The 72,089-nt window shown below is 46.2% G+C and overlaps 2 protein-coding genes across 3 annotated transcripts in view; one reads left to right on the forward strand and one right to left on the reverse strand.

Moving 5' to 3' along the window:
- The window catches only part of ZNF787 (zinc finger protein 787), a 34,231-nt gene extending 22,256 nt beyond the window's left edge, over positions 1 to 11,975 (forward strand). For both annotated transcript variants that reach the window (XM_046681620.1, XM_046681621.1), the window contains one exon: positions 10,769 to 11,975. In XM_046681620.1, the coding sequence (XP_046537576.1) occupies positions 10,769 to 11,832 (1,064 nt within the window). In that variant the 3' untranslated portion in view covers positions 11,833 to 11,975. The remainder of the gene's footprint in view (positions 1 to 10,768) is intronic.
- A 16,962-nt stretch (positions 11,976 to 28,937) lies between these two features.
- Positions 28,938 to 59,819, reverse strand: NLRP5 (NLR family pyrin domain containing 5). Its single transcript, XM_046682090.1, is given in 12 exon segments — positions 28,938 to 29,070; positions 31,344 to 31,514; positions 34,676 to 34,846; positions 36,779 to 36,949; positions 39,092 to 39,262; positions 41,081 to 41,251; positions 43,701 to 43,868; positions 45,200 to 45,370; positions 49,309 to 50,908; positions 54,238 to 54,294; positions 56,817 to 56,891; positions 59,420 to 59,819. Coding segments are annotated over 12 exon segments (3,459 nt in total).
- Positions 59,820 to 72,089: the final 12,270 nt, after the last annotated feature.

The following is a 72,089-nucleotide window of genomic DNA, read 5'->3' on the forward strand; positions in this document are numbered from 1 at the left end:
GTGTCTCCACAGTGGGCATCACGATGGCACGAAGTCTGCAGACGTTTCTACTGTAAAAGGGCTGGAGGGAAGTGTTTGGGGCTTGGCAGGCCGAGTGCCCTTGCAACGCAAGAGCGGCCACAGGCAGTATGGAAACAGGTGGCATGGCCGTGTGCCAATAAAACTTTATTTACAAAACAGGCACCGAGTTTGCAGCCCCTGTGCCAACACACTGTCGTTGTCCAAGAGAAGGGTTGTGAGGACCTGGATGGAAGTTGGGGGTAGATTTTGTAAGGCACCTCAACCGCCTTCCACTTGGTTATTTCTAAGATCTGCCGAAGGAGAAGGAAGAGAAGCTCTCTGCGGGCAGGCCTGAGGCGGCCCAAGTTGCAGAGCAGGACACTAAGACGTGGGTTGAGTGCTTTGCCAAGGGCTCACGGCCACTGGGTGCAGCCCCTTGGCGCCTCGTTGCCTCAGTGGTGAGGACCCATCGCCCATCCCTGCCCGTGTTAACCCTCTGGGCGTCCCCCCTCCTCCTCCATCATGCCTCCTTGGCCTTTTAGCCTTTTTAAACATCAACTTTAAAATCTGTTTCATTGTGAAACGTCAAACATCAGTAAACAGTGTGGCGACTCTCTCCCGCGTGGGCCCAGCTTCGGCGATTGGCAGCACTCTCCTGGTCTGGTCGTCTTCATTTGTGCCCCTTGTGGTTTTTTTTCCCCCCTGGTGTGTTTAAAGAAATTCACAGACTTTATATCATTATCATTTCACCCATAAATTCTCTAACAGAGAAGGACCCTTTAATATACAACAAGAACAGCTGCAAAATGCTGACCTCACCTAACAAAGTGTTATTCCTTAGTTCCATCTAACGCCCAGCCTGTGTTAAAGTGTCCCCAAAATGGATGTTTGCCTTTGAGTAAGTTAATTGTTAATTTTACAAATCATCTGTTAATTCATTCCCCTCGTAAAACCTTTCAAAAGTACAAGTGCGTTCTCACGTCCTCCTTGTCCATCGGGCTCTCCCCAGCCCCTCCTGCCCCCTGGGAATTTGTTGGAAATCTCTGCTCTGGCCACTCCCAGCTGCAGTGCTGTCACTTGTGACATCCTCTTCATTCAGCTAATGAGCCATGTGGCCTGAATGCTTCTAAGCTGCTGTGCGTCCCATTGTTCTGGGCCCGCCCTGCCGGGCCCTGCCCATGTGCAGTGCCTCCTGTGAGGTGACAGTGTGGCTCCTGCCCTGAGACCCCCAGATGACGTCCGGTGGGAGAGCAGCAGGGTTTGGCCCAGCCTGTCCTCCCACAGTCCATTTGCCTGTGGCCTGTTGGTGAGGGACATGGGATCCACGGGGCAGGGCAGGCGTGTGGAGGGGGCGCATTGGGGCACAGCCTGGGCTCCATGGAGAGGATCGCAGCCTCGATTGGCGAGCGAGCACCACTCACATGGAGCAAGGTCAACCTGCGGGGCTGCCAGCCCAGCACAGTGGAGGAGCCTGGTCTTCAGCCGCCCCCAGCACTGTCAGCTGAGGAGAGTCCGGCTCCAAGGCCCTGCAGAAGGGCAGCTGGATGCACTTGCCCTGCCTCTGCGAGGAGGAATGCCTGAGGCGGAAGGAGAGGATTCGGATGGTGGAGATGGGAGGTGCTGGTTGGAGCTCCGAGGAGAAGGTGGACCTGATCCCCAGCAAGTCACCGCCATGTGGTACAGATGACCCTGGAGAGCACAGACAGCCCTGGAGGCAGAATGTGGGAGTCTCCTGGGGTCTCTGGAGTCTCCCTGGGCTCCTTCCTCCTATGCCTGACGTCGGTCCATCAGTGCATCCACTCCAGATGCATCCAGAATGTGGTCACTTGGCTCCAGTGGCGGCCATCGTCGTGTATCCAGATCGGCGGCTGCACTGACCTGCCTGCGTCCACCCTTGTCCAGTTGCCAGCGTGAGCCTTGTGAAATGGAGGTGAAGTCTTGGATCACTCCCAAGTGATACCTGCAGCCTGCACTGCTCACCTGCCTGCACCCACCTGGCACGTCTTCCCCAGCACGGAGATGCGCTCCTGTCTTCAGCAGGCTGGGCACGCGCTGCCTCACACCCTCTCAGCTCCTGCCCTGCCTGGGGCGTTCCTCCCCGGAGCTGCTCCCTCCCGTCATCCACTTCTGTTCTGGTGTCCTCGTGTCGCCTCCTCTGTGAGTGAGGGGCCGGGGAGAGGAGACTCACAGCCAGGTGGGGAGCCCTAACTCGTTCATGGTCACGGAGGGGATTCCAGTGAAGACTGCCTCACCAGAGGGTCCCACCTTGTTGGGGGCAGGGTAGGCTCCGCTGAGGAAGGGGCTGCTAGCTGGAGGAGATGCGGGTCACCGGATGGAGAGGGCAGTGGCCGGCCATGCCCCAAGGCCTCTGGAGAGCTTGAGGAAGGAGATGGCAGCATGGCAGGACCGGCAGGGACCCCCTCAGCTGCCGGGAGCAGGGAACCCACCCGATAGTGCCTTCAACTGCAGGGATGTTTAATGTTCTGGGGCAGCTGGCCAGAGGTGGGCTGGTTCCAGGGTTGGTTAATACAACCGTTGCCTGGAGCCCCTGATGTCCAGGCCCGGGGTGGCCTTCTCTGTGGCGTCCTGGCTGCCCCCACACTCCTGAGATGGTGCCTCAGCTCTGGTGGTCACGTCTTCATAGGAAACTGGAGGAAGGACAGGGCGGGGTGGAGGGGGATGCAGGGCTTCTCTTCGGCCGTCTCGCTCTCTGTCAGCCCCCAGCTTGGGTCTCACTGGCCAGACTGGGGACACATGACATAGGGAGGTGGCCTGGGGGTCACCATGACTGGCTTATCCTGGCTCAGCCCCCTGATAGGGGTTTTCAGGCGAGGGAGAGTTGGGGCTGACTGTGGGCAGCACCCAGCAGTGGCCCCCGTACAGAGAAGGGCGTCCCGGGGGCTCAGGAGTGCTTTAGAAAGCTTTCTCTGGCCGTTGTAGGGGACAGGGCCCTGAGCCCTGGGGCCCGTTGTCCTTCCCTGGAGGCTGTGGGCACACTTTCCCCAGGCCGGGGGCTGTCCTGGGCCGAGGCTCCTTCCCCATTGCTGTGCTTCGGTCTTCTTGGAGACCCTGGGCCAGGTGGTCGGGCCTCAGGGCTGGACGAGGAGTTGGCTTGGTGGGCTCCAGCAAATTGGGCTCCAGCATAAGACGTTGTCTGAAGAAGATCCCAGTCCTCTCTGCCCCCAAAAGTTTGACCCTCCCCACCCCAATGACAGGAAGGCACCTTGAGAGACGTGGTGCAGAGGGCCACCCTGTCTGTCACCTGGGGCAGGCCTCGGCTCCCTCTATTCTGCTCGGTTGACTCTAGAACACCCACGGCATGTTCTTCCCACTGCTGTCAAGGCCGGAAGTTGTTTATATGGCCACTTCCCAGGCCTGCACACACCCACAGCCCCATGTATTTATTTATATGGGACCAAAATAAAAGTTTCACAGAACAGTCCTCACTGTACCGACAGCACGTGCCATGTTTTCTTTTCTCCTCCCATCCTCTGTTCCCTTCTTCTGAATGCTGGTCACCACCCACTGAATCGAGGTGACCCCCACTGCTGGGCTCTGACCCACAGTTGGAAGCCTGCTGCTTGCGGGGAGGGGGCATGGTCAGTTGCCTGGCAGGCGCATCTCAGACAGTTCAGTGACTGAGACTGCAGAGAACTACGAGGTCCATTTTTCTTTCAGATGAGATCAGCTTGCCCAGGGTGTTTGTGGGACCTCAGAAGTTTTATAGTTTTTTTTATGTATTTGAATATTTGTGGGAAGGAGATCCAGATTCTCCATGCTAGTGCTGTTGCTAACAATGGCTGGTGCTCCATAAGCGCTTCCTGTGTGCCGTCCCGTGGAATTCTTGTGACACCCTGCAAGGTTGGGATGCTGATCAGAGGGTGCTGGGGCAGAGAGAGGCTGGGCCACACTCCCGGGGAGGCAGCCAGGAGCCAGTGTAGGGAGGAGGGGACAGCCAGAATCTCCTATACGGATTCACGGGTGAATTGATGATCCCAAGGAGGCAAGACTCTGCCCCAGCGTCAGGGCAACGCTTCCCGACCTGCTGCCTCCAGGGAGCCCCTTCTCCTGATGGCCCTGGCCTGGAGTTCCCAGAGTGGGATGGAGAGAGGCGTAGGCTTGGTGGTGGGTTGGGCACTGGGGTCTTGCCATGGTGGAGAGGGAGAGCCATCCAGGCTGGTCCTGGAACCTTAGCTATGGGGCATTCAGAAAGAGAAGCTGTCCAAACACAGAATACATAAAGAAGACGTCCTGAGCCTGAGAAGAGAGTTCTCCCAACAAGAAAGAGAGTTTTCAGCTGGTGTCCTGGAACTCCCCCCCGGGATGGGGTTCTGGCCTCCCTCTGGCTTTCATGTGCCAGTGCGCTTTAGAGTCATCCTGGAGAGTTTGCCAAAAATGCCCCATCTGAACCTGGGACGACAGCAGCCCCTGAATCTCCCAGACCCCCATGTAGGAACACGGCAACTGTGACAAACTCACATCCCCGGGACCACACTGATGACAAGATGCCTTAGGTGCAAAGCTGTCCCCGTGAGCCCCAGATACAGCTGGATGGGGACAAACCAACAGCCGCGTGCCAGTGTGGTGTTGGCGTTGGGTTGGAGGGGAGCGAGGAAGAGCCCTGAATCGCCCTCAGGTGTGCCCTGGAAGGCTGGGGGGTGGTCACACTGAGGCCAGCACTGAAGATGGAGATGTTCTGTCCCAACCAGGAGCAGGGGGTGAGGGGCAGCAGGAAGGTCTGAGGGGCTGGAGTGGCCTGGGGCCCATGGGCCCTTGACACCAACCAGGTAGAGTGCCCTGCCAGGGTAGGACCCACGTGGAGCAGAGCCTGCCAGGAAGGCACTAACGATTGAGCAAGCCCCCGTCCTTGACCACAGGGAGGAGGGGAAGAAAAGGTCCAGATAAAAACAGGGTTGGCGGCAGAGCCAGGAGCCCTGGGAGGGCAGGTCACATGTTAACCATGATGTGAGGATGTGGGAGGAGGGGCCCTGAGAAGTCAGAAACGCTCCCCGGAACCCAGCCTCCTCCTGGAAGTTCAGGAAACTCACACTAATGAGCCACAGGAGGACACTGAGTTCAACCCCCCAGAAAAATTACTAGAACAGCAAAGCGGGCAGAATGGCATCTCCACAGACAGGGCGGCCGGTCAGAGATACGCCCGAGACAGGTCAGTGTTGCTCAGAGTGACCAAGAGATGACAGCCTGTGAAGAGCCACGTAATCAGAATGGCTCAGAGAAGGAGGCAGAAGTCGGGGTGGAGAATTAGGAATATGAAATAAGTCATTTCAAATGGAAGACGGAAAGAGAAGGGACTCGACTGAAAACAGCACATCATTCCTTAGGAAGAATCGGAGGTGAAGAGCTGGGACATTTTAAAATCAAGAAGAAATGAAGAAAGATTAAAATGGAGTAAAAAAATACTGAAGTTAGGCAAAGAAAATCCAGCATACGAGTAAGGGGAATCCTGAGAGAAGTCCAGAGCAGAGGAAGAGAATGTGTAGTGAGAACTACAAATCCAGAGAACACTGCTGAAATTGAACAACAGGGATTGAAAGAGAAGTCAGAGATCTGAGAATATCAGCTCAGATGAACAAGGCACTCCATTCAGGTCACTGGACGTCAGAGAAAGGAGCAAATCTTGGGGCATCTGGGCAAAAAGTGCAAATGACTCGTAAGGCAAAGGAGCTGCGGTTGCCGTCAGCCTTTGTCACAACAGTTTTTGCTGGAAGAAGATGGAGTGATAGGCGTGATTCCCAAGGAGAAAAGGTGAGCCAAGGGTCTCATCTTCGGAAACCCTGACCTCCAGGTCTGAAGGGCACAGCAGGAGCTCAGTCAGTGGCTTTCTTGTGGGCCCTTGCTGAGCAATGTTAGCATGTGAGCCTCGGGTGGCCACGATGGCTGGGGAGAGCGGACGGTGAGCTGAGATGGGCTTAGAGAGGCTGAGAGGTGAAGCAGGTCAGGACTGTGCACCCGGGCGGTGGGGCATGGCCGTGAGTCTGAGGGAGCGGGAGTGTGCAAGACAGTTCTTTATTTGTGGCTCAGGAATCACAATTGGCCGTCGTGGAATTAGAATGGTTATCTGGAAACTGCACTGTGGGGTCAGCGGATGAATAATTATGGGATATTCAAACACTCTCCTCCCCTTTGGAAGAAGGGAGATGCAGATGTCCCATGGATAGGCTAAATAAAAACCTGAATTTGTATGGGTGTGTCAGTGTGAAGTCATTGGCATTTTATCTTTTTTTTTTTTTAAAGATTTTATCTTTCCTTTTTCTCCCAAAGTCCCCCAGTACATATTTGTGTATTTTTAGTTATGGGTCCTTCTAGTTGTGGCACGTGGGACACTGTCTCAGCATGGCCTGATGAGCAGTGCCATGTCTGCGCCCAGGATTCCAACCAGTGAAACCCTGGGCCGCTGAAGCAGAGCATGCGAATTTAACTGCTCCACCACAGGGCCGGCCCCGGAACTTTTTTTTTTTTTTTTGAGGAAGATTAGCCCTGAGCTAACATCTGTGCCCATCTTCCTCCACTTTATATGCGGACCTACCACAGTATGGCTTGCCAAGCGGTGCCTTGTCTGCAGCCAGGATCTGAACTGGTGAACCCCGGGCCGCCGAAGTGGAACGTGTGAACTTAACCGCTGTGCCACTGGGCCGGCTATGGGGATTTTATCTTTAAAAAAAAAAAGTCGTTTCCAGGTTTTGGTCTTGAAATTCATTTCCCACTGAAAGGAACCAGGGCGTCTTGGAGAAGTGGCTGGTTGTGGGTCTGGGGTAGGACGTGGAGGTCCCTGGAGCACCTTGTGACACTGGGTCGCTGGGAAGTTGTCAGGGTTCACCAGGGTCCTGGGCAGGACTCGGAGGCACTGGAAGAGGCTCCCGCTAGCTGAAGATGGGACACTTGGCTTCAGTAACCATAGTGATGGCAGTGGATTGAAACCCACCAAGTGTGTTTAAATCCAGAAGTTCGTAATGATGTTAAGAAACTAAAGACTATTTGGTTTTCTTTGAGGAAAGTAGGGAACCAGTTCATTATCTTGAAAACTAGGCAACTAAGGGAAACGAGCATTTGTCCTGCCATAACTATGAGATTTGCCACCTGGTACCAACTAGCAGATGATGACACGTCTGGAAATTATTCCCCTACTGAATGCAGAGGAAACAGCAGCCCCATGTTGCACCCCTCAGTGAATCAGTAGGTCTGAGCACTGTCTCTGGCTGTTGACATCACAGAAAGAGACACAACGAGGTGTCATGTGCCTTGAAAGCAGAGGATGGCACCTTCAGAATGACTGCAGGAGTCTGGCAGAGCCTGAGCAAGCCTCGGGGTCCAGTCACCAAGGGGCAGCAGATACAGGGGACAGAGGCACGTGCTGGACGTTCTAGGAGTGCGCAGTCGGCAACAGCCAGAAGGCCATGTGGCCCGGGTTCTTCAACAGAAAAATTGTAAGGAAGGGCAAGAAACGGGGTGGGGGGACACAGGACGACACGACACGACATGGACGGACTTGTGGATCGAAAGAGAATTAAAGACATACCGAATTAAAAAATAATGGACCAAACTGTAGTGTCTGGGGGTGCACACTTGGGTGACACAACCATGAAGACATGCGAGGGAATGGTTACTGCACAAGTCCGAAGGGCGGGTCCTTGGGGGGTCGGGAGGTGGTGCACTTGGGACGGGCGTGGAGGAGCTCCTGGTGGGCGGCCAAGGCCTGGGTCCCGACCTGATCGCTTATCTTACTGTGATTATTGTATTCAGCTCTGCATTCCACTTGTGGTGTTCTCGGCATCTGCCGTGTGTTTTACAACAGAAAAGTTACAGTGGAATAAAACAGCAGGTCCCCATGGCCGCAGAGGTTCTGCTTGGGTGGGGGGGATCCTGCGGCTGCATGGGTGGCAGGACACTTCCCGCCCAGCGGTGCAGGACCCCGCACGCCCTCGAGGCCTGAGCTGAGACCTCCTTCAGCGAGAGGGACAGTGTTGGTGTCTGCTGTGGGGTCGCACCAGCACGGGGCCTCCTGTCCCTGGAAGGGTAGTTGTTACGTCATCGAAGCGCTCAGTCATTTATGTCATTTTTATTGACCGAGTGCTTTGTGCTGGCTCACTGCTCTTCTCTTTCTGGGAATTTTTTTAGTCCTTTGAAAGGATAAACCCGGAGGCGGCGGAGTTGCTAGCCTCACATCCCTCGTGACTGCTGACCTGGTCCCAGGCCCGCGGCCGGCCCGGGGCGTTAGCGCGAGGCCGGACTCGCAGCCCAGTGCGCCCCGGAGCCCACCGCGCCTGCGCAGATCCCTGCACACCCGCGCGGAGGCCGCGGAACCTGCCTCCTCCCTTGAAAAAATAAGCAGTCTGTGCGATAACCAGCCACCGCCAGAAAGTCAGACAGCCTGAGGCTGGGAAAACCGGGCGCCCGGTCGTGCCCCCTTCGCCTCCAGGCCTGGGGACTTTCTCTCCCCGATTCCAGACGAGCCCTCTCCCTGCTTGGCCAGTTGCAGCTCTGATCAGCCGCTCGCTGCTCCCGGAGCTGAGGATGCGGGTTCAGCCCCCGCAGTGCCCCTGACTTAGTCACGGGTGTTTGACAAGTTTTGGTGGTCTCTATTCAGAATTTGTGTCCTCTGACTGTAGTTGAATCACATGATCTATGGTTAAACGTTCTTTGCTGACAAGTTTGAAAACGAAATGTTTATTTTAACTAAGGGACTACAGCACTAGGAGTGAGCCGGGTGGAAGGGCTGTTTCCCACGGAGCCCACCACCTTGCTGCCCGGCCACGCTGCCCAAGGCAGGCAGCTCCCCAGGCCGCAGCCTTTTCCTCTTGGCTGTCTCTACATCTCTACGTAATGTGCTTTCATCTCCGTTTCTTCGTGTACATTGACACCAAAATGGGCTCCCTGCCGTTTCTTCAGAAGCCCCTCCCCTGTGCCTTCCTGGATTTCTGCCTGGATCTTTTCGTCTGCCCCGAATGATTGCACATCCCAGTACGTTTCCAGTACAGGCCAGATGCCTTAGAATAGTGGATCCTAAAGTTCAGGTGCGTCCGAGTCACTTGGGGGGCTTGTTAAAGCTCGGAGGGCTGCCCGCCCCCTCCGCCCCGGGCCGAACAAGAGCTGCTCTGAGGGCCGGTTGGAGGAGTGCTACCCTAGGAGCGTGGGTGCTTTGTGGGACGGGGGGCTCCGGGTGGCCGGTCCGGGACCCAGACTCCCAAGTACACCTCGGTTTTGCTGCTTCCAGGTGCTGATTCCTCTTCCCAGTGCCTCGGTGTCCTCGCTTGTGAAGACCCGAATTCCATAGCGCCCACCTCACGGGACTTAAAGGCATTGAGGCTTATTAAGTTCATAGCGCCGCCCTCGTGCATGACAACCCTTCTTTGCACATTTGCCAGCGTTATAGCAGGGACAGCGTGAGCGCTGTGTGCTGCTCCTGTGGGGCCTACGGTCTAGTGATGGGGGGAGTGGGAAGACTGTTGGTGGTTCACGCTTGGAGAGAAACGAACCTGTCGGGTTCTCCTGGAGCGCCCGAGCCAGGGGCGGGGGCGGAAACCGAGGGGGCGGGGCTGTGTCCTAGGGGAGGGGCCTCGGCGGTGGGGCGGGACCGGAGGCCGAGGGGTGGGGCTGGGGCCCAGGGGCGGGGCCGGGGCCAGGCGGGCATCCCGGGTTGAGGCTGCACAGTTATCTGCTTCTGTAGTTAAGGCCCAGCGGGATGGGGAGACCAAAAGTCATGGCAGGTGCACACAGTCCAGTCTCGGAGTTGGGCAAGTTGGCGAGGAGGCAGGCTCTCGTTTAGCCTGGGAAACCGCTCAGGGCCAGGAAGTGGCGCAGACGTGTGAAAGGCTTTGTTGGGCAGCCCCGAAGTGGTGGTGTCCTCAGTTTGCAGACAGCAAGGGCACAGCCCCACTGGGCAGACAGGACCCACAAAACCAGAGACCAGTGCGTGGACGTCTGTAGTGGAGGCTACGTCGTGTGGGGGTTGCACTCCCGCTTGGTGGGGTCAGGACTCTCCCGCTGGCCTGTGATCCCGTTAAGCAGTGGGTTCCTCCTCGGCTCCACCTTACAGTCAGTATAGTCTTCCTAGAGCCCAAATGTGACCTCATCACTCTGGCTTGTACACCTTCAGGGCGCTGCAGCCTGTTGTCCCTGGGCGGGGGTCTGACGCCCAGCCTGCTTTCAGGTCTGGCCCTGCGCCCTCTCCCGGCCAGTGGAGCCCTTGCCTGTGGGCCTGGGCCGTCGTCCTCTCCCGGAAGCTCCCAGCCCCCAGCCTGGTGCTTTGGGTTTCAGGTGTCATTTCTTCCTAGGAGCCTTCCCTAGACGTCTGTCCCTCACCACGTTCGTTTATGTTGATTCCTTTATTTAACAGACATTTCTGGAGTTCCTCCTGTGTCTCAGGCATTGTTCTGGATGTGGGGGAGACGGCCGTGAAGGAAAGTCCTAAGGAGTGGGTAGTGAGCAGACGAATGTGTAGTAAAGTGCCAGGGAGTGGTGGCGAATAGGACGGGTAAGGGGATGGAGACTGAGGATACATCTGCCGAGGGCCAGGTCTGTGCAGAGAGCGCGGTGCTGACTCGGCCCAGCCGCCACCCCCGAGGTGTCGCAGGGGAGCCTGAGCAGGCGCACAGAGGTGAGAGCTCCCCGAGGCCGTGCACTGTAGCAGGGGGAAGAGCCGGTGAAGCCCCCAGCGCGGCTGGCCCTAGACCGCCCTCGCGCCTGGGGGGGCGCTCTGTGGAGTCTGGCCTCTCTGACTCGCCTCCCCTCCCACCCTCTTGCCTTCCAGTGGACATTCTCATCATGGATGACGACGACGTCCCCAGCTGGCCCCCGACCAAGCTGTCCCCACCCCAGTCGGCGCCCCCGGCCGGCCCCCCGCCCCGACCGCGGCCGCCTGCCCCCTACATCTGCAACGAGTGCGGCAAGAGCTTCAGCCACTGGTCCAAGCTGACGCGGCACCAGCGCACGCACACGGGCGAGCGGCCCAACGCCTGCAGCGACTGCGGCAAGACCTTCTCGCAGAGCTCGCACCTGGTGCAGCACCGGCGCATCCACACGGGCGAGAAGCCCTACGCGTGCTCCGAGTGCGGCAAGCGCTTCAGCTGGAGCTCCAACCTCATGCAGCACCAGCGCATCCACACGGGCGAGAAGCCCTACGCCTGCCCCGACTGCGGCCGCAGCTTCACGCAGAGCAAGAGCCTGGCCAAGCACCGGCGCTCGCACAGCGGCCTCAAGCCCTTCGTATGCCCGCGCTGCGGCCGCGGCTTCAGCCAGCCCAAGAGCCTGGCGCGCCACCTGCGGCTGCACCCTGAGCTTTCGGGGCCCGGCGTGGCGGCCAAGGTGCTGGCGGCCAGCGTGCGCCGGGCCAAGGCGCCCGAGGAGGCGGCGGCGGCGGACGGCGAGATCGCCATCCCGGTGGGCGACGGCGAGGGCATCATCGTGGTGGGCGCTCCGGGCGAGGGGGCCGCGGCGGCCGCAGCAGTGACGGGCGCGGGGGCCAAGGCGCCGGGGCCCCGCTCGCGGCGCGCGCCGGCCCCCAAGCCGTACGTGTGCGTGGAGTGTGGGAAGGGCTTCGGGCACGGGGCCGGGCTCCTGGCCCACCAGCGCGCCCAGCACGGGGACGGGCTCGGGGCGGCGGGGGCCGAGGAGCCGGCGCACATCTGTGTGGAGTGCGGCGAGGGCTTCGTGCAGGGCGCTGCGCTGCGGAGACACAAGAAGGTCCACGCCGTGGGCGCGCCTTCGGTCTGCAGCGGCTGCGGACAGAGCTACTACCGGGCCGGCGGGGAGGACGAGGACGACGACGAGGCGGGTGGCCGGTGCAGCGAGTGCCGCGGCGGGGAGGGCCGGTAGGGGCGGAGGCCCGGGGGGGCAGGGCCCCTCGGGCTTGGCGGGGACGACGGCAGGACCCAGAGACCCGGGGAGACACGGACAGGGGGGTGCCGCGGGCCGGCGGCGGCGTGCGGGCTCCTTCCCTTCCCCGGGGCGCGCGGTCCGCGGGGTCGGGTGGGCCTGGGGAGGGGCGCCGCGCAGCTCCCTTGGCGCCCAGGCCACGCCCGCCCGCGTCCCGGCCCCGCCCTGCGCTTGGCCTGCCCCTTGTAGGTTCTCGGCCGAGCCCGAGATAGACAATGTGTGACAACTAGAGACCAAGACACGACAAAACCCACGAGCGAAAGCCCACTTGTCCTCTTTCTCTTCCCCCACCGGCTGGGGGAGTTGCAAGGATGGAGCGAAATCGGGCCCTTTCCATTTAGAGGGGCCCCAGGGAGGGAAGGGAAAGAGGGGTCCCTTCCTCTTTTAGAGTTTTCTTTTAATCCTACCCGCCCCCTGACCCCTCCCACCCATTATGTTTTCTCTTCCCCGCGAGTCCCTTCGTTTCTCTTCGCCCAAGCCCTTCCTCCTCCTCCTGGATCTGGGGTAGGGGAGCAGTGATGGAGCAGAACTCGCCCCTGTTACAGGCGTACCCCGCAGAGAATGGGGTGCCCGCCTCTATTTGCTGGCCTGGGCGTGGTAGAAGGAGGGGTGCCGGGGGCAATAAATGGCACTATCCGATTGTCCCTGTTGTGCGTGGTTCTTGAGTTCGAGGGAGATGGGCAGGCGCATAAACCGAGGGATTTCCATGCAGCAGGTGCTTCGAGGGGACGCGGGCCAAGGGCTAGGCCCACCAAGAGAGGCAGCGGCCCCAGCGGCTGAGTCAGGCCGCGCTCATGCCTGGGTGCAGACTGAGCTGTTGTCCCGGAAGAGTGACCTGACCAGGTCACCGGCCCAGGTTCTGGGCTGCCGCAGAGGTGGCCATCACGTGTCCAGGCTTGCGAGGAACTGGGGCCGGTGGTTTAGAGTAAGGCCAGCTTACTGTTGCTGTTCAAGGGCACCCCACAGTGTCAAGAGCTTAACACGGGTGCTTCCTGGCTCACGGGACAGTGGCAGGTAGCTTTCCTCCACACAGTGAGTGAGGAGCCCACACTCCTATCTGTGGCTTGCTCCACCAGCCCCTGAGGCCCCTTCCAGCATCCAGGTTCCTGGAAGACTGGCCTGGAAATGCACACATCGCTCCTGCTCACATCCCACCAAGGGGGTGGGCTGTCTCAGGGTCACATCTCACTGCAGAGCGGCTTGAGACGTCTCTGGCAGGGCTGCTACTTCTCAGCGACAGAACTGTACCGTAGAGGGAGGAAGAGGGACTTTCGGGGGCAGATAGTTGTCTCTGCTACAGGGGTCCAACTGGAGGAGCTAGCTGAGGGGCTAGGGGACAAGGACAGGGGTTTTGACAGTTGTCAAGTGCTTCTTGTGTTCTAGGCACTGCTATGTGTCCGGTGGACATGGTCCCATAGAGTCATTGCAGCAGCCCTGCGAGGTGAGCACTGCTGGTGGGGCGTCCGTCAGGATGGGGCCCTCTGAGGCCAGTTTCCTGGGACCCACAGCCAGTCCTGGGGAACCGTGTCCCTGGGGCCTTGGGAGGCTGCGGTGGGCTTTCCTATGGGAAAAAGAGCCCTGCCAAGGGGTACGCATTTTCAACCTGGCTAAACAGCCATGATTCTGCAGAAGGAGGTTGGAGGAGGGGACCTTGTGTTCCCCTGACCTCCGCAGAAAAAGAGAGAGGGGTTAGTGGCAGAGGGGCAGTCAGAGGAGGAAGCGAGATTTCCAGTTGGAGCCCTGAATCTGCTGTCTGTGCTCTGCTGTCCTTGAGCAGATTACCCTCCCCACCTGGGAGCCTCAGGTTATCACCTGGAGAATTCGAGGCTCAAAACCAAGGTCACAGATGGATGGCCACCTGGCAGGCGGGGGCATGACTCCCTGGGAGGATTTATTAGAGTGTCTTGGGCCTGACTAGGTCAGAAAAGCACGTTCTCAAGTGGCCATCGCCTGGCTTGGAAATTGGTTGACGTGGTTCAGTTGATTCTGAGGTCTCAGATCACTTTAAAGGAGGGAGGGAGGAAGGGGCAAAACTGTGCAGAGAGGGCACGGTAAGCAGAGACATTGCCCAATGCCCACAGGTCCCCTGTGTCCAGCACTGACCTTGGGCACTGTTGGAGGTGGGGGAGGGAGGGAGGAGGAGGAGGAGTTGTGGGAGCCTGGGTGTCGGGGAGGTGCCCTGTCACTCAGAAGCCATCGGTTGGGTTTCCTGCACCAGCTCCCGAGGGAGTCTGCTCACACCTGCCACATCCTCTCCCTGCCTCAGGAGGCGGTGGCAGGAGCTGACACCTGGAGCAAGGAAAATTTAGGGCCAATTTCCACTCTGCCTCGTTTAGGCTGTGTGACCCCGGGCAAGCAAACTAACCCCTCTGACCCTTGGTTCCTCTCTGCAAAGAAGAGCTTTCCCGTCTCATGTGACAGTTTCAAGGGCTACCCGGGGGTATCTGTGCGTGCCTGGTGCTCAGTCACTGATGGCTAATGCCTCTCCCAGGAGGGAGTGTAATGCAGTGTAGAGGAGCGGGGGGCTCAAATCTTGGCTTTACCAGGGAGCGCTGCTCACCCTCTCTGAGCCTCAGTTTACCTCACTTAATATAGGGGTTTACTTTGCTTAATAAACAATACAGAATTCAATGAGCTAACATGACCATGTAGTTAGACAAATGTCCCTTAGTGATTGTTAGTTAGTCTTATCATTACTGATGTCCTGATGCTTTCCAGAAAGACTGGAGTGAGACCGTAGATACGCCCGTTTACCCACAATGTCACAATTATACACAATGATAATAATAATAGTTCACGCTCCGGGAGCACTTACCATTTGTGAGGCTCTGTTCTCAGCCCTTCCCAACTTTTACTATCTGTCTCCATTTATGCATGGGGAAACCAAGCAACAGAGAGGTTAATTAAATTGCCCCAAGTCACACAGCTCGTATGTGGAGCTGGGATCTAAACTCTGAACTCCCGTCCTTTCGGTCCCCACGCAGGGCTGCCCAGCCAGCCTTTGCTGTGTTGCAAGGTGCCAATTCAATGTCTCTTCATCCCAGGAAACTGTGCTCATCCACATCACCCTTGTTCATTTGCTTCACACACACATACTGTCAGACGTTAACAGCGGTGTGGGTACGCCCACGTGGAGAACCGACGCCCTGCACGAGGGAGACCAGGCTCTCTCACCTTCAGCACTATTGACATTTGGGGCTGGATCGTTCTTTGGCGTGGCGGCTGTCCTGTGCACTGTGGGATGTTGAGCATCCCTGGCCTCCACCCGCTAGATGCCAATAGCCCCCCTCCCCACCAGAGACAACGAAACATGTCTCTAGACATTGTCCAATGTCCCCTGGGTAGGGAGCAAAATTACCGCCGCTGAGAACAACCGAGTTAAACTGAAGAAGCGTCTACAGCCCTTGACAGCTTTCTCTTCTCACTGTGTGAACACTCCCCGTTCTTTCCTGCGGCAAAGCTGTGTTTCTGGCCCCTCTGCCACATGACTGATTTCCCGGCTTCATCTCGTGCTGGTGCCACGGTGTTTGTGTCCTCCTGGCCTCCTACCAGCTTCACCTGTGAACCTCAAGCTCAGGTTCTCCCAGGGGCCAGGCGGAGGACGGAGACGAGCGAGCGGTCAGTCTGCAGCGGGCAGCTGCTGCTCGGCTCAGCCGGCTCTGCCCCGCGGACTGCGGACCGGGCCCTGCTAGGTCTTCTGATTCTCCAGGAGAGATCAGAAATTAGGATTTTTTAAAATGGAAAATCCCCATTTTTTTTTAAGGTTGGCAACTGACTCAAAAACATTTTAAAGCCCTGAGTAAACCACCCTAAACACGTCTGTGGCCAATTTTGGTGTGTAGGGCTCCTGTTTCCAATTCTCTCTTTAGCATTGATTAAAGAGAATTAAGTTCTCACCAAAAAAACAAAGTAAATGAAATAAATATGTGAAGTGATGGCTGCGTTAGTTGTTAACTAGATGGGGGAATCATTGCACACTGTATACATATATCCACTCACCGTGATGTACACTTTAAATATCTTACAGTTTCTCAATGACACCTCAATAAAGCTGAAAAAAATAAAGAGAGAATTAAAGTTTTGGACGCCCACATCAGTAAGCTTTGTCTGCTTTTCATGATCTTGGGCCAGAATTTTATTTTTTCCTCCCCAAAGCCCTAATACATAGTTGGATACCCTAGTTGTAAGTCCTTCTAGTTCTGTGTGGGCCACGGCTACAGGACGGCTTGGTGAGCAGTGTGTGGGTCTGCACCCAGGATCCGAACTGGCGAACCCTGGGCTGCCAAAGCGGAGTGTGCAAACTTAACCTCTATGCCACCAGGCCGGCCCCCGGAATTTTAAATTGGAAGATGTTACATTAAAAAAATCCAGATTTCTGGCTTGTCTTGGGACAATGAGAAGTTCTGGCAACACTGGGGCTTCATGTTGCAGGAGACAGTTGGCTGGAGGGGTGTGTGTGTGTGTGTGTGTGTGTGTGTGTGTGTGTTACCTTCAGAGTTGGATGTACACCTGAAACCCAGAGGTAGGGACCTCTATTATGTTTGGTTACAGGACCCCCAAGTGGGTCTTTACAACTTATAGACCCACTACGTTTTAGGTTTCCCCTCTCAGCTGGTAGAGTTGGTTCTGGAGGGCAAACTGTGGGACAGAGCTGCCTGTGGGATAAACACTCCTGATTGCAACTGGGGAAGGCTGGAGTGGCCCACGATGCCCAAGAGGTCTGCCAATGAACCAGGTCAATAAAGAATGTCTCCGATCGTCCCTCAAGAACTTGTGAAAATGCAGGTTCCCGGGTGGACTCTGTCGCCTGCATTCTGATTCTCTAAGTTGAGGGTGGAAGCTGGGAACGTGCCTGTTAATGAGCTTTTCAGGTGAATTTGATGACTGCCCTGGTGTGGAAGGCGCCTGCTCCAGAATAAACTCAAGATGGAGAGGTGAGCCCGGACAGTTCCTTCTCCACTGGGAAGGGAGAGAAAAGGAGGGAGCAGTTGCTCTGTGTTGGGGCCTGCTGTTCTTGAGCTTTGATGGACAGAGGATGTAGGGGGCATTGCTGAGCAATCCCCATGGACCTTCCCCGGGGTTCTCATCCAGTGCCCCTGCAGCAGGGCTCCCCCATGCGCACGTATAGCAAGCACTGGAATCTGGGTCAACCTGGTGGATGGCGCTGGAAACACACCAGCCTATGCCAGGCCAGGCACTTGACATCTGCATTCACGCCACATTGAGCGTTTTATCCATTTATTCGTGTACACATGCATTCATTCACTTTCCCCTTCACTTATTCATCCAGCAAATATTCATTGGCTACCGCCAGGCACTGCTTTGGGTGCTCGGGTAAAAAGAGAAATGCATGTTCTCTTCTCATGGCAGCTGCATGTAGTCCTCATAACGAGCCTATGCTGCAGCTATCCAGCCATCGCAAAGATGAATAAATCAAAGGCAAGCCACATTGGCGACCTTTCCATTCTGCTGAACGCATGGCGATTTTGGTGGTAGGAATTATGCTCCCTACCATTTATTTAGTCCTTGATTTGGCGCAAGGCACTGTGCTGGCTTCCTCATTCCCTTACTTAATCTGGCCCTCACAACAGCCCCTTGTCTCTAGCAATACTCCTTCTTTGCTGGTGATGAAATTAGTACAAGGAGATGATGCAATTCACCCAAGAGCACCGTTTGTAGAGTGGTAGAACTGAGATCTGAACCCAAAGTCCCAAAGTTCATGCTCTTTCCATTGTGTCCACCAGCCACATCCTCATTCATGTTTATTGAGCGCAACTATGTGCCAGGGACCCTGGCAAGCCCTGGGGATGCAACGGTGAACACGACAGGCGTGGTCTGCCCCCCCAGAACTCACCCTCTAATATGTGAGGCGGGAGGGGAGTGACATACAGTCAGGGATCGATGTGGCGAAAGTCCTGGGGGTGGGGAAGGTGAAACGGGCAGTCGTCTGGAGAGGTGGGGTCTCAAGGGAGTGGAAGCCAGACAGACATGGACAAGAGAGAGGGAGACAAGAGGGGATTCTCCACCCAACTCACTTCCCATTCTGAATGCAGTGTTTATCTGAGGTGTCTTCCATATCTCCTCACGTCGACTCTGTTAAACGAACACATGTTAAGTGGAGCACAGGGTGCTGGATGGTGAGTCATGGCTCAACAAGACCACAAGAGAAATGGAAACAGAGAAGTTTATGACTCACAGGTCCTGGAGGAAGTCCCAGCATGCCTCGAGGGGCCACACGGGAGGTCAAGGTAGAGTGCAGAAAGAGAGGCAGGACCTGGGGCACATGCCTTTTTAGGGTCCACGGGTGGAGTGCTTTGGGGTTCCTGGGCTAGGGCTGGATTGGCCAATTCAAACCAAAAGAGTGAGGTTTTGGTGAGCCCCATGGGGGGTCTCATCTAGGGGTAGGATAGGGCATACAGGCGCTGGGAGGAGGGGGAGACTTGCTCACAAGGGTGTCAAGCAGGGAGTCATAGCAGGAATTTACATTTGCTTGTCACTCTTGGGACCTCTGTGTAGTGCATGTGCTTATATGAGGGGGCCACTGTCAGCTCAGGCCCCTACAAGGCACTTGGCCAAATAAAATGGATGCCAAGGCAGCAAAACCACAGAGTAGCTTAGCTAAACTCTTGACACCCCATTTCCCAAAGCATGCCCTGGAGAATGTGGGTTCCAGGGAATATTGATAAGGTGCTTGGAGAAAACAGGGTCCCTTGTTCAAATACCTTGGGAAATGCTGGTTTCCAATTTTCTATCACATTGAACACTGCTGGGTACGTGGTAGGCACCGAGTCAAGATTTTGTTCACTGAGTAAATGATAAAACAAGTGTTTTTGTTTGTTTGTTTCCCTTCAGGAGCCTTTAATTGCAAAGGTGGGGGCTGGGGGTAGGTTATAACATGCAGTATTTTCTGAACTTGTTCGATCATGAAATCTTCCATTCATAGAGCATCTTAGGGGCTGGTGTGTCCCAAGCCATCCTTAGAGAAGTGAATATTGTGTGTGTGTCCCTGTATGTCTGTGTGTCATGTGTGTTTCTGTATCTCAGTGTGTCTGTGTGTATCTTTGTGTGCATGTTATATGTGCATGTATGTCTCTGTGTATGTGTCTGTGTCTGTATCTGTGTGTGTATATGTGCCTCTGTGTGTTTGTGTATTTGTGTGTGTGTATTATACATCCACTCATCTTTTCCCTTCCACTTACCTCCCAAAGAAGTTTTGGGTAGGGAGGGGGTTGTTTCTGGCCTCATTGATTTCACCTCCTCTGCTACCTTGATGCGCAAATCTCCCACCTTCCCAGGCCTCTGGGGCAAGTCCTTCAGTACCATGGACAGAACCCCATAGCTGGGTCTCCGGTGATGGAGCTCAGCTTCATCCACAAGCATCACCTTCTAAAGCCCCCAACCATCTCATGAGGAGGTGTTACCGCATTTTACAGATGAGGAAACAGAGGCTGGGGAGCTGAAGAGTTTTCCCCAGGCTTTCTCAGCTAGTAATTAGCAGAGCTTAATGGTCAGATTAGAATGCCCACACTCGCACTGGTCTATACTTCATGGAGTACTTGTGAAATGGATGTGGCCACCAGCTAGCAAAGCAAAAGACTATTTTGATGGATAAAGTCATTATGATCAACGGGGGCTATGCTAGGGGAATTTGGGTCAGAAATCCATATGTTTGGTCACAAGATTTTTAAAAAGAGGAATAGATATTTGGAGGAAAAGGTTACTTACCGAGTCTCTTTTATACCAATTCCCAGATTCCTCATTCCTCTCCCTACATTATACTTTGAGATACTCAGTGAACATACAAGTGCCTTTTAAAATTAATTTATCCAATGGGAGCATACCATGCACATTATTCTGCCATTTGCCTATGTATGTATGTATCTATAACGTATGTATGTATCTATCATTTATCTATCCTTGTATCTTTCTGTGTATATATGTATGTATCTATCATCTCTTCACCTATTTATCCAAGATTTTTCCCAAGAGGCTCAGATACATCATCTTATTCCTTTTAATATTTTCAAAACATTTCCTTGTGGATATAACGTCTTATTTATCTAGTCCGAGTCCTATGCACAGATTGTTTCTTGCCTTCTGCTACTATAACAACAAGACTCTTTATTCGGCATTTATACAAAAAAACTCTTTCTTCTTATCCTGGCATCTGGGAGCCGCATGGAGGGGGATCTGTATTTGAATTCTGACAGATAAGGTCTCTCTCCAGAGGTTAGACTGATTGATTGTGTCCCCAACAGTGTACGAAGTGAGTACCTCCATCTGCCTTTGGCAGTGAGGGGACACACGAGTGAGGGTTTTGAGATGGCCAGTATCTGAGAGACTCTGGGAAGGCAGATCCAACTTAATGTGCACCTACTATGTGCCCAGCGTCTCATGGATATTATCTTGTCTAATCCACACACTATGAAGTAGCAACTATTTCCTCCACTTGACAGAGGGAGAAGCAGCCTCAGAGAGGTGAGGCCACACTTCAAAGATTTACAAGGAGACACAGTACTGCAGGGATTCAGCCCCTGGATTCTGCTGGAGGCTGGATAGATGTGACTGGACTGTGTTAATTGGTTAAGTGAAGCCACTCGCCCAAGATCTGTTGATGGATTGTGGTTCCCAATGGGATGGAAACACGGCCCATGACCCCGTCTCATTCGGCAGCTTCTTCCATCCCGCCCCTTGGTCCTGGACCTCAGCAGCCCCTCCCTCTCCTTAGCTTCATTCCCTGCTGTGGATAAACCCAGAACAGTTTCGCGATAGCCTTCTGTTTGTCGACTCTGTGATCGGTGCAGAGCAGAAACGCTCCCTGCAACCTGGTAAGCTGGATCATCCCATTCTGGAGCCTCCTCAGGGGCCCGCTAGGAAAACATTGTCTCTGCTGCCACCATCCGGATTTTTTTTTTTTTAAGATTTTACTTTTCCTTTTTCTCCCCAAAGTCCCCTGGTACATAGTTGTATATTTTTAGTTGTGGGTCTTTCTAGCTGTGCCATGTGGGACGCCGCCTCAGCATGGCTTGATGAGTGGTGCCATATCTGCACCCAGGATCCGAACCAGCAAAAACCCAGGCCAGTGGAAGTGGAGGGAGCGAACCTAACCACTCGACTATGGAGCCAACACCTACCATGTGGATTTCTGAGAACAGCAGTGTCCACGAAATAATGAAAAGATACACTTTGGGATGAGGGGCAGTAGAGTATCTTACAGTCACACGCTGCCCAACAACTTTTTGGTCAGTGATGGACCGCATGTTTGACGGTAGTCCCATAAGATTAGTACCACAAAGCCTGGGTGTGTAGCCGGCCATACCACCCAGATTTGTGCAAGTGCACTCTGTGATGTTCACACAAAGACAAAATCACCTAATGATGCATTTCTCAGAATGAAGCCCTGTCGCTAAGTGATGCATGACTAGTATATGGCATATTACTCAAACGCAGGGTCTGAGTTAGAGCTTGTTTTTTTTGCTTATTGAGGTAAAATGCACAAACATAAAATTAACTAATTTTTTCACTTGTTAAATTTTTTAATCAAAAAATTAGAACAATATCCTAGACCATACTATTTTTTTCTACTTTATAAAAAGTATAAACGATCTCGTCATGACCTCATCTAATCCTAATCGCCTCCCAAAGGCCCCACCTCCTAATACCATCATCTTAGGAGTAGGGTTTCAACATGTGGATTTTATTTTTGAGGAAGATTAGCCCTGAACTAACATCCGTGCCCATCTTCCTCTACTTTATATGTGGGACGCCTGCCACAGCATGGCTTGCCAAGCAGTGCATAGGTCTGCGCCTGGGATCCGAACTGGCGAACCCGGATTACCGAAGCAGAGTGTGCGAACCGCTGCACCACCGGGCTGGCCCCAACATATGAGTTTTTGCTGGGACACCAACATTCAGTTCATAACAGTTGCGGAAGGAGGTTTTTTTTTTTTTTAAATTGCTCTCTGAATTCTTCTCCCTCCCCTCCCTCTCAGCTTTTAATCATGGTCCCTAATAATCTGGGGCAAAAAATGAAGAAAAATCATTTGATTGACACAGGCATTCTCAGGCCATAGAAATTAAGGAGGGGTCCACTCCCAACCCGACTTGGTTTTCACCAAAATTTAAGACCCCTGCAGTTATACTCTTTTCTTTTTTAAAATACTTTATTTTTTTCAGAGTACTTTTAAGTTCACAGTAAAATTGAGAAAAAAGTACAGAGATTCCTGGTATACTTGCTGCCATCACACATGCCCAGCCTCCTCCTTCTCCACACCCCCACCAGACTGGCGCCCTTGTTACACTGATGAACCTGCACTGACATGTCATCATCACCCAAAGTCCATAGTCTACCTTAGGGTTCACCATTTTTTTTTTTAGTTTACAGAGCTTATTATCAAAAGTGCAAAGATATTGACAGCTATGGAAATAATTGTTAAAAGCTTTTCTTACACAGAATTTGCATTGTAGGGTTCGTTCTTGGTGTCGTACATTCTGTGGGTTTGGACAAATGTATAATGACAGGTATCGGCCATTATGTATCATTCAGAGTGGTTTTACCATCCTAAAAATCCTCTGTGCTCGCCTGTTCATTCATTCCCTCTTCCTCTCCAACCTCTGGCACCAACTGATCTTTTTATTGTTTCCATAATTTTTCCTTTTCCAGAATGAGTCAGAATCCTACAGTATGTAGACTTTTCATATTGGCTTCTTTGACATAGTAATATGCATTTAAGTTTCCTTGATGTCTTTTCATGGCCTAATAGCTCATTTCTTTTCTTTTCTTTGTTTTTGAGGAAGACTAGGCCTGAGCTGACATCCTCTGCCAATCCTCCTCTTTTTGCTGAGGAAGACTGGCCGTGAGCTAACATCCGTGCCTATGTTCCTCTACTTTATTTGTGGGACGCCTGCCACAGCATGGCTTGATAAGTGGTGCATATGTCCATGCCCTGGATCTGAACCAGCAAACCCTGGCTGCCGAACTGGAGCACTCACACATAATCCTATGCCACCGGTGGCTCCCAGCTCATTTCTTTTTAGTGCTGAATAATATTGCATTGTCTGGATGAACCACAGTTTATTTCTCCATTCAGCTCCTGAAGGGCATCTTGGTTGCTTCCAGGTTTTGGCAGTTCTTGGGTGTCTACTAAACAGCTGTCCCTTTCCTACAGAAGAAACAAAGAGTGGCCACGTGCCGCTATGGGATTGCCTGTGAACCAGTCCCGTTCAGTAGGGGATGAGGAAAGCCCCGGGGGTGCTTCTGAGGGAGCTTTCCCCTCTTAATGCAGAGCCGTGGATCTCAGGCAGAGGCAATTGTATCCTGCACGTAACATCTGGCAATGTCTGGAGCCACTTTTAGTTGTCATGAGTGGGAGCCCGGGGGTGCTACTGTTATCCAGTGGGTAGAAGCCAGGGATGCTGCTCAACATGCTACAATGCATAGGACAACCCCTCCCCTGACAGCAAAAGATTATTCAGCCCCAGGTCAGCAGCACTGAGGATGGAAAACCTGCCACAGACACGGGAGCGGATCCTTTCTTCTCCATCTGCGCATGAATGAAGACAAGGATGACACTCTACTGCCACCTAGTGAGCATCAGGGGAAGTCCAAGGGAATTGCGAGAGGTGGGGTCAGAATCCTGGCCTCCCAGGGCTGCTGAATTAACTAAACCTGGAATTACCCACCCACGGACTCGTTACTGTGTGAGACGGGAAACTTCTATTCAGTGCCTGCAGGTCAGGGGTTCTGTTATTTGTCGTTGAAAGTATCAGAATTGATGTGGCTTCACCCACCGCACACACACATCCCGTTTTACCCATCTGCAGAGTGTGGCAGGGCGGGTAGAAGTGGAGTCCGTATCATATGACATGAGGAAAATGTCCCAGTGGAGAAAATGGCAAGTGAAGTTTCCAGAGTCAGCAAGGAGGCAGCATCCTCCAGCCCCCGGCCAGATTTACAAGGTCAGGGCAATACTGCTGGATTCGTCAAGGGTCGTGATTCAGGAGAGGGTCCTTGCCCTCTAGCTGCTTTGCATTCCATGGTGCAAATATAAAAATAAACGTGCACGTGGAGAATGAACAATCGGGATGTGAGCACCAGGCTCTTTGAGTATAAATATCAGCTCTTTGGGAGATAATCTGAGAACCCCTGTTACTTTTCAGAAGTCGGTTTTGGCTGCCAAGGTAAAGGACTCCTGTTCCCGTGGTGGGGGGCACTGAGGTTCCCTGGATCTGGTCAGTTTGCTGTCAGGCTGAAAGCCTGATAGTGACTTCCCACTATGCTCAGAATAACACCCAGGGTCCTTGAACTGGCCTCGCCTGTCCTTACAGGATCTGGGTCGCACCCCTCCCTGACCACATGCCACTGTGTCCCATCCTTCTTATATACTGGCTCTGACCTCAGGGCCTTTGCACCAGCTGTCCCTGGGCCCAAAAACCCCTCCTGAGAGTGCTGCATGGTGAGCAGCTTCTTGATATTCAGGTTTCTGCCTAAACCTTACTCCTTGTGTTAGGATTCTCTAGAAAAACAGAACCAACAAAATATATAATAAACTACGTAATAAAATGTCATAAAATCTCTTCATATATGTGCATGTGTGTTTACTATGAAGAATTATTTATTATGAGCAATTGTGGAGGCAGAGAAGTCCTATGATTTGCCACCTGCAAGCTTGAGACCCAGGAGAGCCGCTGGGGAGGTTCGGTCTGAGTCCTCAGGCCTGGAGACCAGGGGAGCTGACGGTGTAGATTCCCCACTGGGTCTGACAGCTTGAGAACCAGGAGCACCGAGCCGGGAGAAGATCAGTGCCTTAGCTCAACAGTCAGTCAGGAAGGCCGAATTCTTCCTTCCTCCGCCTTTGTGTTCTACCCAGGCGCTTCACGGGTTGGAGGATGCCCACCCACACTGGGGAGGCAAACCACTTTACCAGTCCACTGATTCAAATGCTAATTTCATCCAGAAACACCCTCCCAGACACACCCAGAAATGCTTAGCCAAATATCTGTGTGCCCCACATTCCAGTCAAGTGGACGCCTGAAGTTAACCATCACGCTCCTTAAGAGTGGCCTTGTCCAGGCCAGCAGTCGCCAGGGAATAAGAGTAAGGGAGGAAGTGGCTGCAAACAGGCACGAAGGGACTTTTTTGGGAAGATGAACTGTTCTATATATTTTGAGGATGGCTGTCCAAGTATTTGTCAACACAGATCATCACACTAAGGAGGAGGAAATTTCTACTGTATGTAAGTCATACACCAAACCTGACTTAAAAAAAATACAAACAGTGCAGAAAAAAAGTGGCCTCCTTGGGCTCCAAAGTCAAAAACAGCCGTCCCATTCTCTTGCTAACACGTCTTGGTCTGTTTTTCTTATAGGATTGACTGTCCAGACATTCACGGCTCTTGCATTTGTCGCCCTGCCGGAATGCAATAAGCTTGGAGAGAGTGGGGATCTTGTCCGTCTTGTTTGTGGCTGAACTGTCAGCCCCAGACCAGTGGCCAGCACACAGGGGCTGGGGATTTTAAAGAACCACCACGATTTCATCCTCTCCTTTTGGAACTCAGAATCAAATGAGAAATGAGTTAGATATATAAATCAGATTATCACCTCTATTACTCAAAGCTCCATCAGTCCAATGGCCTGCATTTGCAGCTTCCTAGCACTTCACCATCATCCAGGTCCTTCAGCCCCAGAAGATTGCTGCATGGAGGACGAAAGAGGGCATGCAAACCTTTGGCTGCTTGGAAAGAGCGCCCAAAGGGGCTAAGCCACACAGGTCCAGTTTCTGCCTCCTGGTCTTATGAACTAGGTAAATCCCTCCTTCTCTACGCTTGGAGAAGGCTGAAGGGCGCAAGAGAAAGACATAACGCTGCCCTTTCCAACATGCAGAAGTGAGTCAAGAGTGGCTCCTCCGCCCCTGGCAGAGAGTAGTGTATGGGACAGACTATAGGGCGGCCCATGATCCCTTCCTCCTGGTGTTCACACCCTTGTGGGACCTCCTCCCCTTGCATGTGGGCAGGACTTGTGACTTGTAGCCAAATAGAATATGGCAAAGTTGATGGGATCTCACGTCTGTGATAACATGAAATTGTAAGTCTGTTTTGCAGACAGACTCTCTCTCTTGCTGGCTTTGAAGAAGTGACCTGCTGTGGTCATGTGACAAGTGGCTGGGAATGCCTTCTGGCTGACAGCCAATAAGAAGCTGAGGTCCTCAGCCCAGCAGCCTGCAAAGAAAGGAACGCTTCCAGGAACCACTTGAATTTGGCAGATGTTCCTTCCCTGGTCGAGTCTCAGATAAGACCACAGCCCCACCTGACACCTTGTGGCCTCGTGAGACCCTGAGGCAGAGGCTCAGCTAAGCCATATCTGGACTCCTGACCACAGAAACCGCGAGATGATGTGTGTTTCAAGCTGCTAAGTCTGTGGTTATCTCATGAACATCTATAGATAACTAACGCAAGTAGCTACTTAATAAGCATTGGTGGAATGAGCGAAGTTCCAGCTGCTTCAAGAGCTTTTTCAGTAAGTCATCTTCTCCTCAAGCCAACCACAAGAGTTAGGTACTATTTTTTTTTTTTTAAATTTTACAGAGAAGGAAACAAAAGCCGATGGAGGCTGACATTGTCTAGTGTCACAAGAAATCATTTAGTAGAAATGCCAGGATGCTATCACAGGTTTGAATCAAAAACTTGTTGCCTTCATTTTTAGGCAGTAATTTTCCTAAATGGGGTACACATACTATTGGGGGGTCAGGCGGTGGGCATTGCTCAAGATGCTCCATTGGACACAGAAGGAAGGCAGCACGTATTTTTAGCTATATAAGATATAAGGTGAATTATCTAAAAAGACTAAAATAGTAATGCTTTATTAGTATTTGACATAAGCATCAATGGTGGCTGCCTCACCTGGTCTGTATGTCAGATGGTTATGTGTCCCATGTGGGGAAATAGTATTCAGGAGGAAGTTTGGGACTCCTCTAACTCAGAACAACCAACTGTGGCACACCTCTCCCCCACATTCACCTCACAAAAACCACGTCCCATTGGTCCAATGTACAAGCATTACATAATGTGAACTAACTTCCCCAGAACATGTAGGTGTTTAACAGTATTCCTGGAAGGAAACCACAGCTTGAAGATAATGCTAAGAACATAAACCCAAGTAAACTTACAGGGCTGACATTTCTCCCATGCCTGACATAAACTTCTCATCAGCCACATTACAGGAGCAAGTGGAGGCAGATCGATCACTGTCTGATTTAAACAAGCCTAAAAACATGTCCAGATCTGAAAAACGATGCTTGAATTTGACGATCAAATGAGTTAATTTATAGATAGTGCTTGGAACAGAGCCTGAACACATGATAAAGGCTGTGTGTGTCAGCTTTCATCATCATTCACCTTCATCCTCATTGTGGATTAGAGAAATAAATATAGAAAATCATAAAAAGTACAGACGGTTAAGAACACAAGAATTTCCCATTCTCCTAGGAAGAGACTGATTGTTCTGTACCCACGGCAACAAGAAGCTACCCAAACGAATTTAAACCCATTAAATGGACCCAAGACAACTTGCCTCAGTGAACGCGCCATTACGAGACAACCAATGATTCCCCTTAGCTACTGAAATTCAGTCAATCAGGGAGGGATTCACTCTGAAAAACACACCTGTGAGTGCCAGTCTCACCCGAGTAACTACACGTCAACTCAACCCGAAGATCCACCAATCCCTGAACTCTTCCCTTCTCCAAATCACTACCTGCATGAGAATAGCACTCTGCTCTACTCAGACCATGGCAGATCAGTTCTCCTTTACCACACTAAGCAATAAGTTCAGCTTTGTGTTTCTATTTCAGATATTGAGTGACACTTATAACATCCTTTGACATTCAGGTACATGCTTTAACTTTTTATTATTTTATTTTTAACTTTTTTGGTGAGGAAGATTGGCCCTGAGCTGACATCTGTTACCAATCTTCTCTTTCTGCTTGAGGAAGGTTGTCCCAGAGTTAACATCCATGCCAATCTTCCTCTACTTTGTATGTGGGATGCCTCTACAGCATGGCTTGATGAGTGGTGTGTGGGTCCACCCTGGGATCCAAACCTGAGACCCCTGGGCCGCTGAAGTGGAGCATGCGAACTTAACCACTATGCCACTGGGCTGGCCCTTTAGGTTTTTTTTTTTTTTTAAACCAGTGGAGTTGTATTATTGAAATCTGGGGACCACTTTTTTTTTTTGGTGAGGAATATTGGCCCTGAGCTAACATCTGTCCCACTCTTTCTCCATCTTTTTTTTTTGGAGGAAGATTAGCCCTGAGCTAACATCTGCCGTCAATCCTCCTCTTTTTGCTGAGGAAGACTGGCCCTGAGCTAACATCCATACCCATCTTCCTCTACTTTATATGTGGGACGCCTGCCACAGCATGGTTTGCCAAGTGGTGCCGTGTCCGCACCCAGGATCTGAACCGATGAACCCCAGGCTGCCGAAGCAGAACGTGCACATTTAACCGCTGCGCCACCAGGCCGGCCCCTCCTCCTCCATTTTGTATGTGAGACACTGCCACAGCTTGGCTGACGAGTCAGTGGTGTGTAGGTCCAGGCCCGGGATCTGAACCCACGAACCCCAGGCCACTGAAGCGGAGCATGCAAACTTAACCACTACACCACCGGGCAGGCCCCAGGGGGCCACTTTTAAGAAACTAAGTTGTCCCACCTCTGCTCTTGCATCATATCCCTCCGGGTCAAGAAGGCCACTGGACACTTTCTCCCAAGGCTCTCAGGGTTTATTTGATTCTCTCTACACAGTCCGAGGTAGGACAGACGTTTTGTAGATACTGAGGTCCTATGACTTGAAGGTCAGAAGCCTACAACAGAGGCAAATGCAATAACCAAGTTATGTTGGACACACAAGGATCACTACCAATAAGGGCTTTGTGAGGATCAGAAATCATTTTCCATCTTTGGGAAGGAACTTTCGGGCACAGCTTGCCCCTGAAGACAGCTTTTAAAGTTCCTCCATCGGGATGGGTGTGGTGGGGGAGGGTTTTCATGTCTTCAGTTTTTCCACCAATACCGATCATCTCCATCGAAAGAATACCAACCATCATCAATGATTATATGCGGCTTGAGTAGCTGCACCTCCTCCAGCATCTTTCGTACATGAGCAGGAAATTGCAATTTCCACAGCCTGGGGAGGCAGAAAGGGGACTGATTACTCTGGGGCTTTGCTTCTGACTCTTCTCCCTTCCTCAAAATTCCTGGAAACCCCATCAAGGATCTGAAGCCTCTTCTCGAGGAGCAGGAGCATGTTCTCCCACAGAGTCAAAGTAAATCCCTACATGGAAGGAACTCTTATGTGTCAGATACCACACTGAGCTGTTATGGGCAACTGCCCCTCACAAGAAACCTAAGAGGCAGGCACGATTGTTCATCCATCCGTGAACTCCTTCTCCAGGACTGACTTTAAGCCGGGTCCTGCTATAGGGTTTGGGGGCAGAGTGATGAACAAGGCAAAGTCCCCACCCTCATGAAGCTTATATTCTAGGGGAGGAGAGAGAAACAGGTATTCAAATAGATACATCGCATCAGCCCTGTTTTAGAGATGTAGAGCCAGGCTCCTGAAAGGTCAATTAGTAACGCCCAGGTCTGACTCTTCTGCTCCACCTCAATTACTATGTCCCATGGTCACAAGCTGATCTTGTCAAAGGCTATACCACCTCCTGAATCATTGGTAAAAAATGCTGTCTTTCAAACCTGCCCGTCTGCCTTTTCAGCTCGTTTGCTGAAGTGATCACTCTAACCATTCTCTTTGATCACATCAAGATCTCCCCATCCACTGAGCCACAATTTCCCATCCATCCCCCCGTCCACCTTCACTTCCCCCCTGTTCCCCTCACATCCCACATTTCAACCACTCTTGTGTTCTTTCTGGTTACATCCATTGCCAAAACTTGATCCCTGGATAAAGCCAACTGCTGAGAGCTGGACCACAGAGGAGAAAACAGTTACTCAAATAGGAAGTTTGCTACTGATGCAAATACGTCACGACCAACCTGAGTGGGCTGTCTATGCTGCAGCCCATGTTTCTCTAGTCCAGTCTTTACTTCCCCCATCCTAACTGTACTTGCTCACTCCCAGGGATGCCCCTAACTTCTCTTTTGTCTGTGAATATGGGGCGCTAAATGGCAAATGCTCTTTCTACCATCAAACATAGAAACTCCATCTCTAAGCCCTCATTTGCACATGAATGAAGCACCCTAATCTTAAAGGAGAGTCCTACTTAATCTTTTGTGACCTTTACCAATCCAGTGCTCCAGGACGTACAACATGGAACCTTTAAGTTTCTTTTTCAACTGCTTGCTCTAGAAGACACAGTGGAGCACGTGCTGATACTCACTGTCTTAAAAGCATCTTGACTTGAGCCTGCACCGCCTCCAGGCCGACCCACTTCTTTTCTCTCCTCTCCAGAGCAAAAACTTTCTTAGTCTGCACACAACGTTTCCACTTCCTCTCTCGTTCGTTCTTCAGTCCAGCTCAGCCTGACTTATGCTTTCACTGTCCCACCAGAACTGCTCAAAGTGATTAATCAGCTCCAAGTTGCCACAGCCAGCAGACTCTCTTCTCTTCTCTTCTTTCTCCATCTCCCAGCAGCATTAGACGCAAGGCTTGCTTACTTCCTTCTTAAAACCCCATCTTCTCTTAGCTTTCGTGAAGCCACATCCCCGTTTTTTGTTTTGTTTTGTTTTGTTTTTTTTAAGTTTTGCCACTACTCCTTACCCTCCCCTTTGCTGGCTTCTCTCTCTTATCCTTCAAATAGAAAGACAATACTTTAATGTTTCTCGTGTTCTAAGGAACTAAGCACTTACATGTGTCAACTTATGAGGATTTGATGTGACCTTTTGTGTCTGGTTTCTTTCACTTAGCATAATGTTTCAGTTTATCCACATTGTAGCACGTACTAGGACGTCATTCCTTTCTATGGTTGAATGATAGTCCATGGTATGGATAGACCACATTTTATTTATTTGTTCTTACGTTGATGGACATTTAGGCTGTCTTCACCTTTTGGCTATTGTGAGCAATGCTGCCGTGGACATAGGTGTGCAAATCTCTCTTCGAGATACTGCTTTCGATTCCCAGAAGTAGAATAGTTGGATCATACAGCAATTCCATTTTTAGTTTTTTGAAGATAAACATTTTATTTGTATGTTTTCTCTCCGCTCTCCACCAACCCATCCAAAAGTAAGCCCCATGATATCAGGCACCTTGACTCTGACTCCACACCCCTGTATCCCCAGCACCCAGCACAGTGCCCGGAATATAGTGAGCACTTATTGGTTGAATAAAGATCTTGTTGCTGAGTGATGATCTCAACTTCTCTGATAAACTGCTTCTCCACCAACTAGCATGCCTGTAAGAGAAGGAGGTTTGTATCTCAGAAGACAATCACCATTGACTTACCCAATTATTTGTAGATTAGATGTGGGATGTGCAAAGGCTGAACACAGCTTCATCATTCCTCCAGGACTGAAATTGTTCCGTATCAGGTTTAGGCTGGTCAGGTGCTGGTTGCAGGAGAGGGCCGAGGAGAGCACCTCACAACAACCAGAAGTCAATTCACATGCCTCCAACCTGCAGGGCAAGCACACCCAAGAAATAACCCCAAAGATCAATGATCCATCCTTCCTTCAACCCATTTGACTTTCACATCAACGTTTTAAAAAAGGGGAGTGGCATGGTTTTGTCTTTTTTACGGCTGAATAGTATTCCATTGTATACATCTATGTAACACATCTTCTTTATCCATTCATCTGTTGATGGGCACTTGGGTTGTTTCCAAGTCTTGGCTATTGTGAATATTGCTGCAACGAACAGAGAGGTGCATAAATCTTTTAAAATTAACATTTTCATGTTCTTTGGACAAATATCCAGAAGTGGAATAGCTGGATCATATGGTATTTCTATTTTTAATTTTTTGAGGAATCCTCATACCGTTTTCCATAGTGGCTGTACCAGTTTACATTCCCACCCTGCAGTGTATGAGCAGTCTATACAGAAGTCGAAACAGAAATGATGTACACTTGAAATTTATATGATGTTATAAACCAATGTGGCCTTAATAAAATAAATTTAAAAAAGAAATATAAAAAATAAAAGAAGAGTGGTGGGCTCCACCCAGAAAGTTTCTGGTTCAGTAGTTCTGGGGAGGGACCTGAAAATTTGCATTTCTAGTGCATTCCCAGGCAATGCCATTGCTCCCGCTGGTTCTCATGTTGAGAGCTGCTGGATGACTCAATTACAGTTGTGGAAAAAAGCAAAGATAAAGGTGGAGAGCATGCAACAAGGGAAAGAAACAAGGAACATGGAGGGGACTTGCTGAGAAAGTGACATTTCACCTAAAACTCAAAAGAGGAAGAGAAGTAAGTTATGTTAACGGGGGTAGTGTTGCTACATGGTTAAGAAGTTGCACGTACACCGCCCTTATGGAAGGAAGGGGTGGACGTGTCTGAGAAATGGAGTATCAACCAGGCGGCCAGAGTAGAGTCAGAGGCAGTGGTGTGAGACGAGGCTGGACATTATAGGTCACATTAAGGATTTAGGGTTTTATCCCAAGAGCAATGGAAAGCCAAAGAACATTGTTAGACGTACTAATGGTATTGTAGCAGTGCTCTTAGACTTTGGAGATGCATTGTTGAGGTGCTTAGGGGTGGAACGTCAAAATCTGTGTCTTGCTATGAAATAATTTGCCAGATAGGTAGTTTAAACTAGGTGGTGGGTATATAGATTTTAAACGTCCCAATGAGTCCCAAATGCGTATTTTGGAATTCTTTTTTTTTAATAAAGGAAGACAGTTGTTTTTTAATTTTTTAAATTATTTATTTTTTTTTGAGGAAGATTAGCCCTGAGCTAACTACTGCCGATTCTCCTCTCTTTTCTGAGGAAGACTGGCTCTGAGCTAACATCCGTGCCCATCTTCCTCTACTTTATATGTGGGACACCTGCCACAGCATGGCTTGCCAAGCAGTGCCATGTCCACACCCGAGATCCGAACCATGAACTCCGGGTCGTCGAGAAGCAGAACGTGCACACTTAACCGTTGCGCCACTGGGCCGGCCCCAAGGAATTCTTATCACAGAGTAAAATGTCTGTGGGATGCAACTCAAGTAGATTTAGCCGCCTATAGCTAGATGGTGAGATGGGATTGAAGGAAGTTTTATTACTATTATTGGTTTTACCTCTAAAATATCTACGCATTTATGAGGACAGAAAATCTCTAGTAGGGAGGCTGAGTGTAGAGGCAAGGGGGAGGTGATTCAGCAATACTATAGGGCACTTCATAGATGGTTATGGGATTCCCCATATGGGTAAAGCTAACCTCAGAATTGTAGGGATGCTCCCTTTATTGTTTCAGAAAGGAGGTAATGTGGGTGCAGAGATTAATTGGTTTCATGGTAGAAAGTCTAGAGCTTTCCTACGAAATGGTTTTATATTGATTTGAAGGGGATGAGGTCATTTCTCAAGCATCAGAAAGAAGAAGTTCAAAAGTTTCCAGAGAATACAAGTGGTTTGAAATTTGTTTCTGGCAGTGGGTAAAGCAAGTTAACCAAAAAAATGCAATACAGGAAAACAGAAATTCACATCAATGACCACTGACTGCACATGATACCAACCTGCCCTTGTTTGTCTATTTTTGCTCCTGCAATTCTCAGCTACCTAAGTGCAGGTGCTCAGAGGGTGGAGAGTTGGGCTCTTCAAGGCCTGGAGTATTTTTAGGTGGATGCAGCCAAGTACAGAAGGCATAGAACTTGGACGCTAAGAGGGATGAAAGGGATCTGGAGGTGGGCATGACTGCACAGAGAGAAGTGGAGGAGGTGAGAGAAGGGAGGTGGCGATGAGCTTAAAGAATGATGTGTGATTTAGAGAAGTAAACGGTTCCTCAGATTAAGCCCTTTGCCTAACAAAAGAGGAATATTACCCATCCCTCCAGTGTCAAGGGGGTTATAAATAATGCATGCATGATAATGCTAGCACATGGTCGGTGCTCGATAAATAGTTCCATATACCACCTTCTAGGGGAGTTCGCAATGTTGTGCGACCACCACCTCTATCTAGTTCCAACTTATTTTTATAACCCCAAAAGGAAATCCATACCCATCAAAGCAGTCCGTCCCGCCCCTGGAAACCACTATTCTCCTTTCTGTCTCCATGGATTTTCCCATTCTGGATATTTCATACAAATGGAATCAAACAACATGTGACCTTTTGTATTTGGCTTCTCTCACTTAGCCTAATGTTTTCAAGGCTCATCCATGTTGTAGCGTGGTCGACAGTTCATTCCTTTTTTATGGTTGAATAATATTTCATTGTGCATACCAGCACACTGTTTTAACAAGCCTCCCGGGTGATTCTGATGCTTACTAAAGTTTGAGAACTGCCAGTGTTATCACTTGCTTTTTGGCCCATCTTTCTCACTAGACTGTACGTATTGCAATGCCAAGGTCTATTTACCTCTGCACTGTCACCATTTGGCACAACGTCTAGCACACCTGGGTTGTCCAGTAAACATTTGTTGAGTGCTAACCACCTCTGGACCCTGTTCTCAAGCACTTGCCATTTCATATATAGGACCCCAGTTGGAATTTACGCCTTAGTCTATTACTCTGTCAGTGTTGTATTCTGTCTAATTTAATGGAATTGTGAAAGTCAGAATATCGTCTTTGTTCAAGCGACTTCACGCCCTGGTCCCCCGTCCTCTGTGCCCAGCCCTCAATGTGGTGATCTCAGGAACTCACCCGAGTCTCCTCAGAGAACTCTTCCGTTGCTTCAGTCCCTGACACAGAGCCACAATCCCCTCATCACGCAGGGCGTTGGCAGCAAGATCCAGGCTCCTCAGGCGTTTGCTTGTTGAGATCATACGGGACAAGTTCTTGCAGCAAGCAGCAGTGAGATTACACTTCACCAATCTGCAGGAGGAGGGAGGGAGAGAGAGAGAGAGCGAGAGCAAGAGCGAGAGAGACAGAGAGAGAGAATGAGAATGAATGAATGTACCTGCACCTTTTGAGGAGAGAGCTACAGTAGGATAATTTTAGAAACATTAGTGGGGATTTCCTTTATTTTTCCTAACTGGTAAGCTTTCTGTCCATCCCTGTGAACAGCTTAGACCATGTGGCATCCACTGGCTCAGGAGAGGGAGGACAGTGGAGAGTAGAGAGCAGGGACAGTGTTTGATGTGACTGGATGCATCTCTGGAAGAAGAAATGAGCACATCAGAGTTTGCTTCCCACCTGAAGATGGGATAGAGATTCTCCATGATGGAGGGGGAGATAGACAGAAAAAATGTGAGTGAGTAGAAGCTGGTATGGTCCCCAACAAAGGGACAGAGCACTGAGAGGGAGAGAAAAGATGACAGAAATAGTTGAAATGCTAGACAGGGTTTGGGATCCAAAAGGAGAGGGGTCTTGTGCTTCTGTTCCCAGGTCAAGTGGGGTGGGAGGTGGAAATGGCCCTGCTGTCATGACTGGATGATTCATCTGAGTAGAAATGATGGAAACAGCTTCAGAGCCTCATATCTGCTGCTTAGTATGCTAAGAATGGAATGATCCCATTGGGGATGAGAGAGTTCATCTCCATGAGGCATTCACTTCAAGAATGAGGAAGGATTCCATTGTGAGTACTCACACCTGAAGATCAGGTGGGAACGGCCAAGTCTTAGATGCCAGCATGGATAAATGATGATAGTGAGGACCACATAATCTCCCAGAACTTAAATGCAATCCCAAAGAAATGACATCTCCAATTGACTAAGCTTTAGTTTCTATAACATGCAGAAGTAGGGCTTGAAATGCCAATTTCGTGAAAATAAATAGAGGAATTAATACTTGAGGTGCCTTCAGAGGTTTGTGGACTATGATCTCCATCCAATTCCTTTCTTGTGTTCATGATTGGGGAGGGAAAAGATCTCAAAATGGTCCCACTTTTTGGCCTATTAATTCTACCTTTGTAATTAGTCATAATACTACCAAATACACAAAGTTTATAAGGTACACATGACTAAAACATTGGACATAAGCTAAGTGTCCAGCTTCAGGGGATTTTTAAAGTTATGATACATCATTCAATGGAGTACCCTACCATGATTAACTTGCTATTTTGATCTGCATATCCCCAAGGACAGAATGTGAGACCAAGACAAGGTTTGGGATTCTTGGGAGTTTTAGTTCCCATCTGGTGTATGATTGGTGGGGGGACTACATAAGACTAGAAATGCAAAATATTTAGAGCCTGTGCCGGCCATGTGGTAAGAATGCTTTAAGCGTTAACTGCTAGGATCCTTCCTTTGTAACATTAAATGCTCCTTATGCATCCAGAAGACATTTACCAAAGATTAACAGTGATTATCACTTGGTTGTGAGATTGGAGATTTGTTTATGCTCATTGAGATATTTTAATTTTTCTACAGTTTGTTTAATAATGGAATAGTCCTTTTGAATAGAAACATTCCAATAAGGGGTGAGGAAATTTGATCCCCAGAGAGAAAAGGGATTAAAAGATAGATAGTCCCCTCATCTCCACCCCACATACAGTTTAAACAACTGAAGATTAACTTGGGGCAAGAGACACGCTCTGAGAAGCGAACAGGTTTTAGAAATTAAGGGTGACCTAGAACTCCATAGATCCTGCCATGGGGCTCCTGTTCAGAATAATCTCTCTGTCCTTCCTACTCTCATTGTAGCATCAATGCATCAACTTACGAACAGTGTTCACTGGAAAAAATGAGCACCAGTTGACCCTGGAACAAATTTTGGTACCAATCTCTCTGCTCATCTCTCTCAATCTTCTAGGAACCCCAGGCCTCAATATGGTAGAGTTGATCCCCAGCAACCATGGGAACTTACTCTAGGTCCTGGAGGTGACAAGATGGTTCCATCACGACCTCACACAGAAGGTTCACTCCAGCATCTTCCAAGGGGTTCATGCTAAGGCTCAGATGCGTCAGACGTCTGTTGCCCACAAGTGCAAAGCCAAGAAAGCCACAGCTAGCGATGTCCAAGTTGCATTCATTTAGTCTGCAGGGCACACACAAGGGAAAGAGAAAAGTGACCCTCAGGCTTCAGTGTGATCTTAGGTATGCAACTTCTCTTGGCCTTAGTTTGCTCCTCCTTTGAGAAGGGGTTATGTTTGTCTTTAAGAAGGCCGTTGGGCTTAAATGATGGAATGACTATGAAGCACTTGGCACAACGCCTGCATAATGCATGTGCTGGATGCTACTCGAGATTCTCTGACCATCTTTTTAATTTTCCTTCACAGTCAATGCATTAGTCTCTTACAGCTGTAATAACAAATTACCACAAACTTAGTGGCTTAAAACACACGTTATCTTACAGTTCTGGAGATCTGAGACTCATTGGGCTAAAAAAATCAGGTGTTAGCTGGGCTGTGTTCCTTCTTGAGGCTCTCAGGGAGAATCTGCGTCCTTGCCTCTTCCCGCTTTTATAGGCTGCCCACGTTCCTTAGCTCCTAGTCTCCAGGCAGCAATTGCATCACTGTGACCTCTGTAATTTCGTCTCCACCTCTGACTCTCCCACCTCCTTCTTTCCATTATAAAAACCCTTGATTACATTGGGGCCACCCAGATAATCCAGGACCATCTCTCCACCTCAAGATTCTTAATCACACCTGCAAGATCCCTTTTGCCATGCAAGGTAATGTATCCACAGGTCCCAGAGATTAGTATGTGGACATCTTCGGGGTGGGGGCGTTACTATTCTATCTACTACAATCAGTATTTCCCCATCACTTATTTACTGGGAAACCTTAGAATTCATCATAAGGTAGACATAGACATTAAAGTTATATTCTGTAACAGAATTTCTGGCTACAGGTATACCATTAATGCATGAATATTTTTCACTCATATGAAGTTATTGGTGGACTCATTGGTCAAAATGACGACATGGCAGAAAGCAAATTCTTCCTGATGGAGCAAAGCACAGAAAGTTGATGGTACTGAATGAGAGTAACAAAAGTCTCTCATTCTCACTGCCAACCAAAGATTTGGGATAGAAGAGAAATCTGGCAACATGAGGAGGCAGTTTTTAAAACAGTGATAGAGACATCTTATATGATAGCTAGAGGACATAGCATCCTCCAGGTGTGTGCACGGTGCTCCCAGAACTGCGTAACACAGACTTTGTGGCTGTTGGCCCTGTGTCACCATCACCATTGTCTGAAAATCATATTGTCAACTCCTCCTCACCAGAATTTAACCTATGTAAAATAGGGACCACATCTGTCTTTCATGTCTGTATCACTAGCAACTAAGAGTGTTTGCCCAAAGTAAGTGCTTAATAAATAGTCGACCCTCATTATTCATAGATTCTGTGTTCGTGAATTTGCCTACTTGCTAAAATTTATTTGTGAGCCTCAAAATCAACACTCGTGGTGCTCACTGTCCAAGGTAGCCACACACATGTGCGGAGCAGAGGAAAATTTGAGTTGCCTGTTGCTCACGTTCCCAGCTGGGGTTGAACTTGTTTCGGCTTTCAACCATAAACACGTGCCCTTTTTGTGGTCCAGGAAGCGCTATGATTTTTTGCATTTTTGTTTTTGTTGGTGATTTTGTTTAAAATGGCTCCCAAGCACAGTGCTAAAGGGCTGTCTAGTGTTTCTAAGTGCAAGAAGGCTGGGATTTGCCTTATGGAGAAAGTGCCTGTGTTACATAAGCTTCCTTCTGGTGTGAGTTATAGCACTGTTGGCTGCAAGTTCACTGTTGACGAATCAACAACATGGATTAAAGAAGGTGTCTTTACACAGAAACAGACAAAAAGAGGTTATGTATTTGGTTGATGAAAATGTCGTGACCAGAGGCTGCAGGAACCTAACCCTGTATCTACTTTGGGAGCAATGGTTCCATATTTGCTAATTCGGTTCTTGCGGTGACTTTATAGAACGTTGCAACCACGAATAATGAGAATCGACTGTATATGGATGAGTGACGACCTCCCTCTGTAAGAAAACACAAAGGCAGAGATAGAATTTTGCACAGAAGGATGAGATCCAGGAGATGACTGGTAGGGACGGGAGGTAGCACTTATCAGCTCCCTTCATTGAGACAATATCCACGCTCCCCACTGCTTAGCACTTTGAGAGCAGCACGTGCTCTTTGTGACAAAGCGATAAAGTCCTCGAAGGCCACGAGTTGGACTCACATCAGCCTCTGCAGCCCACAGTTGGGAAGTTTGATGGTTCGATACAACAGATTCATGCCTTCACTCCCCAGGCTGTTGCTGGACAGGTCCAAGTGTGTCAAGCTCAGGTTGCTGATGAGGCTGGAGGCCAGATCCTGGCAGTCAGCAGCCGTGAGGCCGCAGTTGCCCAGTCTGCAAGGAGAGAGTCCCCAGAAAGGAGGTGATGAGCTCTGTTCTTAAAGTTTCATCTCTGCCTCCCTTGCAAGGAAGAGAAAGAAACATCAGCCCTGTAGCTGACATGCCCTTGCAGATGGTGGTGACGTCACATTGTGTTGTGACGTCACATCGTGTCTGTGCTTAACTTGTGAACTCAACTCTGGTATTTCAGTCCAAAAAAATACTCTAAATATCGTCAGTGATTATATCTGCCATCAGCCACAATGGGGAACACACAGGCACTGTGAATCTGTTCTCCACTTGGCTGTTTTCCTTCCCCTGTATGCTATGGTGTGAGGTTTTGCTGAGATGTGTGACCTCTCTATTTAGGAGTACCTACATTTAGCATGTCGTGACCCTTACACATAAATTAGATATTCCATCTGTTTCTCAAAGCTTAAGAAAAAGTTGTACATGAAAAATAAGATTTTGACAGTGCTTCTGTCATGGGGTTGTGACAAAGTTAAACGAATTAACATATCCATAGTGCTTAGAGCAGTGCATTGCATATGGCGGCACTTACTCCTTATCACTGATGGTTATTTCTTTCAACGAAGGAAGAAATGCTGCCTGGGTTGGACTTGAAGGGGATCTGCATATGCCAGCTCCAAATATGGCACTTTAACATAAGGGTTACTTTGAACTGAAGACAATTGAGAAAAAAATCAGACACAAGAAGAGCTCTCTGTGCTCTGCCCATCAGCCTAAAAGCAGGGCATAAACTTCCTTGTGTAGGTGTCCCCCCACCTCCTGTACCAGGGAGAGAACCACCCCTATCACCAGAGACAGAGATGGTCCTGAGATGTCTTCACATTACCCTTATCTACCATAAGTTTCCCCCGTGTACTCGCTAGTCACCTTACCACAAGTTATCAGTCCTAGAAGCCCAAAATCTCTTTCCTTTGTCCTGTCCGTTCTCCACAATTTATCTCCCTTTGTTAAAATGGTATATGAGCCCCTGAGTCTAACCACTTCTCTGGATTTTTCACTTATTTTCTGTGAAGCCCCCATGCGTGTTAAAAAAATTATCAATAAACTTTGTATGCTCTTTCTCCTGGTTAATCTGTCCATTGTTAGTTTAATTTTCAGGCCCCAGATACTGAACATAAGAGGGTAGATGAAAGTTTTCTCCCACCTCTCCTACAGACTGATGGAAGGTCTGTTGGCTTCTACTGTGATTTTTCCCCCTCTGGGCCTTAAAGGGCAATTTGTGTTATTTGGTTTTCAAGTTTTGCTGTGACTTTAGAACCAAACTCCTGATGGAGGAGGGATGCTACTGCTGTGGCAGGTTTTAGAAGAATGGGACTAGAACACTTAACACGTAGCCTGGTGCTCAAGGGACGCCATAGATGGCAGCTCTCCCTACAAGCCTATGACTCCAGGATTTCAGCATCGATGACACTTTCAAGTATATAACATGGTATTGTTAACTATAATCAGAATGCTGTGCATGAGATCCCCAGAGCTTATGCATCTTATAACTGGAAGTTTGTGCCCCTTGACCAACATCTCCCCACTTCCCTGACTCCCAGCTCCTGGTAACTGCCATTCTACTCTCTGGTTCTATGAGTTTGTCTTCTGGTTCCATCTTTTACATCAGTTCAGAGCTCAGTAGCAAAGACAGAGATGTTATTTATTGGGTCTTTCTTAATCCTCAACATTGGGGCATTCTCATGAGGTCACAGCTCCCATTTTAACCCCCGGTTCATGCATCAGCGAATTCCCTCCACTTCCCCGTCACTTGGACCATCTCAGTTAAGAGAAGATAACCCCTCAGAGAGAAGTGTGACTCACATCAGCCTCTGCAGGGTGCACTGGGAGACCTTCAAGGCATCACAGAGAGGCTTCATGCCCTGGTCCGTCACCTTATTTCCTGCCAGGCTGAGGGACTTGAGGTTGATGGACGTCATGAGGATTTGGGAGATCACCACACAGCAGGCGTGGGTTAACCCACAGTGATCCAACCTGCAGAGACAGGCAATATGGAACACATCCTTGTCTCTCCCAAAAATCAACCCCTTTCCCCTCACTCACTGAACACCGGCCACTCTGTCCATATTGCTGATTCCTGGACACTCTTTGCTCTGGCCTTGGGGGTCTGGGCATTTGCTGTTCCTGTTTGCAACATCCCTCCTCACCCCCAATCCCAGGTCTTTATATGGCTCAATTTTTCATTCCGGTCTCCTGAACATTGCCTCTTCTGAGTAAGCCAGCCCTAACACTTTACTTAAACTGTGCCTGTTCCACCCCACCCTACTCCCACCTCGCCAGGATTAGTTTATTCATAGCAATGATTACCAGCCAACATTGCATATATTTATATTGTACTTTTAAAAAAACTGAAATATATCTGACATATAACATTGTGTAAGTATGAATAGCAGACTTTCAGTCCTCTCCAAAATGTCCAGAAGACATTTGGTCCATGCATGACATTTGGCTCAAGCGTCTTCTGGACATTTTGGACAGGACCGAATGTCCTGCAAGGGTAAGTTTAAGGTGCAAATATGTTGATTTGATATATTTACATTGAAATATGATTGCCATTGTAGCATCAGCCACCACCTCTATCATGTCACCTAATTAGCATTTCTTTTTTGTGGTTGGAATAATTAAGTTCTAGACCCTTAGCAAGTTTGATGACTATAATACAACATTGTCGTCTATATTCACTATACTGTACATTAGATCTCCAGAAACTATTTATCTGCTAGTTGCAAGTTTGTACCCTTAAACATCATCTCCCCAATTCCCCCACCCCCCAGGCCCTGGTACCCACCATTTTACCCTCTCTTTTTATGGGTTTGGCTTTTTTTAGATTCCATATACAAGTGAGGTGATATGGTATTTGTCTTTCTCTGACTTGTCTCACTTAGCATAATGCTTTCACAGTCCATGTTGCAAATGGCAGGATTTGAAAGTCATATTGAGGAGGTTGCAATCAAAATGCTTCACAATGTGACCCAATCTTTCAAAGTCATCTCCCACTCAGAGAGTTACCCAATCATCCCATGCCCTCTTCCATCTAGTAGACATTTGGGGAAATAATACGGGCCAGGTGCTAGGAACAGAGCAGTTCTAGGCTCTGGGAATACGGCAGTGAAGGACACAGAACAAGACTCCTGCCCTCAGGGATCGCTGGGAGGCAAAGTCATTATGGTTCCAAGAAACAGGCTATCACCTCCCACCATGTGACTTTGCACTTTCTCTTTCCTTGGCTCCTCTTCTCTGATGTATCATATTTATTTTTTGAACCCAAGCTCCAATTGCTCTATTTGTGAAGCAGCCAGAGAGAGAGAGAATTGGCAGCTGCTTCCTCTTTGTTCCCAGAGAGGACTGTAAAACCACATGGTCTTGGGCAAACACAAATGCATGTCCATCCTGCAAGGACTCCTATGCTTTGGCTGGTTTCCTTGGGTCACATTCTTAAAAGTGCAGCCTGTGGGTTACAGAGCAATCACACTGTTGTGCAAAGCAAACTACTTTTCCAAGTTGCTGTGTGTCAATGCACAAAGCTCGAAACAGACCTTGAACTTCTCTGTCTCAGAATACCAAAAGCATCGAGGAGCTGTGACTTTATACCAAGCTAATCCAATCAACAAAATGCATGCCTAGGATTTACAAAACTGTAGTAATAGCCCCAAACTGGAAATGGCCAAAACGTCCCTGGATAGGTGGATAGTTACACTAACTGTGGCGCATCCATATCACCGGATAGCACTCAGCCATAACAAGGAACATGCTATTGATGCACAGAACAGTTTGGATGGACCTCAAGAGCGTTTGTTGATTGAGAAAAGCCAATCTCAGGGTGTGACGTGCTGCATGGTTCCATTGTGTAGCATTGTTGAAATGACAAAATTGTAGAGATGGAAAATGAGTTATTGCCAGGGATTCAGGATGGTGGGGCTGGGAAGGGCTGAGACTATGAAAGGGCAACACAAAGATGATGGCGTTTCTGTATCTCAGTAGCAGTGTGGTTTCATGAATCTACACATGTGATAAAATGACAGAACAACATACACACATTGCCCAGTGTCGACGTCCTGGTTTTGACATTGTCCTGTAGTTATGTAAGATATAACCATTGAGAGACACTGCCCGAAGTGTACGTGTGACCTCTTTGTAATATTTTGTCTTATCTTTATGAAACGTTGAAAGTTACTTTTTTATTGTGGTAAAATACACAGAACACAAAATTGGCTATTTTAACCATTCTCGGTGTACAGTTTAGCGGCATTGAGTCCGTACACACCGTTGTTCAACCACCGCCACCAACCATCTCCAGACTTGGTCACCTTCCCAACTTTCTCTAATATTTTTGCAGCTCGCTGTGAGTAATTATTTCAAAATAAAAAGTAAAAACAACAACAAAGACAAAATCATAAAAACCAAAACCATAGCCAGCACTCACCTCAAAGACTCCAGCAAACAGTTTGGGTGTCTTAGTGCTTCACATGCCATCCCTACATCTTCATTCTTCAGGCGAGTCCTCTCCAAGTTCAGGTATTTAATATTGCGGTTGACAAGAAGAGTCATCCAGAGATGACGGAGACCAAGGGTAATCTGGGCACCTTTAAATCTACAGAAGAGGAAAAAAGAAAATGCTGATTAGACACTGGTGACATAGAGTTGTGTCCTAATTTCTCCTTCTCACTCTTCTCCCATTCCAACTCTCACTCCTCTCATTATTTGCATTTATTTTATTTTAAAGTGACAAATACTTAAGCATCTGTGATGCACCAGGTGTTGGAAATAGAGTATTAAGCAATCTTAATAGTTCATGCTCTCATGGAACTGAATCTAGTGGGGGAGACATTTAACAGTCAAACAAAAGAGTTATGCTTAAGAATGAAATACAGTATAGTCCTTTAAGAATAGGCTAGAACTACAAACAGATACGTAGTCAAGTTCAGGTTGAAGGAAAAAGTGTTAGAACAATATGTATAATGTGAGACCATTTGGATTAAAAAATTCACATACCAATATATACATGTAAATGTATGAAAAATCTATAATATGTGAAGATAGCCAATTAGGGAAATACAAAGTTGAAGAGGCAGAAAAAGGTTTATTTAAAACCCTTTGTAATTCCTGATCTCTTTACCATTACCGTGTATGACTGTTGTCTTACAAATACAGTGGTGATGTGGATTAAAGGAAATTACAGGTTATGATGAGAGCCTCAAATAGGGACAGCTAGTGGAGAGGGATTCCCAAGGTGAAAACATTAAGATAAGAGCTGACAGAGAAGTTTGGTGTAGGACTTAAGGTGAACAGGGCATTCTTCATTATTCTGGCATCACCAAGCTCCTTGGCACAGCCCAGTGTAAGGAAACTACTTAGAGAAGCAACAGAAGTGACAGGAAGGAAAAGATGTTTGCAACCAAGATCTTGACTTGCTCTAGTCTTGGGTGTCACATGTGCTTATCTTGATCTTGGAGGGAAGAATAAAGAACAGAACTTTTGAAGTAGAACTAGCACTTAATCTCCTACTTCAGGTGCCTGGTATAATACCCTGGGATCTACAACAGACTCAGGAGCTTACTGGGTGTTCAAATATTTGTTACTTTATTAATTAGCCTGATTTGAATGGTCCCATAGATCATGCACCTTGGTCTTGCCATTGCCTCATGGCCTACCATTTGCCTGAAATGAGCTTTCCTCATCTTTTCCCCTACTAACCAACTCCTATTCATCCCTCAAGACCCACAGTAGATGAGCCTGCCTCAGTAATCCCTTCACAAGGTCTTTAGTTACTCCTCATGTTTTGGAAACTTGGTTCCTATACCTTCCTCAGCACTTATCCCCTCTGAATACATTTTATAGACCAGTTTTCTGTCAGTAGGCAGGAGAGGAGAGCCCCAACATAGACATGCAAAGGGGCATGTACCAGGGGCTGGGCAGCCTTACATCAGATTCTGTATTTTACAGGTTGGCTGCCTCAGCTTGACACAGAGGGTCTTTATGGCCCACTCATCCAGGACGCTGCCACTCAGGTCGAGCTCTCGTAGGTTTGGATGGGTGCTGAGGACGAAGCAGAGATTTTCCCACGACTTATCAATGAAGGTCTTGGTCTGCATCCTATGTTGGAGAAGGAAATAAACATTTGCTTACACAGGATGGATTTTAATACAAGCAATGGCCACATCATCAGAGGAGAGAAACAGTCTATTAGGGCAAGACAGGGATGGCTACAGAGGCTCTGAGGACAATTTAGTGATGTCACCTTATGCTTTGCATGAGTGCTCTCGTATCGACCCTGTCTCCTGAATATTTCAATACCCTGGGGCATAAATAGGATGATTTGGAGCCACCAGCTCTCAAATCAGATTTGTGCTTAAGTTCTAGCTCCCCTTGTGTAAAATGGTGTGGTCACTATGGAGAAAAGCATGGAGATTCCTCAAAAAATTAAAAATACAACTACCAGATGATCCAGTAATCTCATTTACACAAAAGAACTGAAATCAGCATCATGAAGAGAGATCTGAACTCTAATATTCACAATAACCAAGACATGTAAACAACCTAAATGTCCACTTATGGGGAATGGATGAAGAAAATGTGATATATATACACACACACACACACACCATGGACCATTGTTGTTAGTGCTGTCAAGTCGATTCTCGAGACGCTGTGTACAGCACAGCAGAATGCTGCCTGGTCTTTTTGCACCATCCCCTCAGCTCCTGGCGCTATATCAGACAATGGTCTGCTGCTATTCACAGGGTTTTCATCTCCAGTGTTCTTGGAAGTGGGTAGCCAAGTCCTTCTTCCTTGTCTGTCTAATCTGGAAGTTTGTCTGAAACCTGTCCACCATGGGTGACCCTGCTAGTATTTGAAATACTGGTGGCATAGCTTTCAGCATCACAGCAACATGCAGTCATCGCAGTATGACAACCGACAGGTGGGTGGTGTGGTTGCCTGACTGGGAAACAAGTCCATGCCGCAGTGGTGAGTGTGCTGGATCTTAACCACTAAACCACCAGGGCTGGCTCATGGAATATTATTTAGCCTTAAAAAGAAAGAAATTCTGCCACATGCAACAATGTGGCTGAACCTGGAGGACGTTATACTAAGTGAAGTAAGCCAGTCACAGAAGAACAAACACTGCGCGATTCCATTTCTATGAAGTGTCTAAAATAGTCCAACTCAGAGATGCAGAGAGTAGGATGGTGGTTGCCAGTGGCTAGGAGGAGCGGGGAGTGGGCAGTTATTGTTCAGTGTGTATAAACTTTCACTGATGTAAGATGAATAAAGTCTAGAGACCTGCTGTACAGCACAGTGTCTGTATTTAACAATACAGTGTCGCGCACTTAAAAATTGGTTAAGAGGATAGATCCTATGTTGTGTTCTCACCACAGTTAAAAGAAAAATTCTAGCTCCTTCTTGGCTAGGCAAGTCTGTGGACTCCTTAGCCTCTATTTTTCCATCTGTACCACCGGAATGACTAATTGTCCTTATTTTAGACTCCTATTTCTCAACCAGAGGACAATTCTCACCCCTGGGGACATCGGACAAAATATGGAGACATTTTTGATTGTCATGACTTGGGAGGGAATATGCTACTGGCATCGATTGGAAAACAGCTAAATATCCTAATATGCACAGGACAGCTCCAACAACAAAAAATCATCCAGCCCATTGTTAATAGTACTGAGGCAGAGAAACAGTGCTATGTAAGGTGGTGAGAGGATAGAGTGAGCTATGTTCCTGCCTCAGGGCATTTTCACCTGCCACCCTGTCTTTCTAGAATGTTCTTTCCCCAAGTACCTGAAAGGTCTTTGTTTAAACATTCCCTTCTCTAAGAGGCCTTTGCTACTTTTCCCATCCAGAGCAACATCTTGGTCACTGACCATTCTTTTATTCTAGTTTTCCTTTAAGGCAGGTACCACCACCTCATGTAATCTTCTCGCTGGCTTTCTCTGCCTGTGAGATACAACATTCTGTGAGAACAGGGACTTCCGGTTACTTCTAGAGCCGTGAATGCCTAAAATACTACCACATGGGCACCCAACCAACCTTTGTCAAGTGAAAGGATGCTTATAAAACACTTAGCATCATGCCTGGCACATGTTAGGTATGCAATACATGGAAGTAGTGGCCATCAGAATCCATGGTTACCGACTACACAAATTCTGGGTCCTAAAAGCAATTGGTCTGCTGTTCTTGGTTGTCATTTCACCTTTGAGTGTCCATTTCTACGTCTGCGCACAGAGAGCTGACCTATCGCACAGGGTTGCCTTGAAGATTAGAAGGAAGGGCATAGCAACGTTCACGAAGATTGCATTGTGCGATAGCTGTGATTTTTATGATTATATATGAATACACCTAGCTCAGTGCTTATCCTGGCATATTGCACACATTTTCAGCCAATCTACAGGAAAATTTCTCAGGTCATGGACTCCCCTGGCCGTGGAAAGGACGGAACAAGGTAACAGCAGTGTGCTTTCTTTCCTTGTTGACACGTACTCTTCCTTAAGCAAAGCTTCAGGATTTAACTGTTTTGCTGTGACAGTATTCTTAACCAATATCTATATGTTAACTAAGAACAAGGCAGTTCCTAAGTGCTTCAGCTGTATAAATGAACTGCCTCCTAACAAGTAGTAGGAGGGTGGGTAGGTAGGTAGATACCATTACCTCCATTTTACAGATGAGGAAACTGAGGCACAGAGTGGTTAAGTAACCTGCCCAAGATCACACCCCCAGGAAGCAGCAGACCTGGGATTTAAATATTGGCAGATGGTTGGCGATGTTCACATTCTTGGCAGGTGTATCATTCTGGGTAACAGGAGGATGGATGTGCAGACAGACAGGTAAGGCACATTTTCTAGATGTGCCCATTCCATCCAGTAAGCACTAGTCACAGGTGGCTATTTAAATGCAAATGAGTTAAATGGAATAAAATTAAAGATTCAATTCCTCAGTCTCCCTTGCCACATTTCAGCAGTGCAATAGGCACATGTGGCCAGTGGATGCCATATTGGACAAGGTGCTATGGAACATTTTCATCACTGCAGAAAATTCTACTGGATGGCACTGCACTGGACTCTTCTCTAGACAAGTAGTGCACAGACCTGAATGATCACATTGATAAGAACAAACAAACTACATCTCCACAGGTTCCAAACCCAGAGCCTTTCCTTTAAAAGTCTTGGGTGGGGCCCAGTATTTTGAAATAGCTTATTCAGCTACCGACATTAGCCAGATTCAAGTCCTACCATTTTAGCTAGCTGGACAACATCTGGGTGATTCATCCTTAAAGAATTATCTGGGACCCTGATGTTTTTGAAAATCATATCAAATTCCAGCAATAAGGATATGTAGCCTCTGTAGCCAGATCTGCACCTCTGTGTTCATTGCAGCATTAGTCACAATAGCCAAGATATGGAAACAGCCTAAGTGTCCATCAAGGGATGAATGGATAAATAAGATGTGGTGTGTGTGTGTGTGTGTGTGTATATATATATATATACACACACACACACACAATGGAATATTATTCAGTCTCAAAAAAGAAGGAACTCCTGCCATTTACAATAATATGGATGAACCCAGAGGACATTACGCATAGTGAAATAAGCCAGTAACAGAAAGACATGCATGATCTCATGTATAGAATCTAAAATAGTCAGACTCATAGAAGCAGAGTGTACAATAGTGGTTGTTAGTGGCTGGGGGAGGGGAAACGAGGAGATCTTGGCCAAAGGGTACAAAGTTTCAGTTATACAAGATGGAGAGCTAATGTACAGCCATGTGACTGTATTTAACCACACTGTATTGTATACTTGAAATTTGCTGGGAGGATAGGTCTTAAGTGTTCACACCATACACACAAAAAAGAAACTAGTCACTATGTGAGGTGATGGATATGCTAATTAGGTTGATTGTGGCGATTATTTTATGTGTATCAAAACACCAAGTCATACATCTCAAATATACACAAGTTTTATTTGTCAATTATACCTGCATAAAGATGGAAAGCAGAAAGAATAAAGTTGCAGACGTGCAGTACTCACCCTTCGGGAATCATGGGCCATGCCTCGGTGAGCTCATCCCTTGAGAGGATCTCTCTGACATCCATCCGAATTTTCCGCAAATACCGGCAATGCGGGAGACAGAAAGAAGACACTATTAAGTCCATTCGCCGGTTCATTGGAAGCCGCACTTCTTGGAAGCTGTTCAATGCTAAGCGAACAAACTCCTCATCTTGAGTCTCAAAAAGACAGTAGAAGGCATCCAGGAAGTCTAGAGGGGCAGTGCTGTTGGCCTGTTGACCTAACAGAGAGATCCAGTGCAGGAGCTTCTGCTTTACCACCACGGGAACAGGACATCCAAGCAGGGCTTCCAGAGTCTTTATCACCTCTTTGCTCATGAGGCCAAATAAGAATCGTTTCATCTGGAGCAAGTGGACACTGATGCCAAACTGTTTGAGCTCCGTCAAACTCCCTATATTCTCAGTGAACAGAGGGTAGAGATCTCCCTCTCTTTCTAATCCTACTAGAACGTAGTACAAGGCAGCACAAAACTCTTGGAGGCTGAGGTGAAGGAAGGAGTAACACCTTTCACAGTGGCTGTCTTGGAGAAGGATGTTCATGTGAAACAGAGCAGAGAGCTCAGACTTCCTTAGCCCGTGAATGCCCAGGTCATCGCCGTAGAACACAGACTTCATATTCCACATTCCCTCCACAGCCAGCCGGCACACGCCCTTCAAGACAACTCTTTCTTCCTGACTGAGAGCGCGCGGGAATGCATCTTGTGGAGTGAGCTGATGGAACACAAAGGTGGCATACAAGCCCGTGAGAGTTTGACAAGTAGGAGGAGGGCCCTTTCCTGACATTTCTTGCAGCTTAAGAGCCTCACAGATGAGCGAGCACACAACAGAGACCTGGCACTTGTCAAACAGCAGATGGTTGTCCACCACTGATTGCAAGACTTGCATCTTTTGATGATCATTCTTAATGTGCTGGAGGAGCAACTGAATCCTTTTTTCAACCGAGATCCCCTCAAGTAACAGGTAACGTGGAGACATGACAATGGATTTGAGCTTTTCTATGCCCGCGTCTCTGACAGTGATTATCAGGGAGGACTCGGGGAGCAGGACTTTCTTCAGCAGACTATACATTAGGATGGACATGGGTTGTTTTTCTGCCCAGTCTTCACAGAGATTTATGTCACCATCTTTGAAGACGAAGTCCAGGTCATCAAAACCATCAACAACAAACAAGAGCCTTTCTGGTTGGGACATGATCTCCATCACTGGAACTGGGGAGTCTGGCCACTCCCTGGAAATTAACTCTGCGAGAGTGCTCTCTCTTATCTGTTGTATTTCTCTAGCACAGAGGAAGAAGGCATAGGAGAACAAGTCCTGGTAGACTTCACCTTGTGCCCAGGACAGCAGGATCCTTCTGGCCAGAGTGGACTTCCCGATTCCTGGTTCTCCGTGCAGAACCACAGTGCGAGGCTGGAAACCATCTTGGTCTGGTTTAAAAGCACCAAGCAATGTTTGCATTTCTGGGTGCTCAGAGGCAAAGTTTTTGAAACCATAGCATGCATCTAACTTCATGGCAAATTTTGTCATCACGTAACTCTTGTAGTACCATTTGTCATCTCCATCGCCTAAGTCAGTCAGGAGAGGGGAGAAGAAAAACAGGAGACAAAGTTTGAAGAAAGCCTGGATTTTAATTAAAAAAACAACACACCACCAAAACAAAAACCCTGGACCTAGACTCAGTGGATCTTAAGTCAGAAAGTCTATGTACATGAGTCTGTTGTTTCTTCCTAGTAATATACTGATAATGAGCTCCATCCCTCATTCCAAATCACTTCCTCAAAGCTTAGGAACTTTCCACTAAATAGCTCTATTTGTCCTTAAACCCGATATCTCTTTTCAGCACTTAAGATTTGACACATTGCATTTTCATTTGCTTATTGTCTGCCTCCCCCTGTTAGACACTATGCAGTGACTTTCTTTTTCACTGTGTGTCTTCAGTATTTAGCTCCCGGCTCCTGGCACTCTGTGGACAATCAAATATTTGTTAAACGAATAATCTACACCAAATGCTCATACGTGGTCTCTGAAAGACAAGCTTGGGGGAGCGAGGATGTGCGTGCCATGGCCCCCATGTTCTACACCTGTAGGATAGACGTGCACCTCCAGTTCCATCCAAGTAGTTCTGGGTTCTATGGAGAAACACCTGCATGTGATGGAGAATGCTGCTCCACAGAAAAAGGCAGGCACAGCCCTTGAAGTTAGACAGACTCTGCTTGGAATCCAAGCTCTACTTTATAATGTCTCCGTGATTTGGAACAAGTTGCCCCATTCTCTGGGCCTCAGTTTCCCCACTTATGAGATGAAATTAACATCCTCTTAAAGGGTTGTAATAGATATTTAAGAAAGAAGGTGCATTCAACAGTTATTGGCACAGGGCCCGGCAGAAATGATCAGTGGCCACTGTTATCATTACAAACCATAATTCTTTTACATGATCCTGTTTTATTTTTATCCCAATATTTGTCGTAACTGCAATTTTTTTTATGCATTTGATTGTCTAGCTCCTATCTCACAATGTAAGTTCCATGAGAAAGTGCCTTGTCATTTTACCTCCATACCTGCAGCCTCATCAACAGTCTCTGACATCCTATAGGCACTCAAGGATGTGAAAAGACCCCCCTCTACTCCTGGGTCCTTACAGTCTTTACATTTGCTGGTACTACCATTATCTTTAAAAAGGACAAAACTCTCTCCGCACAAGTGTATGAGATGATTATTAATTCTATGTAAAATCTTTGCACAAAAATTCTAATCTTAAACTTCATTATTCTGTATCAGGCAAAGACATTAAGAGACATGTATTAAAACCACAGGAAGCAGAAGCTGAGATCTGAACAACCTCTATTTGCTGAGCTCAGACTGATGCATTATCCTCAATGGACAGACCGTGCTCCTGGGTTGTAGGTTTTTACAGGGTCGGGAAACCCCAGGAAGTCAGTCTTCAGTTGAATCCTGGTCTTTCTGCTTCTTCCTTGGCCACCTCTTCTTCTTCCATGGATTTATTTAATTATTGTGTCTGAGCTTAAGAGTTCCAGTCTCCCTTTCTAGTGCTGACTACTTCTGTAAAATTCCAGGCTCATGTGTCTAACTCATCACCTTAAAGTGTCACAGGGACCTCAAATTCAATGCATCAAAAACTCATTTTGTGTTTGACCTCCAACCAAAAACTCCTCGTAAGTTTCCTATAAGTGATGACCAGAGAAATAGCTTCTATATGAGAACTTACTTTCGAACAGATATTTGGCTCATTGTTTTATACATAAATCTAGTTTTAGCCTCATATCAACCCTCTCTGGTAGTTTGTTCATCTAGAAGATGGGGATATTAATACCTCCTTTATGAGATTGGCATAGGATGCTATGGCATAATCACAACATGTGGAGGACAGTGCCTGACCCATAGTAAGTATTCTAGAGATGTGATCAATATTGGTATTTGTTACTACTTAGAGCTCGAATTTCAGAGCTTGAAATTTATTTTTATTTTTTTTGTGAGGAAGATTGGCCCTGAGCTAACATCTGTGCTAATCTTCCTCTATTTTATGTGGGATGCCACCACAGCATGGCTTGATGAGCAGTTCTAGGTCTGTACCTGGGATCTGAACCTGTGAACCCTGGGCTGCCAAAGTGGAGCATGTAAACTTAACCACTACACCACTGGGCCAGCTCCAACAGAGTTTGAAATTTAAATCATCGACTCCCAGCCTCACCACCCATCACATTCTCTAAACAGAAAGGTGGGAGTCATTCCTGAAACTTTTTTTCCCCTGAAACCCTAAACACCAATTCTATTACATATCTCACAAGTCAAATCACTTCTTTCCATTACCACTTCCTTCTAAATAAGTGTTAACAGCAGCGTTAGTCGCAATGGCCAAAAAGTGGAAAGAACCCAAATGCCACTTGTCTGATGAATGGATAAAGAAAATGTGGTTTATTCATACAATGGGATATTATTCAGCAGTAAAAATTAATGGAGTATTGATATGTGCTACAACATGGATGAACATAGAAAACATTATGCTAAATGAAGTCACAAAAGGCCATACATTGTATGATACTGTTAATGTTAAAGTTCAGACTAGACAAATTCATGGAAATATATAGTGGTTGCATAGGGTTTGGGGGAAGAAGAAATGTGGAGTTACTGCTAATGGGCTCGGGGCTTCTTTTTGGGAGAGAAAAGTGTTCTGGAATTAGTGGTGAAAGTTGCACAACCTTGTGAACATACTACAACCCACTGAATCGGACACTTTAAAAGGGTGGCCTTTTTGGTATATGAATTATATCTCGATAAAAAGCCTGAAGTACTATTTCCTCGGGAAGACAGCTGCCACTTCCTTGGCTGGTCAACTGCCATTTCACACAATCATAGCACCTGGGATCTCGTCTTCATTTTATATTTTGTTTGGTTTAATTAATGTATAACTCTGGACTGTAAATAGTATGAAGGCAAGAAATGTATGTATTTTTACCACTATTCCCATTACAGTTCTTCAAATGGTAGTTACTCACTAAATAGAGGTTGATAGAAGGAATTGAGGGAAAAAAACCACAACTATTTAAGTAATTTTGAATGAAATACACAACTACTCTTGACTCTATACTTAGCACTGATCAAACAAGCTTGTGCTTGATGCCAAAGTTCACTGGAATCACAGGTCTTTGGAATTTGTCTTCACAAAAACTGTAGATAAATGCAGTGAACCTATGTGACTCTATCCACGGTGCTGATTCCCTGAGCTCTTAGGGAATAGACTGATACACCAGGACAAATGAGGATTCACAAAAGGAGAGTGGACTCCCCTGCTGTCTATACTTCATAGACTGCTCTTTCACCCAATTTCATTCAGGATGGCATAAAAACAAAAAATGAGTGAATCAGATTTATTTACCTTGTTCTTTTGTCTCTGTTGCTGTGGCACCATCTTGTTCCAAAACTTGTGAAATTTCTGCAAAAAAAGAGGAGGAAGAAGAATAAACTCCCACAAACTTATGTGAATTATCCAAATCAGAGATGGCACAGATTCACAAAATCCATGAGATAAGATTTGCAATGCCAGATTTCATCTTCTGACCAGTTTGGAACATGGCAACCACTGGATTGGCTGGAGGGGCAGGGAGCACATAAAATGAGCACCAAATCCAAAATCAGAAGATATGAGATTCTGGTCTCACTTCCGCTCTTTGGAGACCTTTGGGCAAGTCATTAAAATGAGGAGTAAAACCTTGTGATTAAGACTCTGGAGTCAGACACAGGATTTAAATGTGAATTCTCTCATTTACTACTTATGAGGTCTTAGTCAACTCACTGGGCTTACATGCTTCCGTAGGTTCATCTATAAACCAAGGATAACAGTTCCTATGTTGTGGAGTTGTTCTGAAGATTAAATGAGGTGACTTGGTGGAGGATTAGCACAGCCTCTGACATACAGTAGCTACTGCTTATCGAGAATAACCATTTTGTGTACTTGTTAGGAAATAGTTTCCTAGTACAGCTAAGTACATAGTGTCTTAGGTGATGTGGGAGTGACCTCGCCATATTTAAAGAATAGTTATAGGGGTGGTGTTAGTCTTGTAAATTACAGAAAAAATTGTATTCTTTATCACAAATGTAAATGAAAAACCATTTAAGGATTTTTAAGCAGAGGAGTAAAGTTACCAGATGTAAATTTCTAAAAGATTATCTTGGTTGTTATTGTGTGGAAAATGGATTGCTTGTAACCAGAGTGGAAACACATTAGAGATTCAAATGAAATGACTTTCATATACAGGATATGGAAATAAATGTGTAGAAATGGGTAATACTTTAGAGATAGGTCTCATATGATTTCCTGATTCATTAGGTAGAGGGTAGAGAGAGGAAATAAATAAATCAGACGACAAAACGACTAGTATTTTGGTGTGAATAACAACATGGATAATGTGCGATTTATTGAGATGGAAAACAGTGGAGGCAAATATATGGAAAATGCTCCACCCAATAACAGCAGAATACACGTTCTTCTGACATGGAACTTTCTGCAAGACAGGCCATGTGTTAGCCCATAAGACAAGTTCCAAATTTAAAAGGGTTGAAATCATAAAACTTATGTTCTGTTACCACAATAGAATGAAATCAGAAATCAGTAATGGAAGGAAATTTTGGAAATTCTCAAATATGTGGAAATTCAACAAGACAGTCATAAATAATCAAAAGACCAAAGAAGAAATCATAAAGGAAATTAGAAAATACTTTGAGATGTGTGAAAATGAAGCACAACATACCAAAGCTATGGTATACAGCCAAAGCAGTGCTTAAAAAGAAATTTAGAGCTGTAAATGTCTATAATAATGTAGGGTTTTGGCATGCCATTTAGCCTCTGTGCCTCAGTTTTCTTTCTGGACAACTGGAATTACAGTTACAACCACACGGGATTCTTTTGGGAATTATGAGATAAAGCACTTGACAGTGCTTGACCCATGAGGTCTCAACAAGTGGCAGTTCTTGTGTACAGTGGTACTTTGGAGGGATTTCCCAATGTGGCTGGTGATAAGATCCAGCTTCTGTCAATTTTGCTTTGGTCCTACTGCCAAGATTAGTCTGTTAGTGTCTCTATTTCATACCGCTGCTAAAACACCACTTAGTAATCTATGAAACCTGTAAGATACAATTTTATCACTAGAGAGATAATAATATATAGGACTCACCCTGTTAAGCCTAGATTTACATTAAACTTGGAACAATTTATAACCTCTGGGACTCTGAGATTCTGTGACTCACATCAATTCCTCAGACTTTAGCTTTGAAGGGTGATCTCCTATCCACAACCTGAACAAAGCTGCATCCAAACAAGGTTAGTCCAGACTCCTTCTAGGTGTTAAACTTTGTGGTCAGTACTGACTGCTGGAGATCAGCAAGATACAGGTGGTAGTGTGGGTAATGCGGGGAATGCAGTCTATACCAGCCTGCACCTCTCCCTCTATGTTTTGGCTTCACCAATTTGATCTTATTTGTTCGTCTGTCTTCCTCCTCCTTCACTGAAATATAAGCTTTCGAAAGCAGGGGATTCACAGGTACTTTCCACGGATGTATCGTAAGTATACGGAGCAGTGCCTGGCATGTAGTCAGTACTCAAATATTTGGGGAATTGTATTGAGTCTGGTTTCATGCTCCCTGGGTCTCTCCACTAAAGCTTCCGCAATAGATAATTAGGTGAGGCTTGTCCCAGTAGTGTCGTGAAGTTGCCCAAAGTGAGATGGGAAGCCCAATGAGTTGCAAGAAATCCTTGAGATCACAGAACTCTCTTGGACGTAGAATAAGAAAGACCATGATTTCCAGATCCTCAGAACATATCCAGTCAGCTAATGATAGGATGCTAGACTATAAAGAACACTGGGCTATCAGAAGTCAGTGTTCTAGTCCTAGATGTCCAACTAACCAGTCACCATGTAGCTTTAGGCACGTCCATTTTTCCACCATGCCCACACTGACCTGGTACTTCTTCCATGCTTGGTTCTTGGTCAGTCTTTGGTGTTGAAGCTTTTGGTATTTCAGCCAGTGAATATTCTGCAACAGAGAGTAGATGAGACAACAGTCTCAATAAGTCATAGCAATTACCCAAACCAGGGATGAGAGCATCCCCTACCCAAACTACTGAGGGGAACCAAGATGAGCCCAGGATCTCACAGTTTATTCCATGACCAGCTTGTAGAGGAGACAATGGAGTCAGATCCTCAAGTGCCACCATTACATCTAAGCAGTAGAGATTTATATAGTAAGAGTGCTCCAGTTTTGAACTTGTAAATTTCAGTCCCAGTTTTGCTGTATGGCCTCAAGTAAGTCATATAATGAGGCAGTATATTAGAAATATTAAGAGTTTATCTTCAAGAGTCATCCTAAGTGCCCCTCTTAAACTTCAGACTAGTTAGTTAACTACTCACTAGATGTCTGTGAGATATTCAAATAGAGATATCATAAACTCATGAAATCTAACATCGACTACTCTTCCCTTGCTCTTCCCTTGGTCTACTTGCTGGAAAACATCTCTTCCAGTGTTTTCTGGGATGAGAAAGTGGGTGGATGGGGTTCCACTCATGTCAGAAACTTGAGTATCATACTTGACATCATATTCTCTTTCTGCATTTAGTCCTCAAAAACTATCGTGTCTGCTTCCAAAACATCTTACAATTCCATTTCTACTCTTTTCTCTAACTGCCATCATCACCCCAGTCCAGTTCACCTTTATTCGTCCCATGGTATACTAGAATGACCTCCCAGCTGGTCTCCCCGTATCTATTCATGACTCTTTGTGGACCTCTCAACACTTCAGCAACAATGCTGAAATGTCTATTTGATTATTCTTACCTCCACCTCTTTTTTGTTTCTTTTTAAAGATTTTATTTTTCCTTTTTCTCCCCAAAGCCCTCCAGTACATAGTTGTGTATTTTAAGTTGTGGGTCCTTCTAGTTGTGGCACGTGGGATTCCACTTCAGCATGGCTTGATGAGCGGTGCCATGTCCATGTCCAGGATCTGAACTGGCGAAACCCTGGGCCGCCGAAGCGGAGCGCGTGAACTTAACTACTTGGCCATGGAGCTGGGCCCCCTCCACCTCTTTAAAACTATTTAATTGCTTATCCTTGCTATTAAAATTGTTTTCAAGATGCTGTGTTGTCTGATTTCTAGTCCATCTCTCCATCTTCATCTCCTGCCACACTTTCTGCCATTCTTCATGGTCTAGCCAAGCTCTTGGAAAGACTTCATAATCGTACTATCTTTTGCTCAGAATCTTCTTCTCTAACATGCCCAATTAACTTGGCTAACTCTTTTCCTTTGTTTTTTTCTCAGCCTAAACCTTACTTCTTCTAGGAAGTGATGCTAGTCTTCACTTCCCTGTAGTCTGGAACAGGAATCTCCCATATTGTTCTACACCATCCAGTTAAAAAATTGCCCCTTTATCCCTCTTCCCTACTGCACTGAAAGCTATAAATGACACATGGTGCATGATCATCTAAAGATATGCTAAATGAATGTTAAATAATGAGTCTAATCATCTTTGTCATGTATTAGCTTATGAACTTGGTCAAGTTGAATAACTTGGTGGAACTTCTATTTTAGCTTCTGCTGTGAGGAACCTATTTCATTGGGTGAGTTTGCAAATCAGTGACAGGGTACATGAAAGTTTAAATATGGTGCCTAAACTGGAGTACTGGTTCAGTAAATATTGGCTGTCATTTTAATTTTATAACCCTCATTTCCTGTGAATAATATCAACATGTTTTCCATACAGCATTTTTATTGAAGCTCAGAAGGGGTAGCTTCTCAAATTCCTTTACAGCTATAGCTGCTGAACTGCATCTAGGCATGTAGTACCTGTAGTCTTTAGGGCCAATCTGACTGCTCACACTTGGGCCTCTTTAAGTTTTCTGTCCACAGTTGAAGAAGAGAATTCCTCCTAATAGAGGAGAGCTAATTTTTTTCTACTACCTTTCTCCTAAATACCCTAAGATAATCACATCATTTGATCTCAGTACATTACTATAATATGGACATCAACAGCCCGAGTAAGGTCAATTCTTAGAAAGGTTCCTTGAATCTCGGTCCCTCAGCCTGGGGCAAGAAATAAGGGTGACACTCATTGTACAACCACCACAGTATTCTCAATAAATGAAGATTTGTTAACCATTTTCCATATATTATCTCATCGAACCTTTGCAATAGCACATATAAGCATCATGCTTACTGTTCCAGGATGTGGACTCCAAGGGCCAGAGTAGGAGGGACTTGCCCAAAGTCACGCAAATAACAAGTGGAAGCTCCAGAGCTCAAGCTTGGCACTTTTGACTCTAAATTTTGTCTATTAACTTCAACCAAATTCTGTCCAGGTAGAGGGTCTGTCTACCCATTTCTCTCCTTCATTGTTTCACAGGCTACACTAATTTTCAGCCAATGAGTATGGCCAATAAGTTACTTCTCACAGTTCAGACTCACGCTGTAGAGCTGGCCCCAATGAGAAACGCGTACCTTCCCCATTCCCATGGCAACTTGAGATCCCCTCCTTTCTCTCCTACACCAGATATGCCCAAATCTTACTCACTTTTCATCTCATCCCTTGCCTTCTCAGAGAGTGCTGACAGGTTCATCTTTTCAAAGATGTTAATGGATATCTTCCAGGCAAGAGATCCTCTATAATGCTCATGCAAGAGGGAGGCTAGATGTTCTATATTGGCGTTATTCACTTCAACCCACGGAAAGGAGCATGCTTCCAGTTCTGAAGCTTTTTCATTTAGTAATTCTTTAAATGTCTGAAACTCTTCTTTGCTTAGCTGCTTGAAACACCATTGCAGTCCGTAGTTGGAAAGGGAGGGTACTTTGGCTTCTTCCATCTTAATGCAAGGCTGAGAGCTCAGGTTTTGATGGAGAAGTAGATTCTTTGGTTACTTGGAGCAAGTGGGACCTGTGGGAAGAGTGACAAGATTCAAAAGAGAATCCTGCATCAAATTCTCAAGTTCCTATAACTAACCGCTATCAACTCACTATATGGACAAACATTCTTTATTTCTTTTTGAAAGATACTGAAGAGAAGCCCAATTCACAGGTAACAATTCTTCATAGACTTAAAATTACCTGGCATTCTGTCTATCTTGTTACTAGAACACAAACTCTGGGATATTTTGCTGCCTGTTTCCCTGGTTCCCGAAACAGCATCTGGCATAGAGTCAGATTCAAAACTCTTGTCCGTGAACGCTCTTGGCTAATATACCCTACTCAAGGAAACTGGCGGATAGGTTCCCACCACTTACTAAAACTCAATCACATGGTTTTTAGATCATATGATTCCTGTTGTGTCCTTAATGTAATATCGAGTTACACAAACACAGTAAAGAGATTTGGTGTAAAAATAAACTGACAAATATTTGAAAATCATATCTGATAAGGGACTTGCATCTAGAAAATACAAAAACTGTTATAACAAGACAAATCACCCTATTAAAAATGGGCAAAAGATCTGAATACACATTTCCCCAAAGAAGACATACAAATGGCTAATAAGCACGTGACAAGATTCTCGACATCATTCGTCATCAGAACAGCTTCTATACCCTCCATGCCTAACTAAACTTGTTCTATAGGCATACACTCATGGCCTGTGCTACGCATTGTTTCTCAAAGTTGTCTAGAAGGCTGGTGAATGGTGACAAACATTTGACACTTGTTAGGAATGCTCCAGGAATAATTCTGAAATCTGTCAAATCTCCTCTTTCACTATTATACGACCTCTATAAATAGTGACAACTAATACTAATTTGGCTTTTGGGGCTTCTTTGGTCTTCCTCAACTACTACTTTGTGGTGGAAAATAAAGCAATCCAAGGGACACCAAATAATAAAACACCTTAAGGACTCAAGTAGATGGTGACTTGCTTTTTTCCCCAAGGAGCAATATTGGAGTGGAAGTTACTCTTTGCTTGACATTTGTACATTTATAGTAGTTCTCTTTTAAGTTTGACTTGTAGATACACAGTGAGGTTCTGTCTAGGCTCCTTCCTTCCTGGTACTGGGAGCATCCCACCAAGGTGCAACCAGTCTGCAAGGGAGAAGCCCTGTCAATCACTGATTTTTTCTTCTGCTACTGCTTCTTAGACCAGGGCATCTACTCTCTGCTTCCTTGATCTACAGGCACAAACTGGCTCCTAGTTGTTGGTACCTGTCTGCCCTTCTGCCTGCCCTTCACTGCACAGGGAATTTTTAAGAGGAGGTTGCTAAGATCACTTCAATTCATTATGAGAGAGCCAGAGGATAAAGAAACTGAAAGATTATAAAATACATGGAAGGAAACACTGAAAGAAGAGTTCTAGGGGTGGTAGAGAGGGGAACAAGGAGATGCCATCAGGACAAAATTCCTGCTTTCCCAAGTTTGAATATTTCAAACATGTTTTAAGAGATGAAGTGGTCTGTGTGGTCACAAGTTTTTTTCCAGGATGTTGGGAATGGTTTATCATGAATACCCTGTTTATGGGAAGTGTCACTCAAAATAGTTCAGATATGGCATTCCCTAAACAATTGTTGTGGATTGACCAACTGCCTGGAGAAGGTAATACAGTTTTTTTTTCTTGCATTCTTCCATTTTCTCTTTCTACCCCAGGGAGTGTTATGCTACCATGAATTGCTAATGACGATATTGTGGCAGAAGGCAGCTAGTGCAGTTGTTTAGATCTGTGAGCTCGTGGTAGCAGAACACTCGAATCTAAGGAAGTCGAACTCATAGTAACAGGGGGAAGAATGGTGGTTGCCAGAGGCCGGGGGAAATAGGGAGATGCTGGTCAAAGGGCACAAACTTTCACTTATAAGGGGAATAAGTTCTGTGGATCTAATATACAGCATGGTGATGATAATTAGCAATACTATATTGTGTACTTGAATCTTGCTGACATTAGATCATAAATGTTCTCACCACACACAAAGTGGTAGCTATGTTAGGTGATGGATACGTTAATTAGCTTGATCGTGGTGATCATTTCACAATGTATAAGTATTCCAAAACATCAAGTTGTATACCTTAAATATATACAATTTTCTTTTTAATCAAGATTAGCCCTGAGCTAACTGTTGCCAATCCTCCTCTTTTTGCTGAGGAAGACTGGCCCTGAGCTAACATCCGTGACCATCTTCCTCTCCTTTTTTTTTTTTTTTTTTTTTTTTAATATGAGGGATGCCTACCACAGCATGGCTCACCAAGTGGTGCCATGTCCGCAACCAGGATCCAAACTGGCGAACCCTGGGCCTCCAAAGTGGAACGTGCAAACTTAACCACTGCACTACAGGACCGGCCCCTATAATTTTAACTTGTCAATCATACCATAACCATGGGCCCTCTAGGACCAGTTCAACTGACCCCACCTTATCAACAGACTAATTAAGAGTGTTTTTTCACTGAGAAACCCCCCTTGTCCAGTTCAGGCTGGTTGAGACCACCAACCCATCAACTGGGCCTGTGTAAATGCCTAAGTGACCATTTTGATGTCAAGAGGCTGAAAATCCCACCCTCAGATCATGCTAACACCATCATTTTCTGAACATGCATCCTATGAACAGCCATGAAGCTTGACTATGCTTGTGCAGATCATCAATTACCTCACTTCTTACTTCCAATCCTGTCTCAACACTTCAGACAACCCTGCCCTTCATCCCATAAATTTTGCCCCAATCCCTGGATCAGGGAGATAGATGTGAGAGCATATGCCCCCTGTCTCCTTGAAGATCAATCTAGCAATAAAGCTGTATTCTTTTTCCAAAAGCAGATACCATAATAATTGGCTCTTTATGTGCATTGGGCAAGAGAACCCCAACTTTGTGCAGTAACACTATTTCAGTAAAGCTGGTGAAAAAAGATTTCACATGTGTAATTCGACTTTAAGAGGGTGTATAGTCCTGTAATCACAAGCAGGTGCTCCCAGATAGTGAAATCTCCAAGTTCAAGTCCTACCTCTGTAATGTTCACGATACATCCCCTGGGGCAAGTGATTGAACCTCTCAGAGGTTGGGTGCTTTCTCCTCTGGAGGATGGGAATCAGAGTACCTACATTTCTGAGGGCTCTTGTGGGCTTTAGTGAAGTAACACAAGAGAAGCAATCAGAGGAAGGACTGGCCCAGAGCATGCATTCGAATCCTGAGTAATATCTGCTTTAAAGATTACGTGCCAGGAACGAGACTTCCTAAACAAAATAGTATGATATGTAAAAGAATGTTCAGGGCCACGTTTAGACTTAGGATCTAATGGATTAAATTTGTGGGTTTGTGGGTGAGGCTAAGATAGCCTTACATTTTGGTAACTCTGGAATGTCTGAAGATTAGGACATAGGATATTTAAGGTCAATCTAATCCAGTCTTTGGAATTCCTAATTAATTTTGTCAAAAGAGGCAAGATTTCTTTTTGAAAAACGCTAACAGATAAAGAACTGAAGAACACAATAGCATTCACAATCACAACAAAAAGAATAAAATACCTTGGGGTAAATTTAACCAAGGAAGTGACAATGAAAACTACAAGACTTTCCTGAAAGAAATCGATGATGACGTAAAGAGATGGAAAGACATTCCATGCACGTGGATTGGAAGAATAAAGAGAGTTAAAATGTCCATACTACCTAAAGCAATCTACAGATTCAACACTATCCCAATCAGAATCCCAATGACATTCTTTACAGAAATAGAATAAAGAATCCTAAAATTCGTATGGGGCAACAAAAGACCCCTAATTGCTAAAGCAATCCTGAGAAAAAAGAGCAAAGCTGCAGGCATCACAATCCCTGACTTCAAAACATACCACAAAGCTACAGTAATCAAAACAGCATGGTACTGGTACAAAAACAGGTGTACAGATCAATGGAACAGAATTGAAAGCCCAGAAATAAAACCATACATCTATGGACAGCTAATCTTTGACAAAGGAGCTGAAGGCCTACAATGGAGAAAAGAAAGTCTCTTCAACAAATGGTGCTGGGAAAACTGGACAGCCACATGTAAAAGAATGAAAATTGACCATTCTTTTTCACCATTCACAGAAATAAACTCAAAATGGATCAAAGACCTAAAGGTAAGACCTGAAACCATAAGGCCCTTAGAAGAAAATATAGGCAGCACACTCTTTGACATCAGTATCAAAAGGATCTTTTTGGATACCATGTCTTCTCAGTCAAGGGAAACAACAGAAAGAATAAACAAATGGGACTTCATCAGACTAAAGAGCTTCTTCAAGGCAAGGGAAAACAGGATTGAAACAAAAAAACAACCCACCAATTGGGAAAAAATATTTGCAAGTCATATATCTGACAAAGGGTTAATTTCCATACTATACAAAGAACACACACAACTCAACAACAAAAAATCAAACAACCCAATCAAAAAATGGGCAGGGGACATGAACAGACATTTCTCCAAAGAAGATATAAGGATGGCCAATAGGCACGTGAAAAGATGCTCACCATCACTGATCAGGGAAATGCAAATCAAAACTACACTAAAATATCACCTTACACCTGATAGAATGGCAAAAATAACCAAAATAAAAAGTAACAAATGTTGGAGAGGTTGTGGAGAAAAAGGAACCCTCATACACTGCTGGTGGGAATGCAAACTGGTGCAGCCACTATGGAAAACAGTATGGAGATTTCTCAAAAAATTAAAAATAGAAATACCTCATGACCCAGCCATCCCACTACTGGGTATCTATCCAAAGAACTTGAAATCAGCAATTCCAAAGTCCCATGCACCCCTATGTTCATTGCAGCATTATTTACAATAGCTAAGATGTGGAAGCAACCTAAGTGCCCATCAGCTGATGACTGGATAAAGAAGATATGGTGTATATATATACAATGGAATACTACTCTGCCATAAAAAAGGATAAAATTGTCCCATTCATAACAACATGGATGGACCTTGAGGGTGTTACGTAAAGTAAAATAAGCCAGGTAGAGAAAGACAATCTCTGTATGACTCCACTCATGTGTGGAAGTTAAACATGTAGACAAAGAGAACAGATTAGTGGTTACCAGGGGAAAGGGGGGTGGGGGGTGGGCACAAAGGGTGAAGCGGTGCACCTACAACACGACTGACAAACAATAATGTACAACTGAAATTTCACAAGGTTGTAAACTATCATAATCTCAATAAAAAGTTAAAAAAATGCTACCATGTTTGCTATTCATGTATTGAAAGTGTTTATGAGTATATAATAATCATTCCCCGCTCCCCCCCCCCCCCGCAAATCTGGAACAGAAACCAATTGTTCCATCAATGTAGAATAAATGCCTCCAGCTCTACTGAAAGCAGTCTCATTCATCTTTGTCAGTCTTTTCATTCACATGAATGACCTCGAGTTTGAAGGATCTGTAGCATCTCCTTATGCTGTAGTCATTTTTACCAATATTTTGTCGCATGAAAGAAGCACTTGTTTGTATAATGAAATAGACTGTAATCCCCCAGCAAAAACACCACATTATATAAATGGACAGGCACAAGTGGTGGGAATTAGGACCCAGAAGAGAAATAGCTAAAAAAAAATCAAAAAACAAAAGAACTCAAAATATATACACACACACGAAGAAAGATTCTATTTAAGGCAGAGTAAAGGCTACAGTCACAGCCACACACACAGTCAGGTAAATGAACAACAGTCTTGAGGAAACCAGAGGTCATTGGTTTAATAAGAGAACAAAGTTTGAGTTCCACATTCACAGAAAAATAAAGGGAAAAAAATCATATAGTCTCAATGAATGCATAAATAGTGTGAGAGAAACACTTTGTGAACTAGAACTAGACACTCCTAAAAAATTAAAATTTTCTACTAATAAAAACTCCAGCAAATATATTTAGTGACGAAACATTGATTTTTTTTTTTTTTTTAATATAGAGCAGAGGTCAGCAAACTTTCTGCAAAGGGCCAGCTATTTTAGGCTTTGTGGTTATTTGGTCTCTGTTGCAACTACTCAGCTTGGCTGGTGTGAGAAAGCTGCCACAGACAATATACAAACAAACGAGGAAGCTGTGTTCCAATAAACCTTTACATGAACAGCTGACGAGCTGGCCTTGGCCTTCAGGTGGAGTTTGCTGATCCCAGAGAGAATCAGACAAGGCCTTCAGCGATCAGCATTTCTGCTCACTTTTGTACTCTCTCCACTATTATTTAATGTATTCTGTAGCAAGGCAATTGGATAAAGAAATGATAAGCATGAAAGTGGCAAAGAAAATTAAAATATTAACCTTTGTGAGTGAGTCTGTATACCTAATCAAGCCAAGGAGAGCACTTGAAAAACTATTATAAATCGTAAGTCGTCACTGAATTGCATTGTTAACAAATTTGACATATAAAGTCCCACCCTAATTCTAATAACCGGTCAGAAAACATGATGAGAGATCTGATCAACCATAGCAAGTACAGAGATAAAAATGTACCATTTAGGAAGGTGAAGTGTTTGTTTTGAAAACTTCAACATGTTCCTGATAAAAGCCTTGATGGGGAAGACAGTGCATATTGTCAAAGTATCAATTCTCCTTAAAGTAATTAATACGACGTCATCCAAGAATTCCTGCTGATGTTTTTATTGAGACTAGAAGCTCGTTCAAGTTCTTATAAAAAGCCGTATAAAGTTCTTATGAAACAATAGACAAAGTCCTGAAAAGAAGTTTATTTACTTGTTGATGTCTCTGCTAGACCATAACCTCTGTGAAGGTCGCTGTTTCCTAGGGTCTAAGATGGCAGAAAATACGCTACACTTTTCAGTATTTATATTTGTGAATTCCTTCCTCACATTTAGCCCCAAATAATTTGCAGATGGAACAGAATGTCTTAACAGTAGAAACAAGAAAAATAAGATGACAAAAATTCATTTGACTCAGTTTCCTTCCTCCTCCAGAAATCTTTAAAGCTCTCCTGAGAGATGAACTGGTACAAATAAGTTTGAAACGCATGACCAAGAATCCATTCTACACGGAGCTCTTCTAGTCATGAAAATGATTAATAGTTCAATTTGTTAAAATGAGCAAAGGATTTGAACAGCTCAAAAAACCTGGATACGTTTTTTAAATGTACTTGAAATCAATGTTATAATTAAGGATAATATTACAAATAAGAATTACAATAATGTGTCATGTTTGACATACAAGCTGGCAATGCCCCTGTGTTCGATTATTTACTGCTTCATCATCGTGTGGGAGAAAGGTGCTCCCACAATTTTAGTGGAAGTATAAACCAGTTTCATCTCTTTGGAAGGCAATTTGGCAAGATCTATGTACTTTACATGCAAATAGTCTTGTTTGCAACAGCAAGACTGAAGACCATTTAGGTGTTGATCAGTAACAGCTGGGTTAATTCAAGCAATGACATACTCTGTGTCCTTAAAAATGCTCAGCAGTCAGAACAAGATGGTGCCCCAGTCTGTAAGACATTTGTCCACTCTCCCCACATATACACACACTGTCTTTAACTGTCTTTGGGGGATGAGCAGAAAATGGATTGAGTAGGGGGAGAGGGTTGAGGAAAGGACACATTTCATCTTATATCTTCTCCTATCATTTGCTTTTTCAAATAATACTAAAATATCTCCCACTAAAAATCATTTTAGTAGAAGCTAATAGAAATAAATGCATTTTACTGAAACAGTTGAGACATTTCTTTCATTACCCATCTATAAAAGACAGACAACAACAACAAAAAAGAGAGATGAACATTACTGACGATGGAAGGATGAAATTTATGTGCTGAATTACTCAAAACAGAACCCCAGCAAAGGGGCCGGCCTGTAGTGCAGTGGTTAAGTTTGCACATTCCACTTTGGCGGCCCAGGGTTCCCTGGCCCGGATCCTGGGTGTGGACATGGTGCTTCTTGGCAAAGCCATGCTGTGGTAGGTGTCCCACATATAAAGTAGAGGAAGATGGGCATGGATGTTAGCTCAGGGCTAGTCTTCCTCAAAAAAAGAAGAAAAGAACCCTAGCAAGAACATAAGCTTTTCTGCACATTCCTATATAATATTTAGGAAAAATATTGACCATATTAGTGGTAAAAGGAAAAAATACTTACTTCTAAGAAGTATGTTAAAAAGGTTATGTCCTGTACTACAAAGCCATAGTAATGAAAACAGCATGGTACTGGTACAAAAACAGACACACAGATCAATGGAACAGAACTGAAAGCCCAGAAATAAAACCGCACATCTATGGACAGCTAATCTTCGACAAAGGTGCCAAGAACACACAATGGAGAAAAGACAGTCTCTTCAATAAATGGTGTTGGGAAAACTGAACAGCCACATGCAAAAGAATGAAGGTGGACCACCATCTCACGCCATACACAAAAATCAACTCAAAATGGATCAAAGACTTGAAGATAGGTCCTGAAACCATAAAACTCCTGGAAGATAATGTAGGCAGTACACTCTTTGACATCGAACTTAAAAGGATCTTTTCAAACACGATGTCTTCTCAGACAAGGGAAACAAAAGAAAAAATGAACAAGTGGGACTCCATCAGACTAAAGAGCTTCTGCAAGGCAAAAGAAACTAGGATCAGAACAAAAAGACAACCCACCAACTGGGAGAAAATATTTGCAAATCATATATCTGACAAGGATTTAGTCTCCATAATATACAAGGAACTCACACAACTGAACAACAAAAAAGCAAACAGCCAGATCAGAAAATGGACAGAGGAGATGAACAGACATTTTTCCAAAGAAGATATACAGGTGGCCAACAAACACATGAAAAGATGTTCAACATCACTAATCATCGGGGAAATGCAAATCAAAACCAGACTAAGATACCACCTTACACCTGTTAGAATGGCTATAATCACCAAGGCAAAAAATAACAAATGTTGGAGAGGGTGTGGAGAAAAGGGAACCCTCATACACTGCTGGTGGGAATGCAAACTGGTGCAGCCACTATGGAAAACAGTATGAGATTCCTCAAAAAACTAAAAATAGAAATACCATATGACCAAGCTATCCTACTACTGGGTATCTACCCAAACAACTTGAAATCAACAATCCAAAGTAACATATGCACCCCCATATTCATTACAGCACTATTCACAATGGCCAAGACATGGAAACAATCCACGCACCCATCAACTGATGATAGGATAAAGAAGATGTGGTATATATATACAATGGAATCCTACTCAGCCATAATAAAGACAAAATCATCCCATTTGCAACAACTTGGATGGACCTGGAGGGTATTATGTTAAGTGAAATAAGCCAGACTGAGAAAGACAAACATCATATCATTTCACTCATATGTGGAATATGAACAAACACGTGGACAAAGAAAACAGTTCAGTGGTTACCAGGGGAAGTGGGTGGAGGGTGGGCACAGGGGGTGAAGGGGAGCACTTATTTGGTGACAGACAAGAAATAATGTACAACTGAAATTTCACAATGATGTAAACTATTATGAACTCAATAAAAAAAAAGCAAAAAATGAATATTTCCATTCAAGTTAAAAAAAAAAAAAGGTTATGTCCTAACCACAGAACCATTAAAATTTTCAAGTTTTTTCCCCCTCTAATGTAAAACAACCTGGATACATAGAGATTGAAAACCAAACCAAACCAAGAAAAAGCTTCTTGACTATTTGGTGGACTAAATTAATGAGAGGCTGATTTAAAAGAGAATGAATTTCAGATTGCCACATCTAAACACTTTTATATAGACGCACGATTTGAATTAAACATTTGCCTTACTGCATGAAGCAGTCCAGAGGGAGCAGAACAAGAAGAGAATCGTGGCTGCAAAAAGCAGCAAAAACCTCAGTGGTAGTAACGAAATTAGTATGGTCTAGAGAAGCTTATGTTTAGGTTGAGATAATTGAGAAAGTTTCTACGCTCAGAGCTGAGAATAAATAAAAGTGGAAGAAGAAAGAAAAAAAATGAGTACTTACTCCTTTCTAAGTCCCTTCTTAGGCAATTTATAGCATTTCACTTAAATTTTCCATAAATAATATCAATATATAAAGACTATTATCGTCCTCACTCTACAGAGTTGAAAGCTGGGTTCTGTATAGTTGAAGAGCTTGCTGTTTTAGGAAGAAGCATTTTCATGCACATCTAATTATAATGCTCCACCTTTTCCGATACATCCCAGAGTGGGAAGTGATAAACCCCAAAGAAAGATGAGTGGATGGGACCAGGTGGAAGGATTAACCTGGGATAGGCAGATGGACACTTTCTCCTGTAAAACTGAGGAGAGACTGGGGAGAGGGTAAGGACATTATTCCTACACAGACAGGACTGTAGGTTGGAGGGATGTGAATTAAGACTGGTGGTTAAAGTTATTTTCAGGGGATAAGTGACCTAGCAAAGCTTTCATGTTGTCTGTAATCTTTCTCTACATTCTCTTCTCTCCTGCTATGACTTTCTCCACAGGTGTTTTGACTGATCCCACCAAAGCATTCAAGACCACAGGGCTCAAAATCAATTGGACCTGGTTTTGAATATTGATTCGTCCCTTGCTCCCCCAGGCAAAGCCATTTAACTCGTCTAAGACTCAGTTTCCTCACTTGACAAGAACACCCTCAGGATCGCATAGCGCTCCCATCACTGTGAGCCATAGTTAATGTGTTGTTAGCACAATGAACACAGTAACACTTCTGGGCTCCCACAGAGTGTGGACCAGACAACAGTTGATCTTGATCTTCACTCACAGCACGCCAACTCTGTCCTATTTTAGACCTAGAGACTGGAAAATATTTAGGGACTTACCGAATACCCTAAACAACTACGCTTTGGAGGTGACCTTTTCATCAAAACGGGGAAATGGGATCCTTCATTTTTTCAAAGAGTATCTTTGGTCCCCGGGCTTTGACTCATCTAAACGAAGAGAGTGAGGACGCAGAATAGAGTTTGATGAATAGATTCCAATCACTAATGGAGAAAGAAAGGGGAGAGAGAGGTGCCAAGAACAAGGCAGGAGAAAATACTCACCAACTCAACTCCTCACCTCTGAGATCAGATCCCAACTGGCAACCACGTGGTGCCGATCTTTGGGGAATCCTGGGCCAGTGACGTTGTCGCTGTCCATTGGCTGCCATGGGCTCTGAATAGCCAGAACCGGAGTAGATGTGGAGCAGCTGCTTTCTGCACCTCTATGCACCGCCCCCTTCCCACCTGTCCTCATGCTATTGGTGAAGATGTTTCATCACTCCTAGCACACCTGTGCCCAGGACCACTGGAGGAGTACAGCCTTCACCTGGTTGTCCCAGAACAATAAGTCTGTGTCTGTGCATCCTTTTTTGACATGACCTAGCATTTATTGACCACTCTCTAACGATGCTGCTGCTGTTTGTTCAATCAACTTTCTCCATAAAACTCTCTGATCTGGATTCCCTGGAACTCATGGTAAGCATTACTGTTTGTTATCAAATGAATTTTCTCCCCAACATTCTAATGAGTCCACCTTGGGTAATAGAAATACTAGCTACCTTGTGCCTCGAGTCCCCACATTAATGATTATCTCCCAGAGTGTATCTTTCTTTTCCCCCAACTTTATGGAAATATAATTGACAACATTCTGTCAGTTTAAGGTGTATGCCATGTTGATTTTGATACATTTACATATTGCAAAATGATTACCACAGTAACAATACCTCCCACTTTAGTAGTTCCCAGACTTCACCACAGGTTAGACTCCCCTTGGGGAACTTTGAAAATCCCTGATGCCTGGGTCACACCCCATTTTAATTAAGTCAGGATGCCAGGCAATGTGCTTCTAAAGATTCCCAGTAATGCAATGAGCCAGAAAGATTGGGAACTGCTGTCCTTAGCTCTGCACTTCTCGAGGCATGTCCCCTTATTGCCTTAACAAATGGGGTGTCTCCCAAGCGCTTTTGGGGAACATGTCAGTAGGTCATTCTCTGGCTTCACACTGCCTAACTTGGAGCCTGCTGACCCCAGGCAAGGCAGTTTGGGCAGCCCTACCTCACTCACTGTGGATTATCTTAGCGGTACATGGTGATCAGCTCCAGCTGTCACCTTCTGGGCTCTGGAAAACAAATTAAAGCCAATTTTCGATGAGAGTTTGACTTTGGATGGATCTTTCTTTTTGTCTACCCCTTAAGAACGGGGTGGAGGTGGGGCTGGGGATCCCCACTGCTCTGACTTTTGCAACAAAACCCCTTTAGAGAGTAAAGAAACCAACATAGGCAGTATCTGATCATTACTTTGTGTAGAAAAAGATGGCTTTTCAAAACAAAAAACCATATGATTGC

The sequence above is a fragment of the Equus quagga genome, chromosome 13 (genome assembly GCF_021613505.1).
Source record: "Equus quagga isolate Etosha38 chromosome 13, UCLA_HA_Equagga_1.0, whole genome shotgun sequence".
NCBI classification, from domain to species: domain Eukaryota; kingdom Metazoa; phylum Chordata; class Mammalia; order Perissodactyla; family Equidae; genus Equus; species Equus quagga.